Source organism: Bos taurus, chromosome 12 (assembly GCF_002263795.3).
Source record: "Bos taurus isolate L1 Dominette 01449 registration number 42190680 breed Hereford chromosome 12, ARS-UCD2.0, whole genome shotgun sequence".
Taxonomy (NCBI): domain Eukaryota; kingdom Metazoa; phylum Chordata; class Mammalia; order Artiodactyla; family Bovidae; genus Bos; species Bos taurus.
This window is the reverse complement of record NC_037339.1, coordinates 87,049,323-87,121,090: the sequence shown is the minus strand read 5'-3', so window position 1 is coordinate 87,121,090 and position 71,768 is coordinate 87,049,323. Positions and strand designations below refer to the sequence as shown.

Genomic DNA, 71,768 nt, shown 5'->3' with positions numbered 1-71,768 from the left:
CTACACTATGCCAGGATATGATGTAAAAAGCTTTCAACTTATGAAAACCCTAGTCATGTTTTATTTATTTAGTAATCACTTGCTTGATTACTGCTGCTTGCAGGGTGAGGTAAGCAGTATTTAACAACACAGACTGTATCAGTTTAACAGTTATCTCAGAAAAGTAAACCACAAGTGGATCAATCACCATATCAAAATTATATCAATAGATAAATTCTATATACATATAAAATAAAATTCATGTGCCATGCTCTTAAAATTATTGTCTTATTTCAGATTCTACTGCTTTTCAGCAACAGTCCATTATATGTATAATTATTTATTTTCAAATTCAATGTCATTACAATTAAAATGTCCACAAGGAATATTTTCTCTGTTTAATACACTTCCCTAGATAAGTCTTCTGAGAAGTAATCTGCTCTGAGTACTTAGGGATGCATCTGTAGGATTAACATCATCTTGGGAATTTAAGATCCCCATAGTAACATTGCTTGAAGGGAATATTATGACATAAAATGGGCTGTAGTTATAATTGCTTATAATAATTCATTTACAAACATCAAAACCAATGTTATGTCAAATATATTTGCTATATTATATTTATTATTTATTATATCTAGAAGTAGTCTAAGTTTTGCAATATAAAATTGAACAAGCTACACAAGATTTTGGTTTGCATCATAATTGATTCTTCTTGAAAAGGAGTGAATGAAAAATACAGAAATGAGACAATTTAGGGAATGGAACTACTGTTAGATGAAAATGGAGCATGCTGATAAACACAGAAATAAGAAGAGGCAGATGCACACAGAGTGGTCAAAGATCTCTTTGAGGATGTGACTTTTCAGTTATGGGCAAGTAGCCAGTTACGTAAAAATATTGAGGAAAAAGAAAATGAAAATACAAAAAGTTAGAAGAGGAACTATTTTTAAAAATGTATAAACTCTATGATTGTATCATGGCTCCCTCCAACTAGTAGCAACTCACAATTTGGAAGTTGATTAATCTCTGTAAACACTCTTCCTACCCCTGAAATTATTCATATGGGAATTAAATACACCATAGAGAAAATGATTTGGGCACATAACAGTCACTGATATTTCAGTTCTCGTCTGGGTTCACCTGTACCCTGTATTTTCATGCTCATAGATCTTCTGGCTTCTAAGTGTGGATAAACTAAGCCAGATGAGAGTTACTGATTTTGACTGGGAGATAGAGCTAAGACCAAGAATTTTCATATATAAAAACTCTTACTTCTGCTTGGTGAACCCATAATTACCTAATTAACAAAGTTTGATTTGGATTATTGGTACAACTAATTATAAGAGGATGAGATCATTAGATAGCATCACCAACTCAGACATGAGTCTGAGCAAACTCTAGGAGATAGTGAAGGACAGAGGAGCCTGGCATGCTGTAGTCCACGGAGTCTCAAATAGCCAAATATGACTTAGTGACTGAACAACACCAGCAACTAAGTATAAAATATATAAAAAATAATGAAGGCACCTAAGAAACATAAAGTAATACTACTTCTCCAATTTCCCTTCCTGTGTGATATGTGGGTTTTCTTCCACTTTTCATAATCATTAGCTCTGTGATAGTAGAGTTTGTCTCATTCATTTTAGAACACTTCAAACTGACTACAGTAGTTGTTATATACTGTAGACATTCAGGGATATTCACACGTGATTTTTAAGCATCCTGATCTCCAGACCAGCTTCATAGAATGCATTACTGCGTCCATAACTAATAAAATCTCTATTTAAAAACTGCTCTAGTGGCAGCAGTCTCAGTTTAAGGTGAGATAACAGCTACCTTTTGCTGACTCCTTACACGATCTTTTATAAACAAAGGTCCCATGAGAGAGGTTCTAATTAGCATATCTTTCTGAAAAAGGAGAAAACTGAAGCACTGACAGACCTGAGGCTCTCCTTGGATCAGACATCTGCAAATTGGCCAGATGGAAATGCAAACCAATTAACTGAACTCTAGGGGTACATTCAATAACTTTATATCACTACTGCCTCTTTGATAACTTTTTCTAATATTCTATTTCTCTACATTTAAAATGCAGTTTGATTATTGTCCAAAAAAGGGGAAAAGTTACCCTTTTGATAATTCATGCTTGATGAACCGGAAGAGCTTGACACGGCTACAGAGCCTGAAAACCAGTTCTTGGACCACCATTGGTCCTCCATGCCTCTCAAGGTTCAGTTCAGTTCCGTCGCTCAGTCGTGTCCAACCCTTTGCAACCCCATGAGTCGCAGCACGTCAGGCCTCCCTGTCCATCACCAACTCCCGGAGTTCACTCAGACTCACGTCCATTGAGTCAGTGATGCCATCCAGCCATCTCATCCTCTGTCGTCCCCTTCTCCTCCTGCCCCCAATCCCTTCCAGCATCAGAGTCTTTTCCAATTGGTAAACTCTTCGCATGAGGTGGCCAAAGTACTGGAGTTTCAGCTTTAGCATCATTCCTTCCAAAGAAATCCCAGGCCTGATCTCTTTCTGAATGGACTGGTTGGATCTCCTTGAGAGTCCAAGACTCTCAAGAGTCTTCTCCAACACCACAGTTCAAAAGCACCAATTCTTCGGCACTCAGCCTTCTTCACAGTCCAACTGTCACATCCATAAATGACCACTGGAAAAACCATAGCCTTGACTAGACAGACCTTTGTGGGCAATGTCTTTGCTTTTCAATATGCTATCTAGGTTGATCATAACTTTCCTTCCAAGGAGTAAGCGTCTTTTAATTTCATGGCTGCAGTCACCATCTGCAGTGATTTTGGAGCCCCCAAAAATAAAGTCTGACACTGTTTCCACTGTTTCCCCATCTATTTCCCATGAAGCGATGGGACCAGATGCCATGATCTTCGTCTTCTGAATGTTGAGCTTTAAGCCACCTTTTTCACTCTCCACTTTCACTTTCATCAAGAGGCTTTTTAGTTCCTCTTTACTTTCTGCCATAAAGATGGTATTATCCCATAGTCCTAGGGCCAGATGACTGAAGTAACTTCTCATAGAGAGCCACTTTATTAGATAACTGTGCATCATCTTTTAAAGCAATTAAGCATATAGAATGTATAATTTAGAAATTTTTAAAAATCACTTTCATTAACTATTCCAGAATTTTACACACACACACGATACAGCAAAGGTATAATTATTTCTTCAATATAGTGAAAGACAGGGAAGCATGGCATGCTACAGTCCATGGGATGGCAAAGAGTAGGACACAACTTAGTGACTGAACTGGTAATGACAATCATTCCCAATGACACAACACTTTCAATTCCATTCAGATACATTTTAAAACACAATGTGAAAATCACTGGTCTTTGTAGAGAAGACATAAAAGGCAAAACCTAAAGAACAAAAATTCTTGTAAGTCCCTATGGTAGCAAGATATTCTTATGAATTTTTATATCAACTATTAATATAAATAGTAATATTTCCCAAGTATATAATTCCAGACAATAAAACACTGTGATAACAAATAGGTCCACAAGTATGGTCTTAGTCTCTTCTTCAAAAAAGGGCTAAAAACTAAAGATGTGACTGCATTAATCTCTATTGCAAAGAGTATAAAATTTGCAGACCTACCTTCAGCAGCAACAAGAAAACAATGATAATTCCTCACTATTTATAATAGAATCTTGAACACTGCACACATTGAGAGCATCTCCCCAAGGAACTATCCAGATAATGATGAAACACATTATAATTAAAATTATAGAAACATCTCAGGAGTAAGGGAAGTTAAGGAGGGTTAATCAGAAGAATGTCTTCTGATAACATTACATGACCAGTATCCTTAATGTCATGGGTATGATCTCGCCCATCTTCACATGGTATATTATCTGCCTCAGGAAAGCACCTTGCACCTCAGGAAAACATTCTTGGTTTGCATTATACAATGTTGTTCAGTCACTTTCTTTTATATTGTACTTTAGTTCTAATAAGCATTATCTTTCAGGCCAAACACAGCAATGCACACCCTATGCATCTCATGGCTGTTGAAGAGATCCCAGGTGCCTCCAAAGTACAGATCACAGAGAAACATCTAGGGAGAATGAGTACAAGTAGAGGTCATTAGTGGAGAAGTTGATTGTAGTAGAACAATTTATCAGTGAACTCTTTTCAGGCTCTTTTTGGAGTCAGTAGAGCATCAACTTCGATGTCAGTTAGAGTGTAAATAAAATCTTAATTCTGCACCATAATTAACTGCCTGTCTTTGGAAAAGTAAGGATTTTCAGTTTCAAAGTTCATCTGTAGAAAAAGGAAAGTGCTGTCTCCAATGAGGTATGCGGATCGCAGACAACATTGGGAAATTCCTAGCACAATGCCTGTCTCTGATGAGGCAGTCAAAAAATTGAGATGAGCCATGAATTTTCACCTATTAACAGTTCACAAGATCTCGCCACCTATTTGTGATTGTGATCAGTATTATCTCTGTGTTGAAGGGTAAAATATTAAAAAAAAAAAAAACTAAGTAAAATAATTCTGAGGTTCAGTTTCTCCACAAAATATGGATAGTAGGGGCTTCCCTGGTGGCTCAGACTGAAAAGAGTCTGCCTGTAATGCAGGAGACCCAGGTTTGATCCCTGAGTCCTGAAGATCCTCTGGAAAAAGGAATGGCTATCCACTCCAGTATTCTTGGTGCTTCTCTGGTGGCTCAGACATTAAAGATAGCTAGCAGATTAAAGAATCTGAATGGAAACCAAGATTGTTCATAAACTCCCATTTGTACTACCTCAATTTTGCTGGAAAATCATGGACAGAATAATACTCAGGCAAAGTTTTCCTCTTCAGTGCCCAAGGATCCCAGACTCCTTAGTTCCTTCTCACCTTTTATGGAGAAGCTACATAAGGCAAACTCATTTGCACCAGATTATTATAACTTAACTTGCACTCCCTCGAGAAAAAGGGAATTTAAAACAAGAAAGCATTGTGTGTGTGAGTGTGTCTGTATGTGTCTGTATGTGTGTGTGTGTGTGTGTGTGTGTTAAACAGGAAGACAGCAAGGAAGAGAGTCAAGGTTAAATACATTTTATACTAGAGATGCTTAACTATAAAAAAAAATTGATATATAAATAAATGTATGAATGAGATCCATTTTTTAAAGTGCTTTACAGAGCTATCCTGAATTTTCTGCAAATAGCAAAATTGCTTTAAATTCTCCAAAAGAATCAAGATTTGGGGAGATTATGAGCTAGAAGTGATCTTGGAGGTCAGATACTTCATCCTAAAAATTAACTGGATGAATGACACAAAATGAGTGGTTTAAGGTCACCCGCAAATTATTTTGAAAATTTGAAACTAAAACCAGGAACATGACTTAACCAAGAATCTTGACATCATCATTCTTCATGCAACACTGAAACAAATCTCAAAAGAGTAGAGAAAGTGGTTCATTTAAAAAAAAAAAAAAAGAGGTGACAAATATTATCCAAATCCACTTGCCAATTTCACTTGCTAAATTCAGACTTAAATTGGAGAAAGTAGGGACAACCACTAGACCATTCAGCTATGACCTAAGTCAAATCCCTTACAATCATACAGGGGAAGTGACAAACAGATTCAAGGGATTAGATCTGATAGACAGAGTGCCTAAAGAAATATGCACGGAGGTTCATGACATTGTACAGAAGGCAGGGATCAAGATGATACCCAAGAAGAAGAAGTGCAAACACACAAAATGGTTGTTTGAGAAGGCCTCACACATAGCGGAGAAAAGAAGAGAAGTGAAAATCAAAGGAGAAAAGGAAAGATATACCCATTCAAATATAGAGTTCCAAACAATAGCAAGGAGAGATAAGAAAACCTTCCTCGGTGATCAGATAAAAAGCCTTCCTTGGCAAAGAAATAGAGGAAAAAATAAAATGGGAAAGACTAGAGATCACTTCAAGAAAATTAGAGATACCCAGAAAATATTTCATGCAAAGAGGAGCACAATAAAGGACAAAAGTGGTATGGATCTAACAGAAGCAGATGATATTGAGAAGAGGTGGCAAGAATACACAGAAGAGCTGTACAAAAAAGATCTTCATGACCCAGATAACCACAATGGTGTGATCACTCACCTAGAGCCAGACATCCTGGAAAGCGAAGTCAAGTGGGCCTTAGGAAGCATCACTGTGAACAAAGCTAGTGGAAGTGATGGAATTCCAGTTGAGCTATTTCAAATCTTAAAAGATGATGCTGTGAAAGTGCTGCACTCAGTATGCCACCAAATTTGGAAAACTCAGCAGTGGCCATGGGACTGGAAAATGTCAGTTTTCATTCCAATCACAAAGAAAGGCAATGCCTAAGAATGCTCAAACTACCACACCATTGCACTCATCTCATATGAGAGTTAAGTAATGCTCAAAATTCTCCAAGCCAGGCTTCAGCAATACATGAGCCATGAACTTCCAGATGTTCAAGTTGGTTTTAGAAAAGGCAGAGGAACCAGAGATCAAATTGCCAACATCCATTGGAAAAACATTGAAAAAACAAGAGAGTTCCAGAAAAAAAACATCTATTTCTGCTTTAATGACTATGCCAAAGCCTTTGACTGTGTGGATCACAATAAACTGTGGAAAATTCTGAAAGAGATGGGAATACCAGACCACTTGACCTGCCTCTTGAGAAATCTATATCTAGGTTAGAAAGCAACAGTTAGAACAACAGTCTGGTTCCAAATCAGGAAAGGAGTCTGTCAAGGCTGTATCTTGTCACTGCTTATTTAACTTATATGCAGATTACATCATGAGAAACACTGGGCTAGATGAAGCACAAGCTAGAATCAAGATTGCTGGGAAGAATATCAACATCCTCATATATGCAAATGATACCACCCTCATGGCAGAAAGTGAAGAAGAACTAAAGAGCCTCTTGATGAAAGTGAAAGAGGAGAATGAGAAGGTTGGCTTAAAGCTCAACATTCAGAAAACTAAGGTCATGTCATCTGGTCCCATCACTTCATAGCAAAAAGATGGGAAAACAGTAGAAACAGTGATAGACTTTATTTTGGGGGCTCCAGAATCACTGCAGATGGTGACTGCAGCCATGAAATTAAAAGACACTTACCCTTTGGAAGGAAAGTTATTACCAACCTAGACAGCATATCAAAAAGCAGAGACATTTCTTTTCCAGCAAAGGTCCATATAGTCAAGGCTATCATTTTTCCAGTAGTTATGTATGGATGTGAGAGTTGGACTATAAAGAAAGCTGAGCACTGAAGGATTGTTGCTTTTTAACTGTGGTGTTGGAGAAGACTCTTGAGAGTCCCTTGGACAGAAAGGAGATCCAGCCAGTCCATCCTAAAGGATATCAATCCTGAATATTCATTGGAAGGGCTAATGTTGAAGCTGAAACTCCAATACTTTGGCCACCTGATGCAAAGAACTGACTCATTTGAAAATACCCTGATGCTGGGAAAGATTGAAGGTGGGAGGAGAAGGGGATGACAGAGGATGAAATGGTTGGATGGCATCACCAACTCAGTGGACATGAGTTTGAGTAAACTCCAGGAATTGGTGATGAACACGGAGGCCTGACATGCTGCAGTCCATGGGTTGCAAAGTGTCAGCCACGACTGAGTGACTGAACTGAACTGAGTAGAATTCACTGGTAAAAACATGGGCTATGGAGTCAACTTGTTGAATTCCCATTCTGGCTTTAACAATTTTGATCCATGCACTCTGGACAATGTTTCTTAATATTTCTGGGCTTCATCAATTTTTTTTTATCAAAATGGATTCCTTATATGGGCAGGTTTATTTTGAGGATTATGCAACAGAAAGTATGCACTATGGAACATATTGTTCTCCATACATGTCTGTGTGTGTTTGTGTGCATGCTCAGTCGTTTCTGACACTTTGTACATCCATGGACTGGGTAGTCATCAATAAATGGGAGCTATGAGTCATTAAGTAAAGAATCAAAGAGGATGGCATTCAATATATTCCTTATCATCCACCTAAATGACTCAATGAATTATATAAGTAATAGTACCTAAAATAGTAAATACCCACACTTTTATAGTCATTGGTATTTCCTTTTTCTTTGTCATTTATGAATCATAAGTCTAGTTTTGGCACATGATTGCCCAAATAAGAAAGCAGAGTTTTGATGGTTATAAATAAATGTATAACACAGAAGTCTACATACCTTTGAAGGAAGAGCCATTTTAGAAAGAGCATCAATGTCATGGCTCTTCTGCTGAATAATGCAGGCAGGATTTATATTATTTGTAGATTGGTGCCATTTCCTTAAGAGATTATACATATAGGTGAGTATTAAGTAATTGCTTTGTTAGCTTGTATTTTGCACTAAATGAGTTCTCTGGAGAAATAACAACTGGGTACAATGCAGATTTGCCATGGGGCCCAACTGGTTTCTAGTGCTTTTCTTTCTTAGATTCTGTGTCAATATTTTCCTTCATACATTGGGAAGTCTACATCATAATACTGATGTCTGCCATCGATACTCGTGCCATAGTCTGTTACCCGTAATATTTGTTTAATCCAATTTAACACAATTTCTTCCACATAATTATCATAACTTTGTGCCACAACCTATTACCATCTCACTTTGGGTTATGGGTTGAAAAGTTTATTTAATATCCATATATCAAAATCTTGACTTCCAGTACTTCTGAATATGGCTGAATTTGTAGATATAGTTTTTAAGGAGGAAATTAAATTGTAATCGGTTCAAATCGTGCATCCTAACGCAAGATGACTGGTATCTTTTTAAGAAAGGAGATTAGAACATACACATAGGAAAGACTGTGAGAGACACAGGAGGTGATGGCCGTCTATAAGCCAGACGGAAGCTTCAGAATGAAACCAACCCTACTAACATTTTGATCTTGAATTACTTACTGTCCTCCAAACTGGAAGGAAATCAGTCTCTTTTGTTTAAGCCACCCCAGTCTGTGGTACTTAGTTATAGCTGCTGCTGCTAAGTCACTTCAGTCGTGTCCGACTCTGTGCGACCCCATAGACGGCAGCCCACCAGGCTTCCTCGTCCCTGGGATTCTCTAGGCAAGAACACTGGAGTGGGTTGCCATTTCCTTCTCCAACGCATGAAAGTGAAAAGTGAAAGTGAAGTCGCTCAGTCGTGTCTGACTCTAGCGACCTCATGGACTGCAGCCTACCAGGCTCCTCCATCCATGGGATTTTCCAGGCAAAAGTACTGGAGTGGGGTGCCATTGCCTTCTCCATTAGTTATAGCAGCCCTCGCAAGCTAATATGTTCTGCCTTCAGTAGACAAAGAGACTGCTTTCATATTCAAAGGAAGTTTTGCTTCTTTGAAGAGTAGTATCATTTTTAATATATTTCAAACATTTACAGTACACATTCAAAACGTGCACAAAACATGTTTACAATTTATTGAATTTTTCAAAGTAAAAATGCCTTTATGACCAAACTTCTAAACCAAGTAGAAGACCAACACTACATCAGACAAACTTCTCATCTTCTTTCTGAGTCAGTATTCCTCAAGTTAGATGAATCTTTATTTTTAGCACTCTACATAGTTTGTGTCTTTTTCTGAATTTTACACAAGTGAAATCAAACAGAATACATTCTTTGATGTATAGTCTTCTGGTGAAAAGTCTGTTGATATCTGAACATTATGTTGATGATTGTTTTAGCTTGTTTGGACTGCTATAGTAATTATAACATAAGCATTTATTTATCACTGTTCTGAAAGCTGGAAGTCTAAGATTGGATTGGGTTCTGATGAGAGCATTCTTCCTGGTTTGTAGATGGCTGTCTTTTTGCTGTGCCCACACATCACATGGGGCAAGGGAGTGCCCTGGGCTCTTTTATGAGGGCACTAATCCAGTTCATGGGCTTCCCTAGTAGCTCAGAAAGTAAAGAACATTCCTGCAATGCAGGAGTCCTGAGTTTGATCCTTGTGTAGGGAATGTTCCCTGGATCAGGAAATGGCAACCCACTCCAGTATTCCTGCCTGGAGAACCACATGGACAGAGGAGCCTGCCGGGTTAGAGTCCATGGGGTCACAGAGTCGGACACGACTAAGCATGAGCAGGCACTAATTCAGTTCATGAGGGCAAAGCAAAGCCTTCATCACCTAATGACTTCCCTAAAGCCCCCACATTATAAATAGCAACGGTTCTTTCATTACTGTAAGTGTAGAGATCAAGTTGACAACATTCATTGAATCATGGAGAAAGCAAAGGTGTTCCAAAAAAAATCTACTTCTGGATTGTACTGCAACTATACCAAAAAATCTGGAACAAACAACCTCATTTAAAATGTATAAATCTGAACACCTGGCCAAAGACAATATACAGATAGTAAATCAGCATATCAAAAATACTCAAAATCATATATCGTTAGGAAATTACAAACTAAAACAACAGTGAAGTAACACTGCACACCTATTAGATCCAGTAAACTCAAAAAGGGGGGTGGGGGGCGGGGCTTCTCTGGTGGCTCAGCGGTAAAGGATCTGCCTGACGATGCAAAACACTCAAGTTCGATCCCTTACCCAGTAAGATCCCACATGCCACAGAGAAACTTAGCTGGATATTTCCTCAGCTAAACAAGGCTCACCTGGGACCTGAACACTACATGTCTAGTACTTAGTAAATAGCTTTGAAAAAGTGTCCAGACAAAAATTATCACACAATTATACACAGGAGCTCTACTTCTAATAGCTAAAAACTTTCAAATATTAGGATGTCTTCGGTAGATGACTGTGTAAACAAACTGGGATACATCCAAAGTGAAGGGGAGCAAATGCTACCCCAAAATATACCCCTTCAGCATGAGAATTACTTGGACTTAATTAACTTTTTTTTTTAAGAGGACACATGATCATCTCTGAAACCCAAGTTCAAGATGGCTCTTCTGAGTCACAGTTACAAGAGAAATCTCATTTCAAAAGAATTCTCTGTATATACCAGATAGAAGGATGACAGTCTTGTGAAACTCTTTTTTTTTTATCAATAGGGAAAGCTAAGATGTAAATATGTACAACAACCATACCCTTCCTTTCCTTTGGTTTTATTTTTTAATCTTTGTTTTTTTATTTGGCTGCGCCAGGTCAACCTTCATTGAGGCAAGCCAGATATTTAGCTGTGGCATGCAAACTCTTCGTTGTGGCATTGGAGATCTAGTTCTCTGATCAGGGATGGAACCTGGGCCTCCTTCTTAAGGAGTGTCCAGTCTTAGCCACTGGACCACCAGGAAGCCCCTGTTTTGTTTTTAGATGAAGACGGTATCTAAGGTGATATCTTGGGCCATTTCAGTCACTGACTCAGTTTCCCGAGTTTCTCCAAAGCACACACAAGGTGCACATTATTAAACTGGTTTGCAAAACAAGTAAAGGTAGTTCATACTACAACACTGTATGCTTACAAATATGTAAATGGTAAATGGCATGTTATTTATTTTTAATTACTATGGGAAAAAAAGAATGTAGTATTGGTACATGTTACAAAATGAATAAACATTAAAAACATCTTTAGTGGAAAAAATCCACATAGAAAAGGCCACCCAGATCCCATATTCACCATGTCTGCTTTACATCCACCAAGTTTGTCCAAATGTCTGAAAATCTCAGTAACAGTCTAAAAAAATATTGGATGAGGATGGGGAAAAAAGATATTTTCATACAATTGGACAATTGCTGAAAGTGGAAGTGGGGCTGTGGATTACATTATAATGTAGAAACTATATGATTTCCTGATTTTGGAGATTATGTGCTGGTTCCACAGGAGAATGCACCCATTTTGGATAAAACACATGGAGTATTTTAGGTGATGTGGCAAATGTGAGTATTTTTTTTACCATTATTAAGAGTTTCCTGCACATTTTAAGTTACTGAAAAGTAAATTATTTTTCAAAACAACCATGTCAATACCACAAAAGAAAATCAGATCAGACAGGCTGGAAACTTTCTTATAGAGGCCAAGACTTACCCAGACGAAGTTCAAGGGAAGTTGTGATGCTCATTGCCCTTGAAGGAGTCCACAGGGAATTTACAAATAAAATTTCCCACATAACTTCACAAAAAGTTGTTAGAATACATTCAGTAAAGTTGAATAATTTGGGATCAATTTACAATCATACAAAATACTACAATTTACAATCTAAATCAATATATGAAAATCATTTGTGTTTCTATACACTAGTAACAATCAGAAACAAAAATTAAGAAAAAACTTAACCAAGGACATAAAAGACCAGTAGTTAGAAAACTAGAAAGCACTGATAAAGAAACCAAAGAAAACACAAATAAACAGAAAAATATTCCATGCTCATGCACTGGAAAAATGAGTTATTAAAATGTCCATTCTAACCAAAGCCATCAGCAAATGCACTGCACTCAAAATATAATATCCAATGGCATTTTTCATAGAAATAGAAATATTCCTAATAATATTCTGCAACAACTAAGGACCCTGAACAGCCAAAAAGACTCTGAGAAAGAAGAATGAACCTGAAGGCATCTTCCTCTCTGACTTCAAACTACATCACGGAGGTGTAGTAACCACAACAGTGAGGAACTGGCACAAACACAGGCACAGGGACTCGAGGAAAGAATAGAGCACCCGGGAATAAAGCCACATGTATGTGGACAGTTCATGAAAATCAAGCCAAGGACATACAAAGAGGAAAGGACAGTCCTTTCAAGAAACAGTGACAGGAAAACTGGCCACCTACACCAGAGAGCATCACTGGGCATCCTCTAGATCATCTAACAGAAATCTAACTAAACACTCGCCATTTTGTACATGGAGCTCTTTTCCACCCCCAACCCCACCCCCCACCCCCACCCCCTGCCAACGAGTTCTCTGAGATGGACCTCTGGTCAGTGCTCAGCTGGACACAGGAAACGTCTACTTCATTCTCATTTTTTCCTCTTGCAGCGCCCCCTTGCTGGTGGGCACTGAGGCAACCCCCCTCCTCTCAGCCTGGACACAGCCCCGTTATCCAGGAGCCCGAGCCCTGACGACGGTGCTGAGGAGACAAAGCTCCCACCAGCTGGTCACCGAGCTGAGTCTGAAGGCAAACGTCCTGTCCCCACAGGTCAGAGGGGGGGTTGGCGCCCCAAGAAGGCCACCAGAGAATAGCGGGCAGCCCTCCGCTCACAGACCCCAGAGGGCTCACCCAGAACCAGCTTTGCTGTGCGCACCCAGACTGGAAACCCAAACTGAAATGGAGCCAAAAATCTCCATGACCCTGCTCAACACACAGCCAGGGAACAATTGATTAAAATTGATTAAAAACCATACAGAATGAAAGGAACATAAACACAAACTTTGCAACTGACACATTTTAATTAAAAACTATAAACATTTTAGAAAACAACAAAAGACCTACATGACCTTGAGTCTGGTGATGAGTTCTAAAACACAACAAAAAAGCCAATATACAAAATGTTTTAAATAAATTAATTAAGACACTGACTTTTAAAAATGTATACATTCACTCTGTAAAGGACCTTACTCAAGAAAACCAAAGGACAAAGTGTTAGGGGAACCACTAACCAAAACCACCCGCCCGTCCTTGCCGGGCACCAGAGAAACCACCTGCAGGAGTCGTCTTACAACAGGAGGTCCTGGGTAAGAACAAGGAACTAACAAGCCACCACCAACCTGAAGAATTCAGGAAAGGTCAAAGGAGACAGGAGACTCCAATCCGCAGGTCTTACCAACCTCCCAGGGTCCTCCTTGCAGAATCCACCTTGGATGAGTGATGCATCTGCCACCGGGAAGGACCCCAATTCAGAATGACTGGCCAGAGACAAACCAGAAACCAACCCAATGCCCCTAAAACCTGAGACTGTGAGCCACGTGGCAGAGCAGTTCTCTCAGCTTCCCTCACCCTCCCGCCCTCCACCCAGGCAGCCCTTCCCAATAAAACCTCTTGCTTTGACAGCACAGCCAAACATTAATATTTTTTTTAAAACAACGCATATCTGATAAAGAATTTGTACTCAAAGTATACCAAGAACTCTAGAGCAAACAAACCCATTAATAATTGGTAAAGACTGAAACAGATACCTGGCCACAGAGGGTACTCTGATAGTAAACAACCATAAGAAACACCTGGCCACAGAGGGTACTCTGATAGTAAACAACCATAAGAAACACCTGGCCACAGAGGGTACTCTGATAGTAAACAACCATAAGAAACACCTGGCCACAGAGAGTACACTGATAGTAAACAACCATAAGAAAAACATACTCAAGATCCTGGTGGGATGTCTGCACAGCCACCTTTGGAAGACAGTCTGACAGTTTTCTCCAAAGCTAAACAGACTCATCATCTAGGATGCAATACTGCTGCTGCCACTGCTGCCAAGTCACTCCAGTCGTGTCTGACTCTGTGCGACCCCATAGACGGCAGCCCACCAGGTTCCGCCGTCCCTGGGATTCTCCAGGCAAAAATACCGGAGCAGGTTGCCATTTCCTTCTTCAATGCATGAAAGTGAAAAGTGAAAGTGAAGTTGCTCAGTCGTATCCGACTCCTAGCGACCCCATGGACTGCAGCCCACCAGGCTCCTCCGTCCGTGGGATTTTCCAGGCAAGAGTACTGGAGTGGGGTGCCATTGCCTTCTCCAGGATGCAATACTACACCTCTTGTATTTAGACAACAGCTTTGAAAAACTGTGTTCAAACAAAAACTAGCATAAAATAAAGCACAGTAGCTCTATTCTGGGTTAAAAATTGGTTAAAAACTGAAAGACATCAGAATGTTCTTCTGTAAATGAATTCATAAGCAAATTAGGGCACATATACATCAAGGGGAGCGGAATATGCCACCCCAAGTTGTGTCTTTTGACATCAGGATAATTCTGGACTGACATTTAAAAAACAGCAGATCCAGGAGAATGTTTGAAAATGCCCTTTTAGGAATTAAATTTACATTTATTATGGAAATCTCCACTTGTAAGGCTGTCTCCACCTGTGTACCAGAAATGGAAGGATAACTAAGCCTTAAGAGAAGGTAGTCCATGGAGATGGCCTGGATGTAAATCTGCATAGTATCCAGACCCCTGTTTACTGTGCTTTGCCTCCAAACCTCCCAAATCATTCCACCGCACCCCCTACAATATCTTTCTTTTGTTCTTAGCTAAAGATAGCACATAAATCACAGGCTTGGGCCATTTCAGGTTTTCCTAGGTACCTTACAAGCATATAGGGGGTATGCATGGTAATAAGCTTCTGTTTTCCTCCAGTTCATCTGCCTTTCATTGTGGGGGAAAGTCTCAATGAGGAAAAGAGAAATGTAAAGGGAACATTATTTTTCCTCCAAAACACATGCAACAGAATAGTATTCGGAAATATAACAGGATGAACCGTCAAACCAAGCAAAAATCATGGATGAATCTTACATGTATATTGCCAAGTGAAAGAATTCAGTCTACACACTAATGACCCCATTTATACAACATTCTGAAAAAGACAAAACAGACTTAGAAAAAGATTATGAGGTAGGAGGTTCAATATTCCATCTGATACATTACAGATGAAATGATTGGATGGCACCACCGACTAGATGGACATGAGTTTGAGTAAGCTCCGGGAGTTGGTGATGGACAGAGAAGCTTGGCGGGCTGCAGTTCATGGGGTCGCAAAGAGTCAGACACAATTGAGTGACTGAACTGACATTACAGATGAATATCTACCACTGTGCATTTGTATAAACCCATAGATCTTTAAACCTCAATTAGTAAATCATAATCTATTCAAATTTAGTTATTTAGGACATGGGAGTGTCACAGAATGAAACACAGAATGCAGCAGAGTATAAATGACTTAGAAATGCATGGAAAAAACTCACTCTTTGTTGCTGGCAGGGACTGCATAAGCTGACGAAAGCTGAAGCACCAGCAGGTCCTGAGGATCTTAGCGCAAAGAAAGCCAGAACTGGGAAGATAAAGGGGTACAGCAGGGCCCCCACCCCGTTCCAGTCCTCCTGCTTCCCAGCCTGCTCTCTGGGCCTGGAGGAGGGTCCTCTCCGACTGGTCCGGTGTGGACACATGGGCAGCGTCACTGTGTGGTGACAGCCGGGCACACAGGGCCCCTGGGCCACATGCAGCCGCCCAGGGCTTCCAGGAGCCCATGTGCAAGCGCCGGGACAGACATCTGACACACAGACTCACCACCTAAAGTGGAAACACCTGGTTCCTGGGAATCTGGAACTTAGCTTTTTTAAGGCCCTTTCCTTGGCCCTCGCCCTTCTGGGCTGCTGTCTCCTCCTGACTCCTCCCCCTGAGACGTGTGGCTCACAGGAGCATCCCCAGGACCTGAGCTACTCAGCAGCTCCCACTGTGGTCCAGCCTCTCAGAGGGCCTGATCCACCGCCTGTTGTAAACAGGGGAACTCGCCGTGGAAAGGCCCCTGCGCGACGGTCAGGAGACAGCTGCGCAGGGACGGCCACGCCCACGCCGCCTTCTCCGCCTGCCCACGCCGCCAAGGCTGCTGGGTTCACGGACTCTCTTCTCCTAGTAAGGGCTTCAGAGATCCCCTCGGTCCTTCTGAAGTGTTCTGGAACGCGAGTGCAGGAAGCTAGCACACACTTTCCGTATTCCGCTCCTGCAATACGGCTCAAGCCTTTCCCCTTCACGACCGCACTGGCAGTGTCGGGAGTCACTTGGATCATTTTTCCGTTTAGTTGCTCTGATTAACTCCAAGGACAACACGCCTACACGCGTCTCTAACTGGAGCATGCACGGCCCCAGTTCCGGGCAAGAGCGACGCAAACAGTGTGTCTGTGATACAGCTTCCTGGGGCATCATGTTTATTCCCCGTGCTTTACAAGGACACCCATTCAGCCTGAACTAACCCCACAATGTCCCAAAGCCGAAACACCAATGGTCCTGAGGAGACCCATCTCCTGTCAGCTTGAAGTGAACCCCACAGTGTCCCAAGGCCAAAGCCTGAGCAGGTCCTGAGGAGGCCAGACTCCCTGTCTTCCTGAACTGAGTCTCACAATGTCCCAAAGCTGAAGCCCCAGCGGGTCCTGAGGAGACCAGACTCCCTTCAGCCTGAACTGAACCCCACAACGTCCCAAAGCTGAAGCCCCAGCGGGTCCTGAGGAGACCAGAGACTCCCGTCAGCCTGAACTGAACCCCACAACGTCCCAAAGCTGAAACCCCAGTGGGTCCTGAGGAGACCAGACTCCAGTCAGCAGCCACAGGCAGCCAGGTGCTCAGGCAGAGCGGGAATTCCGCTTGGGGTGCGGGTGGTCGAGGAGGCGGGCTCCTCGCTCCCTGCCAGCCAATGGGAACTGCAGATCAAGCCTCCCTCACTCACGCTGCTGCTGCTGCTGCTGCTGCTGCTGCTGCTGCTGCTGCTGCTGCTGCGTCGCTTCAGTCGTGTCCGACTCTGTGCGACCGCAGAGACGGCAGCCCACCAGGCTCTGCCGTCCCTGGGATTCTCCAGGCAAGAATACTGGAATGGGTTGCCATTTCCTTCTCCAATGCATGAAAGTGAAAAGTGAAAGTGAAGTCACTCAGTCGTGTCCGACTCTAGCGACCTCATGGACTGCAGCCTACCAGGCTCCTCCATCCATGGGATTTTCCAGGCAAGAGTACTGGAGTGGAGTGCCATTGCTTTCTCCGCCCTCACTGGCGCAGGCACAGCTAAGTGGAGACTCCGCCCCTCGGGGCAGTTCTGCTAGGTCCATTAAACTATGGAAATTCAAACTGAAATATTGCCAATATCCAAAACTTCTCCAAAATAGTTAAGGAATAATTAACTTGAAACTGTATAGAATGAAACGTAGTCACCAAATTCTCTCAAATTTATTAACAGACATTTAAAATTTGAAACTATCAAAATTGTGGACATGAACATAGAAAATCTACATGACCCTGGGTTTGGCCTGTATATCATGAGCTTTGAGTTTTAACACACGAGCTGTCAGTCTACAAAAGAAAAATATTGTGGACTTTATAGAAATAAAGATGTCTATTCTGAAAGACCTCATTCAGAAAATCAAAATACAAGCCACAAACTGGAAGAAAAATATTTGAAAAATTCTGATACAGGATTTGGACACAAAATAGAGAAAGACCTCTTGAACAACCCTATAAACAACAAGTAAAGATCTGAAGAGACACACAGCCAAAAAAAAGTTATACAGATAGTACAAAACAGAAACACACTCAACATCATACACCATACACCATTAGGGAATTACAAATTAAAGTCACAACCTATTACACTACACATATTAGGGCTGCTAAACTCTAAATATATGACAATACCAATTGCTGGAGGCTGAGGAATAGCAGGAACGCTCCCTCACTGCTGGTGGGATGCATGCATAGCCACCTTGTAACACAGTTGGGCAGTTTTCTCTAAAGCTAAGCACACCTCACCTTGAGAGCCAACAATCGTACTTCCAGTATTTAGGAAACTGCTTTGAAAAATCCATGCCCAAACGCAAACAAAGATGAACTTAGGCACAGCAGCACTACCCATAATAGTTAAAAGTAATCAGGGTATCCTTCAATAGATGAATGCATAATCAAATTGGGGTATATCCATGTCAAAGCAAGTAGAACATGCCACCCCAAAATATGCCTCTCTGCTGTGAGGATTGCTTAAGTCCACTTCCATGAAAAAAGAAAAAAAAAAAAAAGAGGACTCTCAGTAAACTAAGTAGCAATTGCCGTTTTGTGATGGACATTTACAACAGAGAAATCTCTTCATTTAAGGGTTGTCCCTGTTTGCACCAGAAATAAAAGGACAATTAAAACTCAAGTAACTTATCAATGGAGAGGTCCCGACTTAAATCTATAAACAATCATACCCTTCTTTACTGTGTTTTGTGTAATTACCTTCCATAATGGGCTTCTCCCATCCTTCAGGGTCTTGTTTTTAGCTGAAGATGGCATTTAAGGTGATGACTTTGGACATTTCAGGGAGTGACTCAGGTTTATTTGGTAGCTCCCCTGTATACAGAAGCTATTTGTTGTTTTAGTCACTAAGTCATGTTCACCTCCTTGCAACACCACAGACTATAGCCTGCCAGGCTCCTCTGTCCATGGGATTCCCCAGGCAAGAATACTGGAGTGGGTTGCCATTTCCTTCTCCAGGGGATCTTCCCAACCCAGGGGTCAAACCCAAGTCTCCTGTATTACAGGAAGATTCTTTACCACAAAGCCACCAGGGAAGCATAGAGGAGGTATGCCTCTGTTTTTTCTCCTGGTGATTTGTCTTGTATTATGGAAGGGCAGAGTGAAAATTGTTTTTCCTCCCATACACATGCAATGGAGTATTACTCATCAGTAGTAAGGAATGAACCACCAAACCTTGAAAAGCATGGTTAACTCTCACGTGCATATCACTCAGTGCAAGAATACAGTCTGGGGTATGACCTCATTTATGACATTCTAGGAAAAGCAAAGCTACATAGATGATAAGCAGATCATCTTCTGAAGAGGGCTGAAGTATTCCCTGTGATGCTTTAGGATGGACCCCTGTCACTATGCATTTGTCTACGCTTATCGATTTGTATAGCCCAAAGGATCAAACAATCTACTCAAGTGTAGTTATTCAGGGTGTAGGAGAGTCGCAGAACAGAATACACAATGCAATAAAACCTAACCACATTAGAAATGCACTGAAAAGATATCTCACTGTAGGAGATGGGGCGAAATGTGTTGACTTTGGAAATGAATGAATAGATACACAAAAGGCAAAATGGCCTGCACATAAACACTGGGCTTCATTTATACAGATCTTTCCAGAGTGCTGCTCCTGCCAAGTCACTTCAGTCGTGTCCGACTCTGTGCAACCCCAGAGACAGCAGCCCACCCGGCTCCGCCATCCCTGGGACTCTCCAGGCAAGAACACTGGAGTGGGTTCCCATTTCCTTCTCCAATGCATGAAAGCAAAAAGTGAAAGTGAAGTCGTTCAGTCGTGTCCGACTCTGAGCGACCCCATGGACTGCAGCCTACAGGGCTCCTCCGTCCATGGGATTTTCCAGGCAAGAGTACTGGAGTGGGGTGCCATTGCCTTCTCCGTTCCAGAGTGCAGTAGCTAGCAATTCTGAGACCACTGTACACGTTATCTGAAGAGGAGAAAAGACCTGACAAATGCAAATGGTGGGGGCCAGGCTCCTCACTGCAGGAGTGGGAAGTTACAGATAAACAAAGAACAAGAGAACGAAGCTGAGCCCCTGACCACCACTCCTTATGGCTCTGAGCTGTGTCCAACAGGACCACCATCACCTGCACGTAGGTGCTATAACCAACCTGCCCCCTCCTGGCCTTTCCCCTTCCTCCCTGCAATGATTCCAGTGACATTTCCAGCCTGTACCCCTCTCCTAGGCCAGGTGCATCTGTCCATCCACAGCCTCCCCATCTCATCCTGGGGACTAACAGGCCCCTCAAGGACTGAGATCCTGCTGCTTCCCACGCCCAGAAGGCAGCCCCAACTTCTCCAGCTGGCTGAGCCCAGACACCTGGTGTAACCAAGCAGGAGCCAATGGGGCCCTCCCAGAACAGACCCCGTCCCGTATCCTCTGCTGTAACTCCTCTCTGAAGTATGGAGACAACAGTATCTGAGGCACATTCAGGGAGTTGTGTAACAGCTGCTAAAAGCCCCACTGAGTGGAAGAAGTTAACTACTTGATGAGCATGAACACGTCACCCCCAGAGTGTCCAGTGCCTGAGGATTTGTGAGGTTAGCCGCCTGTTACCTCACCAACCAGAGAACCGTGCACCAGCAGTTCTCTCTCACCCCCTCCCTCATGTGGCCCGTAATACTGCTTTCCTGAAGCCCTTCGGGGATTTCAGGGTTTAGAGCACGAGTTACCTGTCTCCACGTATTGGTGCCTTTACAGTTAATGCTGCACTTTCCTTTACTGCACCTGGTGTCAGACGACTGGCTTTACTGCTCTCAGGTGTGTGGACTCAAGTTTGGTTCAGAAACACAGAAGCCTCCCAGGTTCCCAGTTCCTTGTGCCCCAGGGACTGTCAGCTCCTTCTCCAGGGCATATGGCCAATCCCCACACTAATTCCACTCTACACCCACAGCCCTGGCCCAAGCCTAATCCCTCCATCAGGCCCTACAAAGCTTCCTGCCCTCACGGTGCGTCTCACATCCCACCCAACATGGTCTTTCTGAAGCCTGAACAAGACCATGCCCCACTCCTCCCTGTGATTCCCCTCACCTGATGAAGCCAGGCATGATCTGTTCCAGGTGACTCCAGGATCCTGATTCTCTCCAGACGCCACGAGTGTGGCCGCTGTCTGTGCCCGTCTATATGGGCCTGTGGTGATCTCCTAAAATAAGGGTTATTTTATATACAGATAATGGGGTAAATGGTGGCCCCAAAAGATGTGTCCCCCAAAACACGGGAACAGGGCCATATCTGGGAAAAGGGTCTTTGTAGATGTAGTTAAGGATCTCAAGGTAAGGTCGTCTAGGGTTAGGGTGACCTTCAATCCAACTGCCAGAGTCCTTATAAGAGATGAAAGAGGACACAGATGAGAAGCCTTGTGAAGATGGAGGCAGAGGTGGGAAGGACGGGGCCACAAGCCCCGGGACCCCTGGAGCCCCAAAGCTGGAGAAGGCAGGAAGGCTCCTATCCTGGAGCCTCTGGAGGGACCTCAGCCCTTGATCTCAGGTGTCTGGTTTCCAGTACTGGGGAGGATGAACTCCTGCTGCTTTAAATCACCCAACATGTGGTTGTTTGTTAGAGAAGCCACAGAGAACTCACACAGGCCCTGCTCTGTAGGATCCTAGAAGTGTGGGTCTCATTAAAGGAGGATGGAGGCTGGATTACAGAACCCTTAGAGTCAGAACTGGGCCCTCATAAATGATAAAGCAGTGATTGGACCCCAAAATGTTGAAGGGTCAAGTCTGAACCCTTTTCCTAGGGGTACTGGCTGCACATGCCTCCCCAGGTTCTTACACCTGTATGTGGCATAGTTAAGTATCTAGTCCTGACTGAGGACATTTAACGTCACTGTTCACATTGCTCAATAAGAACCCACCAGTTACACAGGTGAAAACCCAACTAGGATGCTTGCTACACGAATGAGCAATTCTGAAGATGGTCGGGGGTGGGGACTTATGTGCAGACAGCAGGCCTTCCATCCTCCCACCCCTCCTCCACACTGCCGACCCCCTTCTCCACACTCCTGACCCCCTCCTCTACCCTCCCAACCCCCCAACTCTAACCCTAAATCCTAACCCTAACCTTAACCCTAAACCCTAACCCCTAACCCTTCAGTCATGTTTGAGTCTGTGGACCCTGTGGTCTGTAGCCTGCCAGACTCTTCTGTCCATAGTATTTCAGGGAAGAATACTGAAGTGGGTTGCCATGCCCTCCTCCAGTGCGTCTTCCCCACCCAGGGATTGAACTTACTTCTCCTGCATTGGCAGACAGGCTCTTTACATCTAATCTGGCCTGGGAAACCCGTTCTTTTTGATATATTCCTCCAGAATTTCCTAAGAGCCATGCGACTGAACTGAACGGATAGGGATGCTGAGCATTTTTCATGTGTCTAATGGCAATCTGTATGTGTTCCTCAAAGAAATCTCGTTTCTTTGGCACCAGAAGCATAAAGTCACAATCAGTTCAGTGACTGCTTCATTGCCTTTGACTGTGTGGATCACATTGTGGAAAATTCTTACACAGCCAAAAATACATCAACAAATGAAAAAGTAAAAAGAAAGTAAATAGGTTCTAAACTAAGGACAGTTTACCCCTTAGAGGTAAAAGGAGAAAAAAATGGGAAGCTTACAACTGAGGTGAGCCAAGAACATGGTGGTTTACTCAACTAAAATTGGCCTTAATGCCAAACTACACATGCAGCACAGCTACTTAATCTAGCACCAAATCCATCTTATGACAGCATTATTAAACACCAACATGAGATGCCAAGTTATAGGATCTAGCTTGATTCCCCTTGAGCAGACATAGAGGACTCTCTGAGAAGACTGCACCGAAAGATATGACTCCAAAGAACCTGTTGCATGCTGTTACATGCTCAGACATGGTTGTTTTGATTGCAGGCTTCAAAACAGTTTCTGGGCACTGGAGGCCCCTTGTTTTTCTACTCATAATTTTAATCAAGTCAGCATATTAAAGACAGCTGTATCCAAGACACCTTCCCCCACCTGCCTGTTGGCATCATGTCTAGGAGTCAACTCCACAACTCACAAGCTTGTTGTTAAGCTGCCCAGTGTAAACCAGCAATCCCATCAAGCAGTGCCTTCCCTGCCAGACCATGTTCTCTGAAATGACAGGTCTGGAGCTGCTTGTTTGATGGAATTCAAGTGCATTAGCCAATATCTCATTTCTGGCTACAAATCAGAATCCTTACGACAATAAATGCAACCTATTGTTTAAATGAAGCAGTCAGGACTGACCACCACCAGGATTAAGTGCCCTTTAATAGGCTAGCGTGGATTGATGAGAATTTTCATACAAAGCCTCATGAAGCTAGGACTCGTGCATCCTTGGTTTCCACTTTCATGGATTCAACCAATCATGGATCAAAAATATTCGAAAAAATTTCCAGAAAGTTCCATAAAGCAAAACTTGAATTTGCCACTTGCTGATAACTACAATGCACTTACATTGTGTTAGGCACTCTAAGTTATCTAGAGATGATTTAAAGTATGGGAGGACGTGCGCAGGTTAAACACAAACATTACATGCTTTTAAGAGACTTGAGCATCCATGGATTTTGGTATCTGCAGGGTGTCATGGAACTAATTCCCTGTGGGCACCAAGGGATGACCGTACAGTCCCTGAACCTACCTGACCACCCTGAGAAAAAGGAGCTTAGAAAATGCTGCTCCAGATATGAAAATCAGTGTGAAAATAAGTGGAAACTGGAAATAATTACACAAAAGAAAACACACAGGAAGATGTTGCTAACATGAAAGCCTTTGTTTTTAATTTGGTTGATACACATTTGACAAAATATTTTAGAATAAAACAATCCATAAACAGGCACCAAGTACTTACAGTAACAACTGTAAAAAACACAGAACTGACGTATTTCTTAAACAGTAATGTTTATTTATAAAACTTTTTGTGGTGAATCTGGAAGACTTTCAGTTCTGCTCATGACCTTGGTCTGAAGCCCCAAAAGATGGTGCGTAAGGCCCAGGAGGAGGTGCAACTCGTAACACATTTGGCAAGTAAGGATCACCTGTTGGTATGAGCTCACAGGGAAGGGAAGGGCCAGATCCGGGGTAGGGTACAGAATGGAAGACCCCAAAGGAATCAACTAAGGACAAGACCTAAAATCACACCCCTGTTTCTGTTTCCTACAGGAGAAGACTGCAAACTATATTTTAAACTGACTCAATTTCCCCTCTTGTAGCAGAAAATCGGCAACCCTGAGACTCCAAACTTCCATGACATAAAAGCTAATAAACACCTAAAAGTGGTTCAAGATTAATAAACTAATATTTTATGACCAAATAGAAACTTTAAAATAATTTTTATGATCTGAAAACACACTTAAGAGAACAAAACTTCTCAGAATTTTCATGCCTAATTTCCATTGTCCAAAATTAGTTGCACAAAAAAGATTTAACTAGACATTTCCAACTGGGTACGACTTAGTCTTGTTATACAGAACACCTACCTCTTCGTATTACTCAAATATACTAAAGAAATTAGAGAAATTTTACCCATATGGAATATACAATATGCATTTATTGACTTATACAACAGCCACATAAACAAGAGACCAAGAAAAAAATAACACTTATTCTTTGTAACACCACTGAGACAAACACAGTACACCACAAACATCAGCATCTACTGGCCCAACTAGGCTTTCTAACCGATACTTTCAACAAATGGGTTCAATAGACAACTCTGTAGAGCACATATCCACATCATGTTTAAAAATCAAATTTGCTGCTCCTCCAGTGGAGGTTCCAGAGCTTCCATCAGCTTTTTATTTGCTTCCTCATTATGCCGGCTTTGACAATGAGTTAAATGTTTCTTAAAGCCTCTTGGAAAATTTGATTCAAAATTACAACGTGGACATTTAAGCAAACTTTGCCCATGAGCAGCTACATGATTTTTAAGGAGAGATTCTAAAAGAAAAGCTTTTCCACAAATTGTACATTTGTAAGGACTATGGACATTATGCTTGTTAACCAAATGATGCAAAACAGCACCTTTTTTCATAGCACGACAGCAACAAATTTTGCAATAATACTTTCCTTTTCCACGCTTCATGTATTTTGCAATCTCTTCTTCAGAGATAAAAGCCTCTTTTTCTTCAGTAAACTGCAATACATTTTTGGACTGCTCTGGACTAGTAATGTCCATTTTGTTCTCTTTACTAAAATCAATAGATTCCACATCAACCTGCTCTTGGTCACTGCTGGATTCTTGGCCCTTACCATCTACTGCATCCAAATCTGCTTTGATACACTCACTGCTACTAAGCTCAGCGTCAGAGTTCTCTTGGCTGTCTTTCTTGAGCTTCTTTGAGGAAGGAAATAAAGTGTCTTCCAAGAGTTTCTTAGGTGTAGCCATGAGTTCTTCCTGAACTAAAACATCACACTTTTGATCATCAATGGCATCTGCCTGTGGTTCATCACCAAGCTCAACTACCTTTTGAGACTCCGAGAAGATGGCAGACTTTGGAAGTTCAGGGAAAAGGGCATGCTTCCGGGGCTCTGGAAAAAGAGCACGTTTTCGTGGTTCAGGAGAAGCAGGAGGGGCGGTTTTGGTAGGCTCAGAAAACAGGGAAGGCTTTCTAGGCTCAGTACTGACAGAGAGAACAGGCTTCCAGATATCAGAGGCTGCTTTTGGGGACTCAGATGGCCCAGAAGGACCTGGTTTCCGTATCTCAGGGAAGACAGGTTTCTGAGGTTCGATGAAAAAGGAAGACTTCCAGAGATCAGGGGAACCACCACGGGAACTTTTCTGGGACTCAGGATAATCAACTGAAGCAGGAGATGTTTTCCGCTGATCAGGAGAAAACTTCCAAATCTCTGGAGACCCTGAGGGCTTTCTGAGCTCTGGAGATCCTGCTGGACTCCGGATCTCTGGGGACAGTGTTGGGCCAGGTTTGCGAAGCTCAGGAGACTCTGGAGGAACTGTCTTCCAGTGTTCAGGTGACAAGGTGGTAGCGGTCTTTCGCAGCTCTGGTGGGCCAGACTTCCAGGACTCAGGAGACGCAGGAGGAGATTTCCAGGAACCAGACGAGACTGATGAAGACTTCCAGGAGGCGGAGGACATGGATGGAGTCGGTTTCCAAGGTCCAGGAGACACAGATGGAGCAGGTTTAGCTGGCTTCCAAGGTCCTGATGCTGCTGACGGACTGGATTTCCAAGACCTGGGGGATCCAGGTGGCCCTGGCTTCCAAGAGCCTGGTGACACAGATGGGGCTGGCCTCCGAGGCTCTGAGGAGACAGCAGAGAACAGCTTCCAAGGTTCAGGAGATACTGATGGGGACAGCTTCCTCGGCTCAGGGGAGACAGTCTGGGCTGGCTTCCGAGACTCCGGAGATGCAGTTGGGGACGGTCCCCAAGGTTCTGGGGAGGCAGCTAGTACTGGTGACTCGGGGGATGGGGCAGAAGGCGGCACCAATGTTTCTGGGAAATGGGAGTGTTTCTGGGGTTTGGGATTAGTCAGAGTGGCCTTTATTGGCTCAGGAGACACAGGAGCAAGTTTCTGTGGTTCTGGAGAAGGAACAGGGACTAGTTTCTGAGATTCAGAAACGAGAGGGGCTGGTTTTGGAAGTTCAGGAGAAGAGACAGGGGCCGGTTTTGGAGGCTCAGGAGAAGGAAGAGAAGGTGTCTGTGGCTCAGGAGAAACAACAGGGCCAGGCTTCTGAGAGTCCAGGGAAGGAAGAGGAGCTGGTTCTGGTGATTCTGGAGACGCAACTGGGCCAAGTTTCTGTGTTTCTATAGAAAGGGCAGGGGCAGGCTTCAGGAGCTCTGCTGAACTGGAGGCTGTTTTCTGGTGTTCAGGAAGAGGGGGACTTTTTACAGGTTCTCCTTCTTTGTTGAACTGATTTTTTGGTTTCTCATTCCATTTCTCTGCAGCAGAATGTTTAGCCGTGATGTGATAGTATACATTAGAGTACATCTTGCTGGTGAAAAAGCATTTATGGCAGTGAAACAGCTTTGCACTTTTCTGGTAAAATATCATTTTACCTAACCCACCGGCATCCATTTCATCACAAAATTCTGGATGGATGGTACCCATGTGGATTTGTACATTTTCATAATCTGTGCCTCTGAAATTGCAGTGGTCACACTCCAAACGTGCCGACGTCTTACGAAGTTCCTGGAATACTTCCATTTTTCTAACATACACGATTATATTCTTTAAAAACAGTGCTGCAACAAAGAAGAAATAAATGAATGATTTTCAGGGATCATAATTTGAATGAAATGCTATCTCTAGTCCATTCTATACTTGAAAAATTTTAAGTCTAGAATGGCACATGCATTTATTATAAATATCTCTATAAAGACTGTGAAGAGAAGGGGAAAATATAACTAATTTTTTTAACCAAGTCCCAGGAACTCTGCTATTTTTACATACATCGTCTCATTTAATCCTAACAATATGACTCCAATATTATTTTCATCTACAGATGACGAACCTAATGTTCAAAGTCAATTACCCAGGTTATAAGACTGTCAGGAACCCAAGCCTGATTCCAGAATTATCTACTGCATGTGCCTTACACTTTAATACCCTGATTCAACAAGCTGTTAGCACACAAAGGCTGAGTAAATGTCAAAGTTAAAGCTAGGCTATTCAGGCAGAGCAAGAAACTTTAGACCCACTTTACAAAGTGCTTGTTAAACTAAATCTAACTGTGAAAAGACAACTTTAAAAAAAAAAGACAACTTATCTTGTAATGCTTTATCCATCCTATGTATTTTTATCCATTCATTTAATGAACTAATTATTTTGTGCCCTATGCTCTTCTAGGTGTTTGGGTTTAGGGGTGTCTTACAATGCGGCACTTACATCCGCTGAGAAGATGCGAATGTGGAAGGCAACACAGAGAAGGCTCTCAGCAGGGACCTTAAAGGCCGTGGGGGGGTTGCCAAAACAGCAATCCAGATGGAGGGCGCCCTTGAGGCAACTTGTTTGCCAGAAAACAGGACTTTTAAACTTTTAAGCTAATCTTCTTAGGCAGTAAAAGTTAAGAAAAACCTCACTACTCATTCATGCGGACAAGACATTCACAGTATCACTTCCCAGGGGTTGTCACTGTACTTACGTATCACTAAAGAGAAGTTCTATGTTTACAAAAGGGCACGAATACATTCTATACAAATGAGGTATTAAACATATTTTTCTGCAATGAGCTTCCACTTAAAGAAGAGAAGTCTGTGGCTCAGGAGAAACAACAGGGCCAGATCGCAAGGAAGTGAGAGGAACGTGTTTTGGTGACTCTGAGAGCAACTGGACCAAGTTTCTATTTCTACAGTAAGAGCACATACAGGCTTCTGCTGAATTAGAAGGCATTTCCTAGGGTATCTTTACACACAGGCTAAGCACTGAAATTCCTTATACAGATCTTTGAATGTGAGGGTATTTTTGTAGGGGAAATTCCTAGAAATGTTTCGAAGGCTATTTGCAACTGAAACTAATGTTTCACCAAACTCTCAAAAACCTGCAGCACTATTACATACCTTACATACCAAGTGCGTCTATGTGAGGGATAATTCAAGAATTCCCAACTCCCTCATCACCAGAGGATCATTACACTTCAAACCCTTGCTACTCCTTAGGTGAAAACTGACATCTCACTATTGTTTTAACGTTCTTTAATGAGAAAGACTGAGTATCCTCCCTTTTTATCAGCCACGTGTATATCTTTTTTCTAGGATGTACTTTATGCATTTTTTTAATTATTTGTAAATAGTCTTTGTATATAAAAGAAGTCAGTCATTTTATAGAAACTACCCTCTCAATTTACCATTTGTCTCTTGACTTTGACTTTTTTTCCCCCTAAACTACATATTGGGTTGGCCAAAAAGTTCATTCAGGTTTTCCGTAACATATCATGGGAAAATCCAAAAGAACTTTTTGACCAATTGGTTTACACAAAAATTAAAAATTTAAAACTGTTTCTCTTATGACTGTGTTTTAAATTATGCCTTCTCAAATACTTTTTTAATAACTCAGTATTTTTCCTATGATAATGATAACTTCATTCTCTTCTTACATATTTGTATCTTTAATTCTCTGGTATCCAGCCCGTTTTTGACCCCAAATGGATAGTTTTCATCCCAACATTGATTACACGTGTAATCAACGACATATAATGTTCTTTTCCTGAGATGCAGCATTCTATTTAGCAATTACTAAGTTTTGTGATTCTATTCTGGACTCTATTCTATTCTCCACCAGTTATATCAGGTGTGCCCTTCTTAGCATGGATCCAACAACTGCTAAACCAGATTCTGTAACTAACACAATTAATACATGTTCATATACCACTATCAATATGGGTACGTATGCTTTTAACGTTTTCCCTTAAAAACTCTAAGCACTTTTTAAAAATCATAAAATATTCGCTTATATGTTAGAAAGTGAAAAATGTTAAAAGCACACAAAAATATATGCAAAGCAATGCTACTAGAATATTACGGTATAAATTCAGGACAAATACTTTTAGAACAAGGAAGAAATACAGTACACCATGTTTTTTCATTAGCAGACTTACCAGTTGTCTTAGAAAAATTCTTTAAAATGGTCTTCAAAGGGCAGGCAAGTGTACATGGCTTTTTGACTAGACCACAGAAAACAATGTATAGTACATGAAGGACAGAGATGAGAAGTTGAACCTGAAAAAAAACAAAAGGAAGAGTAATCAAAATTACTTCACTGTGAAAATCTGTGCCCTCTATAATTCTGATAATTTCTCACTATCCTGCCCCTTCCAACAGCAACAGGGGTCCAATCCAAAGCCCAGACATTAAGTTTAATAAAATGACACCAAAGATTACAGTAGCTAATATCCACGACATCGCCCTCGTTGAGTTTCAATTTAATGATCCACTATGAAATTATATACACAGAGCAAAATCCTAGGCTGGATGAATCACAAGCTAGAATCAAGACTGCCAAAGAAATATCAACCACCTCAGATATACAGATGATACTACTCTAATGGCAGAAAGCGAAGAGGAACTAAAGAGTTTCTTGATGAGGGTGAAAGAGAAGAGTGAAAAAACTGGCCTGACAACATTCAAAAAACTCAACATTCAAAAAACTAAGATCATGACATCCAGTCCCATCACTTCACGGTAAATGGAGAAAAGGTGAAAGCTGTGACAGATTTTATTTTCTTGGGCAGCAAAATCACTGCGGATGGTAAATGCAGCCATTAAAGTATTAGGCTGATGAAAAAGTGTGGTTTTGCATTGTTAAACTTTGCTGTTTGATACTGGAATACATTCTTAAATAAATGTGATCACGATATACATCATTTTAACATGCATTTCTCACTTTATGGCTTCTTTTTGCTAATGACATTACTTGCTGTTTATTTTAGACTAGGAAAATGATGTTAGATAAAAGGCAAATTCAAGTGGTTTTTTTATTCGAGTTCAAAATGGCTCATAAAGTGCACCAGAGACGATTCACAGTATCAGCAATGCATTTGGTCCAGAATCTGCTAACGAAAGTAGAGTGCAGTGGTAGTTCAAGAAGTCTTACCAAGGAGACAAGAGCCTTGAAGATGAGGAGTGCAGTGGCTTGCCACCAAAGTTGACAATGATCAATTGAGACGATCATCAAACCTGATCTTCTTACAACTACATGAGAAGTTGCCAGAAAACTCAACATCAACCATTCTACAGTTGTTCAGAATTTGAAGCAAATGGGAAAGGTAAAAAGGCTTGATAAGTGGCCAGCTCATCAGCTGAACACACACACACACACAAAAATCATCCTTTTGAAGTGTTGTCTTCTCTTATTCTATGCAACAATGATTCATTTCTCCATCAGATTATGATGTGAAACAAAAAGTAGATTTTATACAACAACCAACGATGACAAGCTCAGTGCTTGGACTGAGAAGCTCCAAAGCACTTCTCAAAGCTAAACTTGCACCAAAAAAAGGTCATGGTCATCGTCTGGTGGTTTGCTGCCCGTCTGATCCACTACAGCTTTCTGAATCCCGGCAAAATCATGACACCAGAGATGTATGCTCAGCAAATCCATGAGATACACCCTGAACTGCAACACCTGCAGCTGGCGCCGGTCAACAGAAAGGGCCCAATTCTTCCCCACAACAACATCCAACCACATGTCACACAACCAATGCTTCAGAAGTGGAATGACCTGGGCTAGGAAGTTTTGCCTCATCCATCATATTCACCTGACCTCTCTCCAACAGACTACCACTATCTTCAAGCATCTCAACAACTTTTTGCAGGGAAAATGCTTCCACAACCAGCAGGAGGCAAAAATGCTTGCCAAGAATTCGCTGAATCCTGAAGCATGGATTTTTATGCTACAGGAATAAGCAAACTTTACAGGTAAGGAAATTGAAACCTAGACATTAATAACTTACTCAAGGTCAGGCAAATAGCATCTGATGAAGGACCACAATAATGTTCTGCTATCTATCCAGGTTCTTTCTCAAATACCACTTTAAAAATTAATAAACCATTCAACTTACCATTTTTAAATGCATAATCTAGTGGCATTAAGTACATTCACAATGTTGTATGGCCGTTTCCATTATCCATTTCCAAAATCATCACAAACAGAAATTCTATACCCATTCAACAATTCCCTCTTTGGGAGGAATCATAAAATATTGGGGGTTTTGTGCCGGGCTTTTTCTACTTAGCATGTATACACTGAAGCATGCATCATAATTTCATTCCAAGGATATGCAGCAGCCCACTGTATACACCACAATTTTTTCCCCACTCATCCGTTGACAGTCATGTAGATTGTTACCTCCTTTGGCTATTATGGTTGAACAAAGACTGTGCTGCACTTAGTCACTCAGTCGTGTCTGACTCCTTGCCACCCCAGGGACTGCAGCCCACCAGGCTCCAAGCAAGAATACTGGAGTGGGTTGCGATGCCCTCCTCCAGGGGATCTTCCCAACCCAGTAATCGAACCCAGGTCTCCCGTATTGCAGCCAGGTTTTTTCCTCACTGAGCCACCAGAGAAGCCCTCTTCTTGGCTACTCTGAATAAGGCTGCTATGGACACTGGTGTACAAGTACCTGGGTCTCTGCTTTCAATTCTTTGGAATTTATACCTAGGAGGGGAACTGCTGGATCATACTGGTAACTTCAAATGGTAATTTCTAAACCATTTTCCATAGCTGATAGCCGCATCATTTCACTTCCCAGACAGCAAAGCAGGACTGTTCCAATTTCTCCAGGTCCTCATCAACACTTCAGAATCTTTTTTTTTTTTTTTTACCAATATTAGCGAGTGTGAAGCGGTATCGCATACTGGTTTCCATTTTCACAACGCTGATAGCTAAGAGTCATCCTTCGACGTGCTCTGGGGCCATGTGCACATCTCCTCCGGAGAAATACCCACTGAAGTCCTTTGCCCACTTTTAAACGGCCTTTTGTTGCTGAGTTATCAGATACACGCCACCCCACTCCACGGGTTGCCCCCTGACTTCCAAGCGGCATTAATGACAAAGCCCACGCAGCCGAGGGGCAGAAAAAACCGCCTCCAGAACCAGGAGCTCGTGGGCCCGGGTTCCGTCGCCCCAGTGCGGTTTGAAACAAAACGTTTCCGACCTCGGGCGGGATGACGCACGGCTCCCGCCCCAAGGCCCGCGGCCCCACCCGACCTGCGGCCGCGCCTGGGGCCCTCGTCGGCGGCAGGCCCAAGCCTCCTCGGGGCAGCGGTCCGGGGACGGCCCTCCCCGCCCGCCGCGCTCCTCACCAGCGGGCCGCGGCCGGCATCCGGGCCGGAAAGGAGGGGGAAGCTCGCGGTCCCGGCGGCTCCGCCAAGGCTTGGGGCGCGGCGGCCTCCCGAATGGCGGCGAGGCGCAGGCGCGGGCTCCGGACGCGCGAACGTGCGCGCGGCCCCAGGACGGGCGGGCGCGCGCTCACACGACTTTGGCGCCGCGCCCCCCGCGCAGACCAATCAGATCGCTGGTCTCAGGCGCCCAGTGCGGAGCGCGGCGGCCCCCGGCAGCCCTCCCGCGCCCGGAAGTGACGGGCCTCCAGCCCCTGCCGCGCCCCGAAGCTCCGGGAGCAGGCGGTGCGGCCGGTCTCCCTTCCACGCACTAACACTAACCCTTTGTGCTTCCCGCGGGGTCGAGCGCCCGGCTGCTGAGTCCTGGGTTTATGTCTGCCTTTGGCCGAGTTCTTTCCCGTTGACAGCTCCTGAGTGCCCGGCCGCGACGGAGCTCCGCGAGGAGGACGGCGTCTGGCCGCTGGGTTCCGTGTGAGAACACACGGCATCCATTACCTCAGTTGCAGGCATCTCTAGTCTATTCCTTTATTTTTTATTTTATCCTCACTTTCACGCCAAATTCTGAATATTGTCTGTTCTTTTAATTTCTGGAAATATTCTAACTTTAAATAGTAACATATTCATTCTAGGAAATTTTCAGGTTTTTGTAGCAAAATGATCCATACATTTGACCGGACTTAATAGCTTTAGAAGAAAACTTCTCGGATTTCCCTGGTGGTACAATGAGTATCTGTGCTCCCTGGTGTCTCAGCTGGTAGAAAATCCGCCTGCAGTGCGGGAGACCTGGGTTCGGATCCCTGGGTCGGGAAGATCCCCTGGAGAAGGGAACGGCTACCCACTCCAGTTTTCTGGCCTGGAGAATTCCATGGGCTTAATACTCCATAGGGTCACAAAGAGTCGGACAGGACTGAGGGACTTTCACTTTAACACATAATTAAAGGCTTTAAATTTTTTCAGCTATCTTTTACCAGAGCTCTGTGGATTCCTCCCAGATGGAGGCACCTGTCTGAGCTTGAAGAGTACCTCCCTAGATTCCCTGTGCCAAACTCGAACTTCACTTGGCCATCACTGAATTTAGGATGACCAGTGACTCAACAACTAGAAGAGATGTTTAAACCACCACACTCTCCATAAATTCAGCCCAACCCAGCACTCTCTTCTTTCTTGTTTAGAACCCAACACTGGGAACCCATGCCTGCATGTGCTCCCCTCATGTTTGTAGGCGTGAATTAGTAAAGTGCTTGTTCTTTGGTTGGGAGCGGCCTTCTCTAGACATCGACTTTGTTACTGGCTACTTCAGATCTGAGATGGTGGTGGGGAGGGGGAGCAGAAGAAAACCAGCTACCTTGGACTGCAAGGAGATCCAACCAGTCCCTTCTGAAGGAGATCACCCCTGGGATTTCTTTGGAAGGAATGATGCTAAAGCTGAAACTCCAGTACTTTGGCCACCTCATGTGAAGAGTTGACTCATTGGAGAAGACTCTGATGCTGGGAGGGATTGGGGGCAGGAGGAGAAAGGGACGACAGAGGATGAGATGGCTGGATGGCATCACTGACTCGATGGACATTAGTTTGAGTGAACTCCGGGAGTTGGTGATGGACAGGGAGGCCTGGCGTGCTGCGATTCATGGGGTCGCAAAGAGTCAGACGCGACTGATCTGATCTGGTGGGGGGAATGGCATGGGAGGGTGGCGCTCAGGTGGGTGTCTGTGGGTCTGCTGAAGCCGGCTAAGTACCTCAGTTCTGATAAATAGTCTCATTCTTTCCAGATTATTGTCCCAACTTCCACACAGGCATTTTGTGGCTATTTCAACCCTGTGATTGTAAGATATAAATTATTTTAGCATCTGCACAGCAAGTCCCAATTCTTATGTCTATAAAGTGGGAACACTTTGGACACTGTGTTTGCTGTTTGAAAACTTTCAGTGCTATTAGAAATTGCTGCTCTGCCTACAATCCTGAATTCCTTTTCACTTTCACACTGCTGTGTGGCATTGCCAACGCAGCTTCCTCAAACCTGGCCCCTAATGAACAGTTTGTTTTAGGTGACCACAAGTAATTAGTCATTCTCCACCATAGGGCATAGGCTGCTAGATTCTCATCCCTGAATATTAGTGGAATTTTTACTCAGGGCAATGTAACTTATCGCCCCAAATTTTCTTTCTCCAAATTTCCTTACTCCCCTATTTATCAGTTTTCCTTTGAAATTCTTGGTTTTAAGCAACAGAAACCAATTCTAGCTAACTTAAGCAGAAAAAGAACTTCCTGGGAGCATCTCAAACAGCTCAGAGTCAGCTGGAAGCCCGGAGTACCAGCAGTTCTGAGGCAGGGCTTGAGGATGCATTTCTAATAAACCCCCAGGAGCTGCTGAGGCCTGGGGGGCCACTCTCTGAAAATCATCACAGCAGGGCAACAAAGTTTCTCATGCATTCAAACCAAAAGAAACAGACACAGTGACTCAGACTGCTTTAGTAACAAGACTTGTCCCTTGTCCACAGGGAGGGGAGTCCAGGGTGAGCTGCTCCAGCACTGCCACCAGGAGGCGCCCATGGCCTTTCCACCTCTGTTCTGAGTGCACAGCTTGGGCCTCCTTGGTCACTTTAGGTGATAGTTTCTGCCAATAATATTGAACGCTTCCATTTTATGTTTATGGCAAGACGACTCTGAAGAAAGTTTAACGCTGGATTATCGTTCAGTCGCCCAGTCGTGTCCGACTCTTTGTGACCCCATGGACTGCAGCACAGCCTCCCTGTCCCTCACTATCTCCCAGAGTTTGCCCAAGTTCATGCTCATTGCAGCGGTGATGCCATCCAGCCATCTCATCCTCTGACGCCCTCTTCTCCTTCTGCCCTTCGTCTTTCCCAGCATTAGGGACTTTTCCAATGAGTCGTCTGTTTGCATCAGATGACCAAAATACCGGAGCTTTAGCATCAGTCCTTGACTGGCTTGATCTCCTTGCTACAACTTTCAGGAGTCTACTCCAGCACCACAGTTCAAAGGCATCAACTGTTGGCAGAGTAATGTCTCTACTTTTCAACACACTGTCTAGGTTTGTCATCGCTTTCCTGCCAAGAAGCAATTGTCTTCTGATTTCATGGCTGCAGTCACTGTCCGCAGTGATTTTGGAGCCCAAGAAGATGAAATTTCTCACTGCTTCCACCTTTTCCCCTTCTATTTGCTATGCAGTAATGGGGCCGGATGCCATGATTTTAGTTTTTAAAATATTTAGTCTTAAGCCAGATTATTGACAGCCTAATATATAAAAATTTTATCTTCTGAAAAGTTATTCCTTTGAGGATCTGATGAAAGCTTATATAGGCCATTCCACAGAACTGTACAATATGCTTTTTCATAATATCATGATCCCAATTTATGGAAGCTACCGATGGTCAGGACAACAATGTCACAAGAGCACACAACAGATTTTGGGTTAAGAATTCCTGATTTAGGGGGACTGATTCTGCCATTTGTGATGTGGAGGATTTGAGGAAGCCTGTGAGCTTTCTGGGGCTTCCATTCCTTTTGTGGGAAAAGAAGAGCACTGAGGCCTCTGAAGTTGGGCTGGTCTGCTCTGCTCACCACTGTGCGGCTGACGCCTGGAGAAGTGCCTGCTGTACAGAGGCACGTGGTGACCTCGTGTGTCACTCCAGCCACTTTTTCTTATTGTTAATCGAAGTATAGTTGATGTACAGTATTACATCAGTTGCGTTATCATTACAACAGTATTACATGGTACAGGTGTGAAACATAGTCATTCATAACTTTTAAAGGTTATATTCCATTCATCAGTTCAGTCGCTCAGTCGTGTCCAACTCTTTGCGACCCCATGAATCGCAGCACGCCAGGCCTCCCTGTCCATCACCAACTCCCGGAGTTTACACAAACTCATGTCCATCGAGTCATAGTTACTATCAAACACTGGTTATATTCCTTGTGCTATACAATATGTCCTCGTAGCTTACATGTTTGTACACCACAGTTGGCACCTCTCAACCCACTAGCCCCATCTTGCCCCTCCTTCCTCTGCGCTCCCCACTGGTAACTACTAAACTGTTCTCTGTATCTGTGAGTCGTTTTTGTTGTTGTTTTACTCACTAGTTTTCTGTTTTAGGTCCTATATGTAAGTGATGTCATATAGTGTTTACCTTTGAGTTATTTCACTTAACACGATGGCCTTGAAGTCCATCCATGCTGCTGCAAATGGAAACATTTCCTCTTTGTGGCTGAGCAGATTCCACTGTATATATATATACCCCTTCTCTGTCCATTCTTCTGTTGACGGACACTTGGGTTGCTTCCGTGCCTTGGCAATTGTCAATGATGCTGCTGTGAACTTTGGGGAGCAAGTATCGTTTTGAATTAGTGTTTTCTGTTTTTTCAAATTTATACCCAGGAGTAGAATTGTGTGGTGAGGTTATTACTCTGACAGCTAAAAGGAACATATGTTTATATATGCTTGTGCTTAAACATTTTGCTTTAATTTTGACTACAGTAAACATCAATAGCTGATAAAAGTCCTTTGTGGTGGTTAATAAATCTTAAGAATACAAAGTGTTCCTGAAACCCAAAAGTATTAACAATCATTCCTTTAAACCACGGATCTTGAAAATGAACCCTAACAGACTGTGGTCCACAGGCCAAATATTGAATGTTCTTGTTTTTATTTTATTTTATTTATTTATTTTTGTTGTTCTTGTTTTTATAAATTAAGTTTTACAGGAACCCAGCCCTACCCATTCATTTTTCTATTGTAAATGTATTCAAAGGCTGCTTTTTCCACTATGATGGCAGAGTTTAATAGTTTTACACAGACCTTATCGCCTGTAAAATCTAAAGTGTTTACTATCTAGCCCTTTTCTGCCAGAGTTGAAGCTGCTAGGTCACCTGGATCTCACTGAACCCACAGCAAGCCCTCCTCTCCACCCCCACCTCCTGAGTCAAGAGCTAGAGCACAGCAGTGCTGGCAGACTGACTGCCCACAAGCAAGGAGCTTTCTCACAACAAATCTCAGTTTCCTGAGACATATTTTATATCTTATAAGGAATAATCAAAATATTCAGATGATTACAGCTACATTTTAAAAAGCAGTTTTTTAATCACATAACAGTCTACATAGGGAAAGTATCATAACTGGAGTTCAAATTCATAGCAACTAAAATTTTTATTTAATAAATGGTACAAAGCACAGTGCCAAAAACATTAACATTTAAAATTTCACCAAAAGAAAAAATACTATAGAATACACAGTTGCAAAAAGCTACATTAAGTTATTTTACAACTGCCTCAGGCTGCAAAAAGAAAAAACCCAATGCCATACCTAAGTTATCCCTCTCTCAAAATAATGCCATTTATGTTATAAACCATGAGCACCCCATCAAAAGACTGGAACTGTTTTTGTTAATTCTGTGGCCATATTGTTAAAAGGGCAACAATTTGGGGCTTTATACAGAGTTAGAGTTCCTATCAGAGGGACAACAGCACCACAGCCTTAGTGAATCCTTATGAAAGGAGGTACATGAATGGCTGAATTACAGGAGTTACAAGCAATGAGAGCTGCTCACTTCCCACAGAAAACAACAAAGGCACAAGATAGACCATTTGCTTACGAATGTGTAAAACTCAAAGTCCACGTTATTCCCACAACATGTTGAAAGGGCTTCAGAATTCACACAATACTAGTTTTCTTTTGGTTCTGGTTAAATTATATATACCAGTTTATAACAGAAATGGTAAAATCTGTAACTCTGTTCAAAGTTTTAAAAGATTACTTAAGAATGGTTTCTTGTATTTCTATGCCACCTTTATAGTTCTGCTTTCTCATTTCTTCATTAGTAAATTCAGTGTGCAGGTTTTATCCCAGGCTAATGTAATTTATAACTTCCGGAAGGAACGCCCTCTCGAATCCACAGAGCGTTGAGGTGGGGAGCCCCCACCCACGTCACCAACATGCATGTCGCCCCACACCGCCTCTTCGCTCTTCTCAGCTAAAGCCACCGTTGAGTCTTCCGCCTCACCCCTCCTCCCGTCGCGGGCCTCCTCAGGGTGTCTTCCATCACAGTCACAGGCTCGGATGCGAGCTCTGGGCTGGTACAGCTGCAAGCCTGGCCGGTCCTGCCAGGACAGAAGGCGTGTTACTCTTCCAAGGGCCAGAAACACAGGTTGGGGCAACAGCTCTATTTTAGGCCCTGATAATCCTAATTATCTAAAGAAAATCAGTCTAGCAGGTAAAAATCAGCCTTTTTCATAGCACTATCTCAGAAACTAGGCATTTTGAGATTTTAAAATAGGCCATGAAAAAGAGTATTCAAAATAACTTGAAAGTAGTCTCTGAGAAAGTGTTATTGCTCAAACCTAGACCACTCTGTGGAATTGGTACAATCATGGCATTCCCTCCTATTGTGAGAGGTGAAAACTCAAACACACTCATTACAACCCTTCAAACTCACCATGCACGGTGGATGCAAAATTGGAAACAAACTAAGACATGGCCTTTGAGCTATGAGCTGAGCAGTCACACATTTGTAATAAGCTACAATTTCTGTGTACCTTATTCCTCCACTGTCCCCTTTATAGAAAATACTAACCAGTTATCATACTAAACTCTTAGAGGTGGTGGGATAAAAACATGACTGAATAAAGTACATGAAATGAAATAAAACTGCTTCAGGGCATGGGAAAGCAAAGCCAGGGAAGGACAAAGCGATCCTGCAGGCCAGGACCGTTGAGGCCAGCCAGCCCTATGGGAGCTGTATGTGTGCCTGGGCAGAACAGCAGCCTTGGCCACCTGAGGGGCAATGTGACTCGGGGGGCATGTCTTATGCTGTTTCTCTAGGGCTCACCACTCACCTTTACCCACCACTCCTGGGCTGTGTGTGAAGTCCCCACAGTCACTACTACCGTGGGGTTTACCAGAACGTCCTTTTCCTTAATATCAGCCTGGTCAATGAGAAGAGTGGGAAAGAGCTTGGTAGGCCTGTGTAGCCTATCACACTCTTTCCCACACTCTTGGATCAGAAAAATTAATACTGCTAAAACGGCCACACTAGCCAAAGCAATCTACAGAGGTAATGCAATCCCTATCAAAATACCCATGATATTTCTCACAGAACTAGAATAATCCTTAAATTTATATAGAACCACAAACAGCCCAGAACTGCCCAGGCAATCCTGACATAAAAGAACAAAGCTGAAGGTGTAACCCTTTCAGATGTCAGACTATACTACAAAACCACAGTAATCAAAACATTATGGTACAAAAACCAGACATATGGATCAACGGAACAGAGTAGAGGGCCCAGAAATAAACCCACACATCCATAGTTAATTAATCTAAGCCAAAGGAGGCAAGAATACACAATGGAGAAAAGACAGTCTCAGCAGCAAGGGGTGTTGGGGGAGCTGGACAGCTACACACAAATCACTGAAATGAGAACATACCCTCACACCATGCACAAAAATAAACTCAAAAATTGTTTAAAGACCTAAATATAAGACATGACATCATAAAACTCCTAGAAGAGGACACAGGCAAAACATCCTCTGACAAATCATAGCAATATTTTCTTCGGTCAGTCTCCCAAAGCAAAAGAAAAAAAATAAATGAGACCTAATTAAACTTAGATGCTTTTGCACAGCAAAGGAAACCACCAATAAAAAACCCCTACAGAATGGGAGAAAATATTTACCAATGATGTGACCAACAAGGGGTTAATAGCCAAACTACATAAACAACTCATATAACTCAGTAAACTTATGTATTACTTGTGTGAAAAGTATTATAAGCCTATTACAACACAGTACTACCTAGCCAATTGTGTTAGTTGGGTACCTGGGCTAACTTTGTTGGACTTATGAACAAACTGGACTTAACACACTCTCTGATGGGAATTTGTTCGTATGTGGGAGACTTACTGTAGTCAAGGTATGGAAGCAACTTAAGTGCCCATTGACAGATAAGTGGATAAAGAAGATGTGGTACGTATATACTATGGAATATTACTCAGCCATAAAAAGAATGAAACAATGAACATCTGCAGCAACGTGGATGAACCTAGAGATGATTGTGCTAGGCGAAGTAAGTCAGACAGAGAGAGTAACTATATGATCACACTTACAAGTAGACTCTAACAATAATATAAATGAATCTATATACAAAACAGAAATAGACCCACAGTCACAGAAAACAAACTTACGATTATCAAGGGAGAGAAAGAAAGAGGGAGGGACAAATTAGGAGTATGGGATTAACAGATACAAACTATTAGACACAAAATGGATAAGCAACGAGGATTTACTGTATAGCACAGGAATTACATTTAATATCTTGTATGAACCTATCATGGAATATAATCTGAAAAAAATAACCAGTTCGCAGTATACCTGAAACCAGCACAATATTGTAAATCAACTAAACTTCAATTTAAAAAACCAGAACACTGTTAATAACGTAAAAGGAAGCACCAAGACATATTTTCTTTACTGTCTTAGGGGTAAAATAGATAATCTTTCCATTACTTATTCTTAGGCAAATAGTGTGAATGTGCAGTTTTATGCTAAATAAAAGGGTTTTGTGGGTTTTTTTTTTTCCTTTCTTGGTTAAAAAAAAAATCAATTCTCTGAGTATAGGAGATGCTGGTTTCATCTCAGGCCCTGGTACCCTCTCACTTGACAAGAATCACTGCTCTACAGACACAGCCTTTCAGGGTCTAAGACACTGTCAAAGCCTGTGGTCCTGCATCTCAAGACACCTCAAGACACTTGGTTAAATAAAACATTTTTGTTTGGAAAAGCAGCTATAAGCCTGCAGGATTATAGTTAATAGTTTGAGCAGATGAAATAAATGGAAGATTATCCCTGAAGAATAAAAGAACCTTGTTTCCTGTGCGCTCCTTTCTGGGTGCCAGCCGGTCTTCACTGTTCTCCCTTCCCGGCCTCTCTGCTGCTTCCACAGGGCAGCCCCTATCCTGGCTCCCTCTTCTCCCTCCGTCTGCGGCCGACCCCTTCCCCCGTGCCAGCTCTTCTCCATTTCTTCCCGAACATTTTTCCAGCTCATGGTGGGCTCTGTGTTTCCTGCTGTCATCCAAGTGGCATTGCTGTGCTTCAAGTTCTTTTTCTCGGGATCTTCTCTCCTTATCCCTTTGCTCTTTATCACTGTCATTTTGTGACCTGTGATTCAACACAAATTATCAGTAACCTTACATAAACTGCCTGACAATTATCTGTCTTCCCTTCCAGACTCCAAGTTCAGAAACAGGCAGGGAACATATAGTCTGCTCATCACTGTTGTGCAGGTTTGCACATGATGGGCACACGACAGATGCTCAATAAGAAACTTTGGAAAAGATGAATAAACAAGAGTAGTAACAACATTTACTCTTACGTTTGAGTGACATATATGTAATAGGCACTAAACTAAGGTATCATATACACACACACACATTCTTGTAATTCCTAGTAAATATAACCCTCTGTGGTTTTTTTTTTTACAGATAAAGCAAATGAGACTAGAAGTAATCAAGGGACTTTCCTAGTAGACCAGATGAACATCCATCATGACACAGAACTGTCAGTTTGAGTTTCTGTTCCAAGCAGAGCTAAAATTAACTTAAAAAATTAACACATGCATATATCAAACTGTTAAATGAATATTAAGTAAATAAGTTGCTGCTTCAGTTCAGTTCAGTTCAGTCGCTGCTTAGCTCATCTTAAAGTCTTTCTCTGCATGAGCCCCACATACCATCCGTGGCTCCGCACACGAAGGCAGCAGGGCTCATGGAACAGAAAGATCTGCAAGCACGCATCTGTGCCGGAAACAGGACAAGAGCACAGAAGAGAGCTACAAACCAACAGAGACCCCTGAGGAAGAGAGTGAGAAGAGAAGACGGACAGGCAAAGGCAGGGATCCAAGAGGAGCAGCAGAAGAGTGGACCCTGGAGGCAGGACACTCCCTGCTTGAAGATAGCCTCGGGCTGCAGACTGACGGTTCACCATCAGCATGACCTTGACCACAGAGGCAAAGGTGTGGACAAGCGCATCCCAGCAAAACTCCTGAATTCCAAGCATATTTTTGAAATATAAGCATTTACTCACACTGCAGAAGGCGACACGACCACAACTTGATGACAACTTCAGGTGCGGAACATGGTCAGAGAAACAAGAGCTCGGCTCACCTCTCCCGGAGCTCCTCCAGCGAGCCCTCTGGGGGCTTGGGCTTCAGGACCACCGCACTGGGACAGGGCTCCCACTTCCCGTCTCCAGGGTCAGTCTCCTCCGCTCTTTCTTTTGGTTTCTCAGTGCTCGGCTCCTCTCCCTTTTCTGGTTTTTTGAGAAGCTGAGAAATTATAATGCTAGTAAAATACCACTTTAAGAGTATATTTAAAAGAATGTATTTAATAAATAATTTAAAATATACACCAATATCGAGCCCAAATGTTTGAATAGCAAAAAACATAAGCTAAAGATCCAATGAACAGGTTTTTGGTTAAATATACACGGGAACATTCAGTCAATGAGGCACTTTGTAGTTATGAAAAACAATTTAGGATAATGTGATAAAAAGATATTATATACATGAAGAAAAGAATGTTACAAAGCAGAATGATCTGATTCCTATTTATATGTTGATTCACAGATATATTAATAGAAAAATGTCTAAAAGGCATGCAATAGTGTTATTATTTTCAGTTAGCAGAAATGAAATGATTTTCTTTCCTTTCATCTATAGGTTCTAGTTTTTCTAAAATGAACACATATTATTTTTATAATACAGTAAAAACTTTTTAAAAATGTTTTACTGTTGATGACTTTGAGAATAGTTTTCAAACTACCTATTACTCTCTTTCTTGTAACAGACTTAGCAGTAACGCTGATACACTGCTTCTGGTATGAAATTGGACCTTCCTTCTGTTCTTATTCTTTGAACTTTAGTACTACAGGCAGGGTCATGAACTTAAGTCTACATGTAAGAATTTTGCTCTCACTTATAAAAGTGAACTTATTTAAGTTGTGGTATAGGAAAACTATACACAGACATATTTCACTAAATGCGATCATTTAAGAATGAAATACAGACTGTCAGACACAATTGTGAAAGTTGCCTCTCATCAGAGATTACCTGCCTATGGAGAATCCTTTCAGGTAACAGTCTATCTTTTTTTAGTTTAAAAAGTAATATATGCAAACCACAGGGAAATGCAATAGTGAATGTCTCCATCAATCCAACTAGTAGTTTATGCACCTACAAACTGTTGTAACAATATTTCTGAAACCAAAGAGTTTTTCCAACACCAGTTCTGACACCATCTACCTGGGGTCAAGGTCAGACCCCATGGGGCCGTCCCCACGTCAGAGGCCACGTGCTAGTCCCAGGCTGTCACCAGTACTTGTGACTGACAGGCTATAAATTCAGGGAGTTCTTGAATGAGAATGACTCAGGGAACTCAGGAAGCACTTTACTTACTATCACTGGTTTGTTATGAAGAGTACAACTCAGGCCCAGCCAGCTGGGAGAGAGCCCGGGGCGTGGTACCTGGGAGCAGTCTGAGGCCTCCCACCTCCACTCTCTCGGCAGCAGGATGTGTGTGTCCACCAGCTAGGTTGCTCTCCAAACCCCACACTTCAGGACTTTTATGGAGATGCCATTCCATAGGCATCATCAATTGCACCTCTGGCCACTGATGACTGAACTCAATCTCCAGCCCTTTCCCTTGTGGGAGGTGGGGATGGCGCTGGAAGTTCTAACCCTGTAATCACGCCTGGTCTCTCTGGTGACCAGCTTCCATCCTGAAGCCATCCAGGGCTCCAGCCACCTCTTAGCTCTTAGCATACAGGACATTCCTATCGCTCCAGAGGTAGCAAGGGTTTAATGAGCTGTGTGCCCTGAACTGGGGAGGAGAGCCCAGGCTCAGGGCTAGGAATGCAGTTGTGTGAAATGAGGGCCCACAGTCAGGGCCTCACACTTGATATTCTTGCCAAGGCGGTGGCATCTCCAGAGTGGGAGAACCGTAACCACAGTGACGAAGAGTGAGCCAGATAATCTCAGGAGGTTATAAAATGCTATAGACACATAATAAACAGAATACAAGTACAAAGAGGTGTCGGGGAGGGTGGAGGAATGGTTTCTCAAGGGGTCAGGGAAGGGCCCCCTGCACAGACAGGATGTGCCCAGGGAGCAGACAGCGAAGGGAGCCATCCTGAGAGGGCGTGAATCTGGCGGTGGCGCGGAGGAGCTCCCTGTGTGGGAAGCGGGGGAGGGAGCACAGAGGGCAGCAGGGAGGGAGCATAGAGGACAGCGGGGAGGGAGCACAGAGGACAGTGGGGTGGACAGCAGGGAGGGAGCGTGGAGGACAGTGGGGAGGGAGCACGGAGGACAGTGGGGTGGACAGCAGGGAGGGAGCATGGAGGACAGTGGGGAGGGAGCATGGAGGACAGCGGGGAGGTCAGCGGGGAGGGAGCATGGAGGATAGCGGGGAGGACAGCAGGGAGGGAGCACAGAGGACAGTGGGGAGGGAGCATGGAGGACAGCGGGGAGGACAGCAGGGAGGGAGTATGGAGGACAGCGGGGAGGACAGTGGGGAGGGAGCACAGGAGGACAGTGGGGTGGACAGCGGGGAGGGAGCACGGAGGACAGCAGGGAGGACAGTGGGGAGGGAGCACGGAGGACAGCAGGGAGGGAGCGGGGAGGACAGTGGGGAAGGAGCACGAGGGCAGCGGGGAGGGTGCACGGAGGACAGTGGGGAGGACAGCAGGGAGGGAGCACGGAGGACAGCGGGGAGGGAGCGGGGAGGACAGTGGGGAGGGAGCACGAGGGCAGCAGGGAGGGTGCACGGAGGACAGTGGGGAGGGAGCGGGAGGACAGTGGGGAGGGAGCATGAGGGCAGCGGGGGGGGTGCACGGAGGACAGCGGGGTGGACAGCAGGGAGGACAGCAGGGAGGGAGCACGGAGGACAGCAGGGAGGACAGCGGGGGTCAGGGCATGTGTGCCTCGTCCAGTCCACATCCATGCTTATAAACTGATCTCACACACCTGTTCCTACAGAGCTTCGTGGAAAAGATCACACAACGTTTTCAGATAATAACCTACAACTTACAAAGTTTTCAGGAATTTCATTTGTGACTCTGGCAGCCTGACTGCCTTCCTCAACGTGAGCTCACCGCTTAGTCCTCTGAGGAGAATGAACCACTGGGCTGCGTATTCTCTTTATGGTAAAAAGGGCCATGAGGACCTCTCTCTGCCTCCTCACTTTTAGGTTATCAATATAAATTCTTTTGGTCTTTCTTTACAGATTTTATTTTTTAGGTTTCCTTTTTTTAAAACTTGATCTCCCCAGAGGAATCTTAGGTCAGAGATCCCCACACTGAGCACATGCTCATAAAAGGCTCCCCTTGGAGTCGGATACGTACTGTCAGATCAGAAGCCCAGATCAGATCAGACACTCAGAGGACAGAGCTGTGGACGACTCGTGTCAGTGGGGTCTAACCTGCCACCAGGATTCTGTTTTACCAGATTCAATAAGACTAAGTCTTTCTCCTGCTGTGCCCATGTTTTGGCTTCTTTTTCTATGTGAAGAGTCCTACAGTTACTTTTACTGACATAATTTGTTTTTATTTCTTTAGCTTATTTTGATTTCTAATTCCATATTCAAACATGTAAAAATAAAATGTTCTACTTCAAATACCATTAAGTCTTACTTAAAATTATAGTCAAAATTGTAGGCTACAAGTTTCAATGATTCTTCCTGAAAAAGTCTCAAAGCTGTTGAAAAAACCACTTTTGAGAATATCAAGCATTAAGTGCTATTACATTTTGCTGAGAAAGGTAAAGGAAAAGAAGGTTAGGCAATATCTGCATACCTGCAAGCGTAAGGTCTGCATTAAGGATACACCTTCCTCCCCTCTGGTCACGACAGAGCTGACATTCTACAATGACAAAGCCCTTCCCATAGTATTGGAGCTTCGTTTTATTATCCTTCAAGGGCTGTTAATTTGTACTGTTGAGACTATGTAAGTTTGTTATAGGAAGTATATCAGCTACATTTCTACTATGAATAGTTGTACTCACACTAAACCACATGGACAAACAGGAGACACTCTCTGAGTTATTTTCAGGGGACACCCTTGCTTTGCCTGTTATTAGGTCCATGCCCTGGCATAAGCAAGATAGACAATCTTCACTTAATAATCTTGATTGTGCTCCTCAATTTCATCAATATTATTATCAGGTTATAAGATTTTAAAGCTACATAGATCTGTAAGAATTGTCATCAAAGCCAAGATGAAGGAAACCACTCTGTCCGACTTCTTGCTCATCTTGCATGCTGAGTTTATCTTTGCAGCAGATGTGCTGGAACAACATAACCTGGCCTACACCGTCCATCAGGCTGAGTTTTTCAGCAAATCCTTAAACTTAAGGAGACACATTTCAAGGAATGGTCTTTGGAAATCGTTATGCAGGAGTGCTGTTCATCAGATGTTTCAGGCTCTCCTCCTGATGCTTCTGCTGTCCTTCAAATTGACATTAGGTAGGGATGTGCCTTTCAGTGGCCAGTGAAATAGATAGAAAAGGTTTAAGAACCAGGGTGCAATCTGCTGTGTTACACACCTCCTCCTCCGTCAGAAAGACTGTGGAAGCAAATGCAAGATGGAGCCTCCTCAGCTTGGGTCCCTGGAGGGCCATGATGAGCAGTGCACAACAGACACGTGATATGAGCAGGAACAGCTGCATGAATCCAGTGAGATCCTGAGGCTACTTTCACTGCAGCGTCACCAAGCCAGTCCTGACCGACACACGTGGCTGTGTGTTTTACAGGCAAATCGTTAGGAGATTCCCTTCAATGCTAGTGAACCCCATATGAACACCTATGAGAGAAAAGGCCTAGAAAAAGCTTTGCTTTCCTTGAAGAAACGGTGTGTTTTCTCCTCGTGGATAATGAAAATGTTTCTCATCAACTTTTCTGATTGCTGAGTGTATCAGCAACTGATCTGTTGCTCAATTATGGCAACTGTGATCTCTTTCCTTTCCTCTCCACCTAGTTCCCACCTGGTCCTGACCTTTCATTTTTTTCCCTTTAATATTACATGATTTTAATGAATCCTTAAAGGGCACTTTAAACACTTCATTGAAGAGGTAAGATGCATGATAGGTTGGAATCTAGACTGAGTTAAAGTCACCTGAGCAGAATACTAAGAAGGTAATGGCTGACCCCAATTGGGGAGTAAATTTTACACAGAGAAAAAACCTAAATCACCTTGCTAAATGAATGCGTCAGTCAAAGAAAAAACCGGGGAAGAGATGTAGAAACCATTGCTGCTACCACAAAAGAAATGACACAACCAGTTCTATGAGTCAGCCTGCATACAGAAAGGCAGTATACACAAAGCCAGCGGGTTTCAAACATGCAGTTTTTTAGTTAGGAAATCTTTCTTGAAGGGCAAATCTAAGCAGAAGCCCACTCTCTGACACTCCTGGAAGTTACCTTCATCCTTACTTCCTTCTCCGCCGTTTTCTTCTGTTTTTCTGCTGCTTTCCTCCTGCACTTCTCCTCCTCCCGCCGCCTCCGCTTCTCTTCTTCCCGTAGGCGCTTCTTTTCCAGCTCCCTCCTCCTCCGCTCCTCTCGTTTTTCTTCTCGAATTCGCTAAAGATGTGGAAAGTGTGTGTATAAACTGTCTGCACAGACATGATGGAAACAAGAAGGCTATTCACAGGGTAAAGAGCCAGACCTACCTGCTTCTCTAATTTTCTGTTCTTAATATATTCCAAGAGAGGTGTGGTTCTTCTAGCTAAAATACAAACATTGCAATGTAGTCTTTAACTGTAAAATAAGATTTCCCTATTTTAAATACTTGCTTTCAATTCAACCTTTAAAACAAGGGAAGAATATATAATTTTAAAGTTTACATGAGCGTTCATTTTATCTGGGGGAATTCTTACTCTATCTCTATAAAGTCAAGGAATTTGGAGCTACTGACAGTTACACATACTAGGCATTTAATTCCTTATTCTTAAAGGAGTCTTATATATTACCCAAAAATGATATAAAAGCAAAATAGCAAAATGAATACATTAAACTTTCCAAATATTCCATTTATATACAGACGGCCCTCACATCATCAGTTCTGCATCTGCAGATTCAACCAACTACGGATCAAAAATATTTGGGAAAAAATTTACAAAAAGTTCTAAAAAGCAAAACTTTGAATTTGTAACTCAGTGGCAACTATCACAGCATTTACAGTGTATCATGTATTATAAGTAATCCAGACATGACTTAAAGTATACAGCAGAATGTGTGTAAGCTGCATGCAAATATAACACAATTTTATAGAGGGGACTTAAGCACCCAGATTTTTGTATCCATGGGGTGGGGGCAGGGCTGGAAATGAGTGAGGACTCTGCTCTGCACTGTGGAGGTTCTGGGCTTGTCAGCTGCTGCAGGGCTGAGACCTACAGGGGAACGGGTGGTAGGGGGGTAAGGGGGGTTGATACGAAGACTCCACCTGCCTTCCCTCCTTTACTATAAACACCTGCCTTGTTTCTTCAGAGGCCTGATATGATGGGTAAGTGACACCCTATATAAGAAAGTGCTTTGCATGCTCAGTTGCACAGTCATGTCTGACTCTTTGCCACCCCATGAACTGTGTAGCCCACCAGACTCCTCTGTCCATGGGGTTTTTTAGGCAAGAATACTGGAGTGGGTTGCCACTTCCTCCTCCAGGGGATCTTCCTGACCCAGGGATCAAACCTGCATCTCCTGCATTCCAGATGAATTCTTTACCACTGAGCCATCAGAGAAGCCCCAAAGAAAGTGCTTTACAAACCATAAAGGTGCATCTTTTACTAAAGAGAACATGCATGGCCATGTAGCCCTGATTTAACCTACAGTAGAACAGTCCCCACTTACTAGGCTCGGCCACAACCACTTATGAGGAAGCAAGTCCCATAGCTGCTAAGTCTCAGAGCTGGGACCTGGGCCCAGGTCTGTCTGCTCTAAAGACTCTGACAGGCCAGCACTGAACTGCAACTTCAGAGTGAACTAACACTTGCACATAACTCACATGGCTCACACTTGAGCCTAAGAATCCACTAAAGGTTAGAACCTAAGAAAAGGAAAAGGCATTCGCCATGAATTTCCTGATTAAGTTTACATTTAAATAGGCATAAACAGGAAATCACAGAAACAAAGTTCTACAGGCTCCTCTGGGCTCATGGATTCTAAGCCACATTTATTCATTTAGTAAATAGGTACGCTGCATCTCCTATGCAGCAGACACTGGGCAAGGCACTGGGAACATAGAAGACAACTGGTCTCTCCTCTGCGAGAGGACGGCTGGACTCTGTGGGACTGTGAGTGTGTGTGTGTGACCAGCAGGCAGATATCCAACTGCCCAGAAGAAAAGGTCCTGCACAAGGGTGCTTAAGAAGAAGTGGTAAAGAGATGGGAGGGGGAGGAAGTTGAGTTTATAAATAATTTCTAGTTTGCTTCCTTGTTTAGCTCTTCTTAAAATCACTATATTCTACAGCGAAACTGCAATTTTCCCTCAACACTGTTTCTTCTCCACCTCAGTCAGGGTGCCGTAAACCACTGACCTGCTCAAGTTGAGCACCTGGAGGCCATGATTCTTTCTGCTGTCTCACCCCCACACCCAGTCCTTAGCCAGTCCTGTCAGTTCGACCTCCAGAACACATGCTGACTCTGCAGGACTCATCCAGCCACCTTCCCCAAGGACAGCAGAGCCTCTAAGCAGAGTCCAGCTTCTCCCATCTTCCGCAGCAACCAGAGTGATGGGGAAAAATAAATCAGACCAGATCACACCCTCGATGGGTCTCCAGCCCATTATGCAACAGCCCTGCCTCTCCAGCAACTCTGCCTCTTGCCCGCTGTGTCCAACCACGCAGGCCCAGAGTGCCAGCCTCCAGCCCTCTCCTTCTATCTCTTGGCTCCACTGGACTTGGCTCAAATATAGTCCCGGAGAGGTCTTACTCTCTGTCCCGATACCCTGCTCCATCATATCTGTGGCGCTTCTCACAAGAGGAGATGTTGGGCCTGAGCGTTTCTGCTTGTGTTTCCTCCAGTCGCCCCAGTGGGCGGGCAGCTACAGAGAGGGGACGCGTGTGTCCTGTTCTCACACTGCCCCGGACCCAGACTCAGAGTCGATACCCAGTCAACATGAGCTAAGCACATCTCCATAAATACTTCAGTGATTAAAGATCCTTCCAGCCACACATTAAATCATCTCTTATAAAATATAAAACTTCACTATTAGACTAATGAAGAACGTTTCAATAATGTTAGCCTTTCTTACTAATTTATGCAACACATATTTACCAAATACCTAACTTGTCCAAGAAATGTATCATGTGCTGAGACTACAAAGACAAAAATATCATTCTGTTGTGGGGGTGGGGAGCAGGGAAGCAGAATGAGAGGAGAATTAATGTAGAGAGAGAGAACAAAGAAGATAAAGTATAACAGTGTAGCCGTTCTGTCTCCTAAGTCTTAGTGGATAAGCAGGAGGTAGGCATGGGAGGGGAGGGCAGAGGAGTGTTAGGCAGTAAGGAGGCCCCAGACCCAACAGAGGTGAGGAGGGAGACACTTCACATGTGTTTGGGAGTGACAAGCAGGTTGCCTGCTAGAGAAAGGAGTTCCATGTCTACCCTTAATCTTCGGGTAGATTGCTACTAGGGTACAGCCACTCCCAAAATAGACCACCTGTGGGGAGAAGGCTGAAGGCCAGGTTCAAACCAGACCCAGCACTCGGGCTGGGCTTATCCTTGCATCTGCCTCACTTGCTCAGGGGCTGTGACAGTTTTGAATGATGGCAAGATGACATCACTCTTAAGCAAAGCATCTCATTACCGTGGCTGCTCTTTGCAAAGATAACTGGCTTCAGCTCTGAGACAAGCTTCCCTGATGCAGCCCAGCACACAACACTCAAATGTCTTCTCAGCTGCCAATTCAGAGCATCAGAACTTTGAAGCAGAATGACCATAGCTGAAAACTCAGGTGTTCTCTCTCCACCGACAGATAATCAGAAATATTTTCCCCATTTGCCATGTTGACATCCTTTTCCTTTTGTCAAAACTGGGGAACACTCTATATTTCTGCCAAGCCTGTCACATGCATCCATTTTTTATAATAATCATGAAAAAGAAAAATATACTCTATAAATATATATCTTAATAAAGAGAAAAAAATGAGCAAAACAGACCAATAAGTTCTCGTGTCTTTGCCTCTATGTCTCCCAGAAGAGTTTCAGGACTGACACTAGTTTTCTCCTCCTCCACACAGTAAGTTTCTAAAAATTTCTTATACTCTGGGTCTGTAAATTAAAACAGAAAAAAAGGAATGTATGGGAAAGAATTATATTTGACCACTGTGCTTAATTTCAAAGCTTCACAATCCACTACTTGAAAAAGGACTCACCATCTTCAATGCTTCCGGTTTTGGCATCTTTTTTCTTTAGCTTCTTTTTGGCTATCTTCTGGAATGGAGCAAATTCTACCACTGCAGGATATTCTAGCCCTTTAACAGGAAACAAATTACAAAAGCCATTCTGAAATGGCTTTTCTGTATTCGTTTTTAAACAATAATCTAGCTTACTTAAGCATTCAGCATAGCATTGATAATGTTACTATTTAAACTATAATTTAATTATACTTTCAAATAACAGTAATCTTAGCATATCAAGCTCCAGATTTAAACAAAGAATTAGCAATTATTTAGTAAATAAACTAATTGTAGTTGTGGTTACATGACTGGAGATATTCAAAATTCATTAAACTATATACCTTAAAGTGGTACTTTGTAATCACATGTAACTTATACCTCAATAAACCTCTTCACCCTCCCACCAAAGAGCTTATTTTGGGATACCTTTAAATAGCTTTCCTAGTCATAGCTTATATTTTTTAATTTTAAAGGTTAATTCAATGATCAATCTATTATATGAATTCGAGGAAGTGACATAGTTTACAAGAGACACTTATTTAAAGAGAGGGTTTCAACGGATGTACATGATATTCAGGTAAGATTTGCTTCATACAGAAAATTCAGAATGAAAGTAACTTTAAACTAATTTTGTTGTTATATTGGGGTGGGGACAGACAGAAAAGTTTACTAAGAGAATCTGCTTAATCAAGAGATGAAACACTTCTACCTTGGTACCAAACCCTTTAGCCACTTCTATATCTGTCAGATGACTGATATTTTAACTCTCATTTATCTGCAAGACACTTTTCTATATTTGCATTATACTCAACTATGCAGAATAAAGTCAAGAACCAGGAGAAGAGTAGGGCTTCAGACAGACAGGGACAATGTCTGATTCACTTTTCATGCTGTGTCCATAATGCCTAGTACATAGCACTAGGATAAAATAATTTAGTTTGCATAATATAATTAATTTTACTTATTCAGAAAAATTTTACGTAAAATAGTAAAGTTTACTTATCCAGAAAACTCATTATGAGAAAAATTTCACTGTCCAATGATAATTCCTAAGTAGATTGTCTACACAAAATTGCTAGAATTCTTTGGGTTATATATAATTTTAATTTTCAACATAAGCTCATAACCACAGTAACATAATCAAAGTTTAAGAAGTTATTTTAGATTAGCATCTATGGACTCAATTAAAACTCACAAACATCTAACAAAACTTAATTAATGTACTCAGAAATTATAATGAAGAGTTTAAAAAGCCAATGACCCAACCTTTACTATCAATGAAGATATATCCATCAAAACGATCTCTAAAAAGAAGGATGTCATCTGGATTTCTAAAGTTAATGTATGCTCTTGAGTAGAGATGAGGATAAAGACTGAAAGAAGAGACAACAATGAAAATAGTAAAAAACTTAAGACCAAAACAACTTAAGACTTATTTTAATTTTTTTTCTTTTCTGGATACAACAAACTATTTCAGATAAAACCTTTATGCCAAAGAATCATTTCTCAGTTAATTACAACAATCTGGGTACTCTTCATCAAAAAAATCCAAACAAAATATTAACTGAGATTTTTTTTTTAAGATTTCAGAGATACTTTAGGTTGGTTTCTCTACTGCACAGAGCCAGGATTAAAATACTAGTTCTCAGATGTAGGAAATCAAAGGAAGGTTATTCAGAGATCATTCCTAATCATACATCATGACTACAACACAACCCAGTCATGATTCATTCAGAGAAAACATTATATTGTAAAGAGATCCCTTACAGATTTAAAGAGCATTGTTTAGGTTATCTTAAAAGGGTATTTATTATAGCATGCAGCATGGGATATACAGAACTAAACCTTTCTCCTCCATCTCACAGTTACCAACGTCCTTCATAGGCAGGAATTTTCAATCCCATTTCATGGATGAGAACACTAGAACACTAAGGTTTGGAGAAATCAGGTACCTGCTGAGGGAGCTGTTGGTAAAAAGGTGGGGCTGAGATTCCAATCCGAGTCACTCTGAGTCCAGTGCCTGACCTCCTTTAACTGTAGCCTAAACTTTAGTTATTTGAAAAAATCGTGTTTATGTTGGCTTTTTAAGAAAAACACAAATCTATATTTACCTGTGATACTTTTCTCTGACTGAACTGACAGTTTTTACTGAAAGGTATTTATTCAAAAGGAAAATATGTATGACTGCTATAAATGAGAACTCATGATATTGAAGAGAAAACTAATACAGATAATGTGAAGTCACTAAGAAATCACATAGTGAAATTCACTAAATTCTAGCTGATCTGTCCCCCTATTGGGCTAACTTGAGGTCTGCTCTTTTTTAATAAAAAGTAGATATTGAACTGTTAAAGCATTGACAGAAACATCTTACTACCAAGCTGCAGACGAGAATAGAAAGAGACATAACTCAGCAGAGGTGGCTGAAAGTAGGGGTGTCAGTCCTGGAAGGGAGCACTGGGGGCTGAGCTACATGGGTGTGTTCACCTGTAACAACTCATTAGCTTATACATCTATTATTTATTCGTTTTCCTTCTTATATTTTAATACAATTTATTTCATATAAAAGGTAATATTAAAGTTTACTGATATCCAAAACAAAATTAAGTAATATGGTGTTAGACTGCTTTTCTTTTTAGACTATGTTGATGCTATGGAGATACTCAAATCATTTTAAGGGAATTTAGTAATTCGACTACTTGGAAATAACTTGAAGAAATAATGATCTGCACTGATTTCTGCGTACGTGTGGGAAAGACATTGAAACAGAGATGGCTTCTATTATCTATACTACTTTACCACCCAACAACAGTGCCTCGCTCTTTTTTTTCCCCCCTTTTCTTGGCCCCACGGCACAGCCTGTGGGATCTTAGTGCCCCGTTCAGGGGTTGAACCGGACGGGCAGTGAAAGCTCGGAGTCCTAACCCTGGACCGCCGAGGAATTCCCGCTCGGCCTCCTAAGGCTGGTGAGGTCTTCTCACCTGACATCAGCAGTAAAGAACTCGAAATAATCGTGTGCAGGCAGCGGGTGCAGCTGCTGTTCCAGCTGCTCCTTGGTGAGGCTGGGGGGAAGCCGCCGGATGACCACCTGGGGAGAGAGGTCGCTGGTTGGATTCATTAGAACCTCATGAAGCTTCAGCTACTAAGTGGGACACGACTTAGCGGCTAACCAACAACCACCCGGATCCCGGTCACCCCGTTTCGGCTCGGAATATCCAGCTCGGAGTATTTTAGGATATCATTGTTGTGAGAGGTGGACCGTAAAGAAGGCAGAACACCAAAGAATTGATGCTTTTCAATTGTGGTGCTGGAGAAGACTCCTGAGAATCCCTTGGACAGCAAGGAGATCAAACCAGTCGATCTTAAGGGAGATCAAACCCTGAATATTCACTGGAAGGACTGAAGCTGAAGCTCCTGTATTTTGGTCATCTTTTGCGAACAGACGACTCATTGGAAAAGTCCCTGATGCTGGGAAAGATTGAGGGCAGGAGGAGAAGAGGGCGTCAGAGGATGAGGCTGCTGGACAGCTTCACCGCTGCAATGAACATGAACTTGGGCAAACTCTGGAATATGATGAGGGACAGGGAGGCCTGCCGTGCTGCAGTCCATGCGGTGGCAGAGTCGGACACGACTGGGCGACTGAACAACAACAAATATCCTAAAATGCGTGAAATATGCGCACGGAGAACAAGGCTGTCAAAAGGGTAACGAGGGCTCAATAGTCTAAAAGGGATCGGTGAGGTCAGAAAAGGCTGCGGACAGTAGCACTTCCCCAGGCAATGGTCATTAAAGCCAGACAGCCAGCCGCCCGCACTGCGGCCCACGCGCTCAATACGACGCGGTCGGGCCCCAACAGGCGGCGCCGCGGCAGAGCGCCCGAGGGGCAGCGTCCGCCGCCCGCCCGCCTGCAGCCCCGCAGGACCCGCCCGGCTCTCCTCAGCGAGGAAAGCTACTTCGCGGCACTGGCGGGCCCCAGCGTCCAGCCTCGCCGGGAAACACCCACAGGCTGAACTGACTTTTCTTCCTCCAGAGTCAGAAAAGTCGAAGTGAAAGTCGCTCAGTCGCGTCCGACTCTTTATGACCCCATGGGCTGCACAGTCCATGGAATTCTCCAGGCCAGAACACTGGAGTGGGAGCGAGTACGCTGCAGTGGGCAGCCAATCGCTTCCTCGCCGCCCAGACGCCGCTGTCCGCGGTGCTGGAGAGCCAGCGGCCCCGCCCCCTGGCCCCCTCACTGCTCAGGGCAGTCTCTTATCGCGAGGTTTGCCGGCCCCGCACCGCCCCCGCACCGCCCTCACTTTGCTCAAGACCGTCCTCTTTTCCTCGCGAGGTTTGCCTGCGCCGCTCCCACAGCTGGAAGAGGAGGCCAGCGGCGCTTCGGCCTCCCGCCGCGGAGACTCCCGGCGGAACTGGCTTTCTGCGGATGATGGTTTCTCCCTCCCGCTCGGACCCCGCGTAGCAACGGCCACACCGGGGCCCCCGGCTCCATCCTCCGAGCGCATCCGTACCCCACGCGGCGGTGCCGCCGCTTCCCGTCAGAGCGGAAACCTCGCGAGAACTGGGCCGCCCCCACCGTTGTGAGGCCACAAGTCCCCTCCCCCGCCCCGGGCTCCGCGTCTGCGTCCCCTCCCGCCGCCGGGGCCGGAGACGCGGGCGGGGGAGGGGCGCGCGCGGGCCGGAGGCGGACCCGAGCTGCGCTGGGCGGGCCGTGGGCCTGGAGCCGCGGTCAGCGGGAAATCCGGGGCGCGAGCTTAGCCTCAGTAAGAGCTTTGAACGGGCCGGGGCGGGGCGGAATGTCTCCCGCGGAGAAGAAACGTTCCAGAAAATTATACACGCGCGCTTGACAGTTTTTTTTCAGGCAAGAATACCGGAGCGGGTTTCCATTTCCTACTCCAGGGGATCTTCCCGACCTAGGGATCCAACCTGCAGTCTCCTGCATTGACAGGTGGATTCTTCACCACTGTGCCACGTGGGAAGCCCAATAGTGTTCACAGCCTTTTATTTTCCAAGGAAATCTGAACCTTTCGTCAGAGAATACCAGTTACATTTAAGAAAAAGCAAGGAAATGACAGCACAAATCAGCACATGGCTTTCCCCTACGAAGTAGAATGCATGCCCCAGAGTTGAGAGAAGAAATTGGCCGCAAAGAAGTTTCAATTCACCTGCCCTTAGTGTTCAGGTTGCAGTGACTAGAGTAACTCAGACGCTCAGCACTCACAAAACAGGGCCTCAATGTTTCCAATATAATCTTCACTCATTTTTTGAAGCGCTCAATGGGACAGCAACCATGTTTCCCTTTGGTTAGAATAATTCATATACAGGTTGATTTTTAAGTGCCATGTCTTTTCATATTTTCGACTTAATCATGTTGACTATATTTTTTATTCGTAGCACCTTCCCAGTACTTCAAGTACAAATGAGAATGGAGTAACTGAGGCATTAAGAGAGAGGGGAGTCGCGGGCAGCCACTGGGAGTAACCCAGTTTTAACTCAATCCATTTTAACTTTATCCAGGTTTAACTCAATCCAGTCTTTTATCCCTGAACCACTCGCTACCTATGAACAAACTCGAAATGGGTCGTTTTATTTATTTTTGGTTGGGCTGAGCACCAGCTCTAGGCTTCAGTAGTTGCAGCTCCCTGGCTCCAGAGTACAGGCTCAGTAGTTGTGGTGCACAGGCTTAGTTGCCTCGTGGCATGTGGGATCTTCCAGGGCCAGGGATCAAACTGGTGCCCCTGCATTCTTAACCACTGCAGCACCAGGGAAGCCCAGAAATGTGTCATTTTAAATGAGCTAAAAAACTGAAAAAAAAAAGTTCCAAAACCAAGTTCTCAAAAACCCCAGCAAGGGGGCAAGGAGTCGTTTTCATTGTTTCATTAAGTCTAAAGGAATCCTATATATGTACACATGCATGTGCACACATGTACACACGTATGGATGTGAGAGTTGGACTATAAACAAAGCTGAGCACTGAAGAAATGATGTTTTTGAACTGTAGTGTTGGAGAAGACTCTTGAGAGTCCCTTGGACTGCAAGGAGATCCAGCCAGTCCATCCTAAAGGAAATCAGTCCTGAATATTCATTGCAAGGACTGATGCTGAAGCTGAAACTCCAATACTTCGGCCACTTGATGCGAAGAACTGACTCATTGGAAAAGACGCTGATGCTGGGAAAGATTGAAGGCAGGAGGAAAAGGGGACAACAAAGGATGAGATGGTTGGATGGCATCATTGACTCAATGGACATGAGTCTGAGCAAGTTCCAGGAGTTGGTGATGGACAGGGAAACCTGGCACGCTACAGTCCATGGGGTCGCAAAGAGTTGGACGCAACTGAACAACTGAACTGAACTGAAAGCAATCCTATAGGAATAAACTATGATGAAGTTGCACACACTAGATCAATAGTTTCCTTGTCTGTCTCCAATCAACTCTGTATTGAAAGCCTAGTTATGCTGATCAAAAGCTTTTATTGTGACAAAGAAAGTGAAAGCTGCTTAGTCCTGTCTGACTCTTTGCAACCCCATGGATGATACAGTCCATGGAATTCTCCAGGCCAGAATACTGGAGTGGTAGCCTTTCCCTTCTCCAGGGGACTTTCCCAACCCAGTGATCAAACCCAGGTCTCGCACATTGCAGGTGGATTCTTCACCAGCTGAGCCACAAGGGAAGCCCAAGAATACTGGAGTGGGTAGTCTATCCCTTCTCCATCAGATCTTCGCGACCCAGGAATCAAACCAGAGTCTCTTGTATTGCAGGCAAATTCTTTACCAACTGTGCTATGAGGGAAGCCAAGGAAAATGCAGTTGTCAGATAAGAGAGTTAATTACATCCTGAGGGTGGAAGGTAGGGGCAAAATGGGCTGATGGTGAGAAATGGCAGAATTTTATAATTCATGTTTGCGTAATGAAATTATTCTTACATAAAATTTTATAATACAAATTCAAGACAGTGAAGGATACACACTTGTAAAATCGCTTATGATTTTACATGAAAAAAAAGTACAGCTGAAAGAAAATCTAGCTTCCTACACATTACCGAGCATGTTTTGTTTAAAATACACACAGAACTACATCCAAAACAAAAGCAGTATTACGTAGTCTCCAAATGTCAGGGAACCTAGCCCTAACTGAACACTCCACCCATGAACATGGCACTGGTCACAGGAAGGGTTACATTTTACTCCAGAACACAGGTCTAATGGATGAATGACAGTACCTTAAAGCAACTGGTGACCATTACACTCTTATTTTTCTTCAAAGATGACAACACGGTCACTTTAAAGTTGGCAGGAAGGCTGATATTTTAGGAAACTATGCATTATTACGAAATACTAGAGCTCTGAATCGTAACAGAAAAGTACTTGGCAGAACAATTACACATTACCTGTTTTGTTTTGGTTTTTTGACACTTTCTGAAGATTAAACACTGATATTAAACTGCTGTTGATGTGGAAAACGGCTTAGTCGAATGTCTTGAAGCTCTTAAAGAACTGTCAAGGAGGTCATGGCTTAATTATGAGGTGTTCACTTTTCCAAAAAACTAAAAAAATAACACCACATGATCAGTGAAGAAACTAAATGAAGCAATGTTATCATCTGGTGGACAAAAATAAATGCGCAGACAACATGACCCTACTGTGTAGAAAATTCTAAAAAACAAATACACACACACAAATTAAAGCTAAGATACAAATTCAGCATACAAAGTCAACAAACAAAACTCAGTTATTTCTATACACTAGGAATGATACAATCCAAAAAGGAAACTAAGAAAACAATTCCATTCCCAACGGTATTATAAAGAATAAAATAATTAGGAATAAATTTATCCAAGGAGGTAAAAGACAATGAAAACTGGAAAACATTCTTAAAAGACATTAAAGACAAATAAATGAAAGCTCATCCTGTTTACGGGACAGACATAATACTCAGATCCCTATCAAATTCCCAATGGCTTTTTTTCCACAAATGAAAAAAAATCTAAAATTAATATGGAAATTCAAGGGACTATAATAGGCAAAACAACCCTGAAAAAGAACAAAGTTGTAGGACTCAAACTTCCGAATTTCAAAGCTTCCTACAAAGCAACAGTTAACAAAACACTGGTACTAGCTTAAGGATATGCACATGGACCAGTGGGACAGAATTCAGAGCCCAGAAATAATTCCTTACATTTATCATCAATTCAACCCTAACCCTAACCTATTTTAAAGTGAGCAAAGTATCTGAACAGATCTCTCCAAAGAAGATATACAAATGGCCAATAGTACCCAATCAACATGACTGGTCATAGGGAAAGGCAAATCAACCAAAATGAAATTTATCACTTCCACCTACTATGGGAGCTAGAGTGAAAAAGCAACAGTAAAAAGCATTGTGAGGATGCAGAGTACCTGGAACCCTTGCGCAGTGGTGGTGGTAATGTAAAATGGTACAGGCACTGTGAAGTCTGCTGTCTCTCAACCACAGTATCATCACATGACCCAGCAATCCCACTCCTAGGCATAGACCCAAAGGACTGAAAATGGGGGCCCAGACAGACAAGCACACAGCCACGTTCACAGCAGCATTATTCACAGCAGGCAGAAGATGAAAGCCACCCAAGTATCCGTCTCTTGACGGATGCAGTAAATACACACGTAATGGAATGCTGTCCAACTGTAAACAGGAACAAAGTTTTGAAAAAAGCTAAAATATGGATAATCCTTGGAAGTATTATGCTAGAGTAAAAAAAGAAGACACAAAAGGACAAATATTCTATGATTCCACTTATATGAAATTATCGAGAATAGGCAAATCCAGAGACAGAAATCACATTAGAGGTTACCAGGTAATGTTCAGCGCTGAGTCTCTCAGTGGTGTCTGACTCTTTGCGACCCCAGGCTCCTCTGTCCACAGAATATTCCAGGCAATACTGGAGTAGGTTGCCATTTCCTCCTCCAGGGGATCTTCCCAAACAAGGGATCAAACCCACACTTCTTGCATCCCCTGCACTGGCAGGCAGATTCTTTACCACTGTGCCACCGAGAAACCCGGGGCTGAGGGAGAGACAAGTGGGGAGTCACTGCTCAGTGGCTAGTTTCTGTTTATAGAGTGATGGAAAAAAGCTGGAAATAAATGCCACTAATTATACACTTGAATAAAAGGACTACCTATGCCCATATGCACACATCCCTTACAGAAAAATGGGAAAGAAAGCAGAGTTCCCATACATTAACTGCTCCCCTCCACCGGATCCCTATCTTGCATTAATGTGATACAGCTGTTACCAAGAGTGATGCATTAGTGTTAACTCAAGTCCACAGTTTGTCACATACATTTTACCAAAATAAAGGAAAAATGCAGAAGAAAAACACAAACGGATTGGGGCAAGTGACAAGGACGGAAGAGCCAAGCTGAGAGAGTTCCAACAGCCAAAGCTAGAACAAACGAAGCCACAAGTAACATTAGTATAGAATTACAACCGAAAACAGAAAATATGTTTACACGAGTCAGTGCTGATAAATAAATGGGATCAATAAATAAAATGAATAAACAGAAGAAAACAGATGAAATCACCATCCACTCCAGGGGATGGAGCTTAACTTAAACCCTGTGTCTAACGGAGGGTAGACTGTACTTAATGATTTGTTTCTAAAGTGTGGAAAGGGGCGAACGATGACTTCTCAGAGGGCAGACGTGGCAGACTCCAATGCCACCAGTGATCAGGTTGACACCTCCTGTAAGTCATGCTGACAACACGCACCCCTGACACATGTGATGAGAAAGGTACCTCACACCTCAAACCCAACGCTCCAGTCCAATCAAGAGAAATACTTGAAACAAACCCAAACTAAGGGAAATTCTACAAAATATCTGACGAGTCCTCTTCAAAACTGTCCAGATCATGAAAGACAAGGTCTGAGACATCGTCACAGCCAAGGAGCCTAAGAGATCTGACAGCCTAGGCCTCCCAAATGCAGATGTGGAAAGAGGACACTCATAAGAAAACTGGTGAAATCCCAAACGCCTGGAGTTTGGTTACTGAAAACCAAGGTGGATTTCTAAGTTATGATGAAAGTCTCACAGCCTCATGAGATGTTAAAAATACAAGAACTGGGTGAGAGCATATGGAAGCTCTTGGTACTATCTTTGTAGATTTTCTGTAAGTTCAAAATTAGCCCCAAATAAAAGTCTGTTGAAAAAAAGACATGAGAGATGGTTTACCTTCTTTATTTCACTTTGCATTACTATTTTGTAGATTCAGAAAACATCTGTTGCAAAACTGTGCAATCCAATCTCTTAAGGCAAGTATCCATTCCTAAATGCAGAGATGGGGTCCGGATGCATGTTGAGAAACTGGAAATGTTTAAGACAAGGATGAGAGGAAAGACTTACTCTAAGACAAAGGGGAACTGGGACTAGTCTGGAATCATGTACTGTGGTCTGACATAGACGTCTCTAACATCATGTCACTTTCATTCATTTCAATTTCAAAGGTTTCTTCCAAGGAAGGTCTGGAATCTGGGGTTTTCCTTGAGGTTTCTAGTGGTGCAAGCCCTGCTTCTTCCACAGTCTGTTTTTCTACTTCAAATTCCCTGAAATCCCACGGAGGTGAAATAATGTTTTTTAATGTCTTCATTGTATGCACATCGAAATCATAACATTTTAGTTTGTCTTTGATATCTGCTCCTAAAAAGACAGACACACCACAGTAAGAACAACACAGAAAATCCCATGTGTCATTTCCAGCAATACATAACACTGCTCTATCATTTGGGTCACATGTCCTTGTAAGAGCACATGCATAGCTAACGAAAATGTTCCCATGTCTCTCTGCCCCACGGGTCTTTATGATGAAGGCACACTATGGGGAAGGCTCCCAGAAGCACAGGCAGGCTCAGCTCCAGGGCTTCAGCAGCCGCCTCCTACCCTCAAAGGAGTCAGCACCAACAGGAGCCTGTGGGCAGGACCTCCTCAGCAGCTGCAGATGGAGAACTCCTGGCTGGCACTTGGCCAGAGTACAGTCACAAGTCCCAGGCCCAGAGAAACACACTGATTTTCCACAAATCAAAATTGTAAGAATAATGGATGGGCCACGGAGAGGCCCAGCTCTATCAGGGCTTCCCAGGTGGCACTACTGGTAAAGAATCTGCCTGCCAATGCAGGGGAACCAAGAGACGCTGGCTCAATCCCCAGGTGGGGAAGATCCCCTGGAGGAGGAAATGGCAACCCACTCCAGTATTCTTGCCTGGAAAACCCCACGGACAGAGAAGCATGGCAGGTAGCTCCATGGGGTCACAAAGAGGCGGACACGACTAAAGTGTCTTATCACAGGTTCAACTATTCTGACGTGAACAACTTGACAGTTTTACAGGCTTCAAACTAATAGCTTTCAGTAACAGATGTCTTGACAGATAACACACAAGTCTGCTAAAGATAAAAACAGCACAGCATGGCAGTTACAGTTAATAACACCCTTTTACATATTCAGAAGTTGCTGAGAGTTTACCTTGTAAGTTCTCATTTCAAGAAAAAAATGTTTCTGTGTTGTGACAGATGTTAACTAGACCTACTGTGGTGGTGGTTTTACAATGCAGATATTAAATCATTATGCTGTACACCCGAATGTAACGTAACATTATATGTTCAATAAAATAACATGTAATGAACCACCTTAGCAATCTCCTTTTGTAAGACCTCTACGAGGGCAGGCAAACATCCATTCTAGTACTGGGTCTCCAGACATTTTTTAATAGTTTTCATTCATGCATTTATTCTGGGCTGTGCTGGGTCTGCACTGCTGCACAGGCTCTTCTCTGGTTGTGGAGGGCGTGCCTCTCACCGCAGCGGCTGCTCCTGTGGCGGACCACGGGCTCTGGGAGCGCAGGCTTCAGTAGTCGCGTCTCCCATGCTCTGCTAGAGCGCCAGCTCAGTCGTTGCAAACGGGCTTAGGGGCTCCAAATGAATAAACTACCCGTGGCATGTGGGACCTTCCTGGATCAGGGATTGAACCCGTGACTCACTGTGATGAAAAGAATGTGATAGAAATGGTTTTGTGCAAACTGTAGCCTACAGGGGGCCCTGAAACTTTAGTTCTTCTGCCTCAGGCCCTGAGACCACCATGCTATAAAGAAGCCTGGGGTAAAGACCCACGGAGGGGCCCAGCTCTATCAGTGGTTCCCCTGTGCATGATACCATCCTAGACCGCCAGCCCTGCCAAGTGAAAGCCCAGCACACAAGTCACCACCCAACCTGAGGGCTGTGGGAAACGGCATGCCTCTGCTGGCCAGAGCTGCGCACTGGGCAACAGGCCTGTTTAACTTCAGCAAACGTGTTGTTAAACGGTTTACCAAAGAGTCTGACCTATTTATAATCCAGCAATAACAACATGCGAGAGTCCCAGCTGCTCTGCGCCGTCGCCAACCCCAGGTACTACCAGTACTTGTTTCTTCTTGCCGTTCTGGCAGGTTATAGAGATGCCTCATCATGGCTTTTATCCACTCTCCTGGTAAGTAATGACACCGAGCACCTTCATTTGCTTGTTAATTCTCTGAATATCCTCTTTGGTGAAACTCCTGTTCAAGTATTTTGCCCATTTTTGATGACACTTTTTCTTACTGTAGGATTATGTGTAGGATTTTTTGCATATAGACAAGCTCCTTGATGAATGTATATGTTGTAAGGGACCTCTCTTGGTCTCTAGTGTGCCTGTTTGCCCTCAAGTTTTTAATTTTATTGAAGCCTACTTTAACACTTTTTCCCCTTAGGCTTTTACATCCTGTTAGAGAAGTCTTCGCCCCCCAAGATCTCAGGAAGCAACCTCACTGCAGCATTCTTTCCTTTACAGTGTTCCTGACTAAGGGCCACAACTCCACACCAACTTACCTCTGCAGTTCTTGCTGTTGTTCACTCAGTCGTGTCCAACTCCTTGTGACCCACGAACCGAAGCCAGGCTTCTCTGTCCATCACTGTTTCCCTGAGTCTCCTCAAACTCATGTCCACTGAGTAAGTGATGCCATCCAAGCATCTCATCCTCTGTCACCCCCTTCTCCTCTTGCCCTAAATTCTTCCCAGCATCAGGGTCTTTTCCAACAACTCCATACCAACTTACCTTATGACTTGCTAATCATTTATAAAAATTTGAAAAATTACATAGCATTGAAATGTGAACATAAGGCAATTTAACAGTCCACTGAAGTGCCAAGATTAACATGCTATACTCTGCATTGTAAAACAGTAAAGCATTTACTTATTAGAAAAACCCCTCAAGATTTCTCAGTTATGCAGATAGACTGACTCTTGTGTATCACCCATGTTCTAAATGGCATTTTGCATAAAGCGAGTACTTGACTTTACAGTGAATGGATACATAGAAAGTGAATATAGCAAGTACTTGACTTTACAGTGAACGGATACACAGAAAGTGAAAGTGAAAGCAAGTCAAAGTGAAGTCGCTCAGTCCTGCCGACTCTTTGCAACCCCAGGGACTGCAGCCCACCAGGCTCCTCCGTCCATGGGATTTTCCAGGCAAGAATACTGGAGTGGGTTGCCATTTCCTTCTCCTGGGTTGGGGATCTTCCCAACCCAGGGACTGAACCCAGGTCTCCCGCACTGCGGGCAGACAGACGCTTTACCCTCTGAGCCACTAGGGAAGCCATGAATCATTAATCCCCACATGCTCTTCCATTGAAATAAATGGAGTTTCTTGATACTACTATAGCAAGAATGATCAGACAAATAAACTTAGAATTTATATGAGAATCTGAGACACCTAAACAGAGATATACAACGATCTAAGATATGGACTACAACATCAATAAGAACAATTATAATCTTACCAATATAAGCTTCAGAATCACCAATGTACATTTCAATGCAATGACCAAGCATTGTAACAGAAAATGTATCATCTCGCCTAAGACCAAGGGCCTGCAGAGAAGATTCAGCCTGGTTATTACAAGAAAATCTGTTTCTTTCTGATTGACTTAAAGCGTTGCCATGGATCTCATTTCTAAATATTCCAGGGAACTCAGGATAGCAGTGAAAGGAGGTTGTTATACAGACAACATGAGTGGCTATCGTAACTGCTGAAACTGGATGATGGGTATGTAGCGTGTCATTACACTATTCAATCTTTTATGTTTGAAATGCTGCCCTCCAGAAGGATTTTTACAAAGCCCACGAAACCTTCTGTATTAATTAAAACACAGAAAAGAAATACGTTATGTAACACTTAAATATAGACATTTGAAAGGTCACAAAAACCAGAAAACTTGCTTAGTCCACACTCCTGCTCAACAAGTATCTGGTCATCTCGGTGGTACTTCAGGACTTCATCTTCCCTGAAATCTCTAACCAACCCTTGCAAACCCAGTTACAAATCTATCATTCACTAATGTAACTTTGAAATGTTGTATTTTCTCATATTTTATCTTTTTCTCCAAATACAGTTATTTCATCAATTTGAAGACCCACGTTTTTTCAAATTCTAGCATCTGAACTTTGGAAGTCTTTCAACAGGTGGCTTCTTATTACTGCTGTCAGCTGGTCTCACTGTGGTGAGCACGCCTGTGTCAGCAGTGTGGGCCTGGCGGCCACATGAGTAATACAGACTAGACCACATACCACCTGAAGAATGCCCAAAGGAAGCAATGAGTTGTGGGCATTATCCAGAAACGTTCTGGTACACTTTCTGGCAGAGCCAGTGCCACTAGCTGGGAAACACCTGAGTGGGGAATGTGTACTGGCATGTGGACACAATTTTGGGGAAAACAGGAATATTGATCACTTGGTACAAAAGTGACTTAGAACCAAACTCTGAACGTGAAGAACTGAATATCCTAACAATTTCACTTATATCTTCTTTTATGTAGATAACAGAGTGCTCCCTGACAAAAATCTATGCCCTAGTATGTCCAAAAGAGAACTTTTTCTAAGCAAACAAAAAAACCAAAGTGACAGGAAAGACTTAAAGTTTAAATGGCAGCATAAGTTTTGATATAATCTTTTTGCTTTCTAATTACTAACGGTGGCTTAGATTTGATGAAATACTGCATATGGATTAAGGAGAGAGCCTGTTCCAATGACGAATGCAGCAGTTCTGCTCATGTTGGGCAATTACTTTTAAGTCATAAATAGAAAGACTGGACTTCCCAAAGGGCTCCCTAGACGTGCACCCAGCTCAGCTGCGCTGACAGATACTCAGGTAAGGCTCACATCTGAGAACTGTACGACAACTCATACACTTTTCTCTGCAAAGAAAAGAGTAAAATCCAAGGTTGCCTGAAGAATTTTAAAACGTACATTTTAAATTGCACTTCTCTGAAATAAGAAAACATTGCCTAGAAAAGATGTTTCAAACAAGTGGTAACTCTCAATCAGATTTAAAGTTCTTGGTACAAACGAAAGACGTACGGTGTGGAAATAGTCCACAGCGTTCTCAAAGTTGCCCATCAGACTGTGAATATAGCCGATGGCGGAGTAGGTGGATGCGTTCTGAGGGATTAACACCAGGGCCTGCCGGTGGTAGTCCAAGGCCTCAGCATACTTCCTATGAGGAGGGAGAACAGAAGAGAGAAGCAGTCAGTGGGTACAGCGGGTTTTCCCGGATGGGCACACACAGAAACACCTCCCTATATTACAGTCATGGTCTACGTGGCAATGCCCCTCACATCCACTGTGTATCCACTTCAGTCTGTCTCCCAGCCGAGTGCAGACAGTTCCACAGGGCCACCAGTTGAATCCCACCCTTGACTCTTGGGCCTAGCCCTGGCCCCATCACGCAGCAAGGCCTCTGTTAGGTGAAGGCAAGCTTCCCATGCCAGGGGTGGTTAAAAGAACTAAATGGTTTTGCTTTAAGGTCCACAGGAGTCATCTGGAGTAGCATTTTCCCAAATTTTCTAGAATACTTGCTCTATAGAAACCCTGGTGACAAAAGGTTTCGTGCACGATAATGTTTGGGAAACGCTGCAGTTCATCATGCATAGTAAAGACTGCAAGATATCCTGAAAAACCTGCTAACTTCTGAGTAACTTCAAGGTTATCAAACTTATTTAACCAAAGAGTCTCTTTCTCAATTATGATCTAATATCATACCAGTTATCACTCTGTGAAACTGGCATCTAGAGGAAAGCAGTGGATTAGGATACGAATATGGCTTTAATTAGGTGCTACTGTCCTAATTCTTCTAAAGTAATTTTGAACAGTTAAGCATTTAATCCAAGAATACAGAAGTTATTACTATTCTCAATATATTTCTAAAATAAAATTATACTAACAAAGGTAATAAAAACATTTCTTCAGTTGCTTGCTATATCTGAAGAACCAAGTACAAGAAAACTAAAGGATCTCAAAAATATGGAAATAGAAAAAAAAATTATGGAAACAGCTACACAAAATTAAGTAAAATTTTAGTCACAAAGAAAATTTCTGAAAAATGCTTTACTTCACTTACTTAAGTTTTCTGCACACATGGCCCAAGTTGTTCAACAAAGGTTCCCATTTGTCAACTGTCACCTAAAACAAAGCACATCAGACCACGACTCACAAGCGGCTCCGCCCTGCCCATCCGCACGGCAGGACCTCGCTTGTCTGCGGGTATCCCCTGGTGCTCCCACAGCACTGAGCCAGGGTTAGTGGCTCCTCCATCTTTCCCACTGGAGGACACTTTCTGAGGTTCATTTTATCAGCACAATTTTGTCAAAGAGCCCATCTATGCCTCAAATGTTCAAATTCTGTACCTCCAGCCCAGAATTCTCCATCTGCCTAGTACATGTTTCTACTTAGAAATCTCACAAGCACTTCAAATCCAACAAGTCATATGCTAACCTTATCCTCTCTCCCGTCATCCCAGCTCAGTAACATCACCCCTCTGAGTGCCCCACTCACGTCCATGCCATCCCCGACCCAACCCCTCCAGGAACCACCTGCTTATCAGACTCCTCCCAGAGCTCCACCCCACCACTGACAAGTCTTGTCTGACCATGCCGCCCCTATGAGAGCTGCTCCTGTCCCACCACCATCTCAAGATGAGGTGCAAACTCTCACGTCCTTTCAAGGCCCCTGGAGACCCACATTTCGCCCTCCTGCCCTGTTTCTTGACGTTCTCTGTGAACTCAAAACCCAAGCCATACTGAAGTTTTGCACATTCCCTTTGCAATACCTGAAATGCCCTGCTCCCTACTTCTGCCTGGCCAGCCGTCCACCCTTTAGGACTGAAGTGCATTTCCTTGAACCCAGAAGGCCATCCTGACCCACCCACTAGTCTGTGTCGGTTCCTTTATTTCCTCAATCACAGCCCTTCCTGCGCACTGCACTGTTACTGCCAATTTATATCTGCACTGATCTAAGAGCAGGCAATATCGGGCCAGTTCTCTGTTGCCTACCAGCTCAGAGCTCAGGACACAGCTGACAGGCAGCCGTGAGTCAGGACCAAGTGAATCAGCAGACCTGACCACACCCTCTAACTCCCCTGAGCCCAGCTCTGGGAGGCACTGCCCACGTCAAAGAAACAAATCCTCTATGATTCTTAGGCGCAAACTACTTTCCTGCGGCTACTCTTGACATCTGCAACAAAGTCACACAGTTATCTTTGCCTCCTCATAAAACTTTTTAATGGGTACTTGGAAAGTTTAATAGTACTGTGCTTTTGCATTTAAACCATTACTTTAAATATCTGCAAGAACCCAAAGTGCCTTCAAATCATCAAAGTTATAATTTCAATTTCAACTGTGCTTTGCAACAGTGCATGTCAAACTTCTCTGTGCATGAGAATCGCCTGGAAGTCTTGCTAAAACTGCAGATTCTGGTTTGGCAGACACAAGGTTCTGCGCGTCTAACAAGCTCCCAACTGATGCCAATGCACCGCTCCAGCCTGAGTGGCAAGATCCTAAGGTATTCAACACTTTGAAAATGGGCAGGGTCACAAGTGCAGCCCTGTGTTAACAGAAACACATACATCATCCAGACCACCCGGGACTGAACTGCGGACGACCCGCTTATACACAAACGTGCAGACACACAGAATACGGTGTTCTTAAGTTCATGTGACAAGAGGCCAAAGTAAGCAAGGCTGTGTCTACAGGGACAAGTAAGCTGTCACCGGGTAGGGAGCCCAGGGGAGCTCTGTCTGTCTCCTCAGTAAAAAGAAACTGACAGCTGAGGAAGATGTGTGTTGTGGGTAAGTGTTCCTGTGGGCCGGAACAGAATGACACGGGAAGTGGTAACAGAACAGAATACGACAACATGGGTGTGAATAAAAAGAATCAGGACACAAAGAGCAACAACATGCAAACCTCTGACCTACAGAAGTGCACAGGGCCCAAAGCTGCCACGTTTAATGTAGTATCAGTGTTCACATCCGAGAGAGCTGGAAGCACAAAATCACGCATCTCCCAGGAACCAGAGCCTGGTTACAGATCTGAACATATCTTAAATACCAGGTAGGGAAGAACAACAACAGGTCTAATCTTAATTACACCTGGCCCTGTTCCTGCAGAAAGGGGACCTGTTGCTACAGGTACCCGTTCATCAAAAAGAAAGGACAAGTCAGACATGACAGTGCCCACCCCCTTCCGGGATCATCACATACTCTCCCCACTGAACAATCATCAAATGCATTCCAATTACGCCCACAGATCAAAACTAGAGCCTCCGAAGAAGCAGACAGCCAACTGCCCTCTCACACTCTTTTTTCACCACGTACCAGGATAAGTCAAATACTGACACACATCTGCGATGATAAATATTAGGCTAATACATACTAGGCAAGACAGATACTATTTTCTTCACTCAATACTAAACATATTTATGAGTGTGTCTGTATTTACAGATATTATATAGAATACCTCATTCCCAATTGCTTTAATTTTTTCCAAAGCATCGAGAAACCATTTTTCTGCTGTTTTCCATCTAAAATAGAGGGGAGGGAAAAAGTTGTAGTTTATTCAAAATTAGCACATATAAACATTTTAAAAATATGTGAATTATCTTCTTCTAATAATAAAAATGAGATAAACATGTGTAATTAGTTTTTTAAAATTCAAGGGAGACAAATGATTACTTTTATGGCATTACCTTCACAAGAGCTCAGTACTTGGGAGATAGAGCGTATTCTCATTACTCTCAGTAATCAGCTTCTACAAAGACTGTGAACAGCACTTTCGCCAACACGGAACCACCGCTCCCGGTGGGAGAACCACGCCCTCTGCTCGCAGGTTCACCAGCTGCTCAGAGCACCTGTTTCCACACGCTGCAGTGTGGCACCATCTTACTTAATGCACACTGCTGGTTCACGAACACTGAACTCACAGCAAAAGCACTGTGACTGCCGCCTGCACAGAGCTCGTCTAACCCCACACTCTATTCAAGGCATGTCTCGGCCCTCCTGCACTTAGGACACGAGCGGCACTCCGGCATTCTGCTTGGGGGTC

General features: G+C 43.2%; 3 protein-coding genes across 11 annotated transcripts in view; all 3 read right to left on the bottom strand.

Moving 5' to 3' along the window:
* Positions 1–23,868: 23,868 nt before the first annotated feature.
* Positions 23,869–33,000, bottom strand: CHAMP1 (chromosome alignment maintaining phosphoprotein 1). 5 transcript variants are annotated; one of them, NM_001205506.2, is made up of 3 exons: positions 32,876–32,964; positions 29,671–29,791; positions 23,869–27,319 (listed from the first exon to the last, which is right to left on the bottom strand). In NM_001205506.2, exon 3 carries the CDS (start codon positions 27,279–27,281, stop codon positions 24,867–24,869), a length of 2,415 nt encoding a protein of 804 aa, NP_001192435.1. In that variant the 5' UTR covers positions 27,282–27,319; positions 29,671–29,791; positions 32,876–32,964; the 3' UTR covers positions 23,869–24,866. The 5 variants fall into 5 exon arrangements, with proteins under 5 accessions (NP_001192435.1, XP_024855544.1, XP_005214033.1 ...); XM_024999776.2 differs by having other exon boundaries at positions 23,877–27,319; positions 32,781–33,000; XM_005213976.5 differs by lacking the exon at positions 32,876–32,964 and adding an exon at positions 32,194–32,690 and having other exon boundaries at positions 23,877–27,319.
* A 5,047-nt stretch (positions 33,001–38,047) lies between these two features.
* On the bottom strand, positions 38,048–56,893 carry UPF3A (UPF3A regulator of nonsense mediated mRNA decay). Of its 4 annotated transcripts, XM_059892348.1 has the most exons (11): positions 56,655–56,893; positions 55,338–55,444; positions 53,623–53,729; positions 52,333–52,431; positions 52,118–52,228; positions 48,633–48,688; positions 48,385–48,543; positions 46,763–46,828; positions 43,081–43,241; positions 41,782–42,076; positions 38,048–39,022 (listed from the first exon to the last, which is right to left on the bottom strand). In XM_059892348.1, the coding sequence occupies exons 1-11, from the start codon at positions 56,856–56,858 to the stop codon at positions 38,783–38,785; spliced, it is 1,605 nt and encodes a 534-aa protein (XP_059748331.1). In that variant the 5' UTR covers positions 56,859–56,893; the 3' UTR covers positions 38,048–38,782. The 4 variants fall into 4 exon arrangements, 3 of the variants coding, with proteins under 3 accessions (XP_059748331.1, XP_002692049.2, XP_005214110.1); XM_002692003.7 differs by lacking the exon at positions 46,763–46,828; XM_005214053.5 differs by lacking the exon at positions 46,763–46,828 and having other exon boundaries at positions 48,397–48,543.
* A 5,654-nt stretch (positions 56,894–62,547) lies between these two features.
* The window catches only part of CDC16 (cell division cycle 16), a 26,534-nt gene continuing 17,313 nt past the window's right edge, over positions 62,548–71,768 (bottom strand). The window contains exons 14-18 of one of the 2 annotated variants that reach the window (NM_001192990.1): positions 71,184–71,247; positions 68,792–68,853; positions 67,753–67,888; positions 66,177–66,267; positions 62,548–63,027 (exon numbers count right to left, since the gene is read on the bottom strand). In NM_001192990.1, coding sequence (NP_001179919.1) covers positions 62,768–63,027; positions 66,177–66,267; positions 67,753–67,888; positions 68,792–68,853; positions 71,184–71,247 — 613 coding nt within the window. In that variant the 3' untranslated portion in view covers positions 62,548–62,767. The remainder of the gene's footprint in view (positions 63,028–66,176; positions 66,268–67,752; positions 67,889–68,791; positions 68,854–71,183; positions 71,248–71,768) is intronic. The other variant, XM_024999958.2, reaches the window with a different exon arrangement.

Excerpts from the sequence above, each read along its gene's own strand:
- UPF3A (XM_059892348.1), bottom strand. The coding sequence starts at position 56,858 with ATGCGCTCGGAGGATGGAGCCGGGGGCCCCGGTGTGGCCGTTGCTACG. Across the intron at positions 48,544-48,632 it reads ACAGAAAATTAGAGAAGCAG|CGAATTCGAGAAGAAAAACG; the intron begins GTAGGTCTGGCT and ends CCACATCTTTAG. Across the intron at positions 46,829-48,384 it reads AGAAGGAAGTAAGGATGAAG|AATGTCAGCTCTGTCGTGAC; the intron begins GTAACTTCCAGG and ends TTGTCATTGTAG.
- CHAMP1 (XM_059891952.1), bottom strand. Across the intron at positions 27,320-29,670 it reads GAATTTTTCTAAGACAACTG|CACTGTTTTTAAAGAATATA; the intron begins GTAAGTCTGCTA and ends TCTTTGTTGCAG.